At 48.9% G+C, this 60,964-nt stretch overlaps 1 long non-coding RNA gene across 1 annotated transcript; it reads right to left on the bottom strand.

Annotated features, from left to right (window-relative positions):
- Positions 1 to 11,758: 11,758 nt before the first annotated feature.
- On the bottom strand, positions 11,759 to 24,728 carry LOC119088842. Its single transcript, XR_005092579.1, has 3 exons — positions 24,284 to 24,728; positions 12,328 to 12,439; positions 11,759 to 12,048 (listed from the first exon to the last, which is right to left on the bottom strand). It is a non-coding gene; the product is annotated as an uncharacterized LOC119088842 (long non-coding RNA).
- Positions 24,729 to 60,964: the final 36,236 nt, after the last annotated feature.

Genomic DNA, 60,964 nt, shown 5'->3' on the forward strand with positions numbered 1-60,964 from the left:
GGGATGGACAGAGTGGCTGGCCCAGACCAGGCAGATGACACAGCTCTGCCCAGGGTCAACTGTACATGGCCCACTGTACCAGACAGAGGTGGCCAGAGCTCCTAGGCCAGACATCCTGGGGACAGGATTCATATGACTGTAGACTGAGGCCTCAGGAAGCAGGCCAGCTACAGACCAGGGACCGGCCTGGGATTCAGGGAAGCCATTTACCCACAGCTACTCCAGAAAGGGGGACAATACCATCACAGAAGCTAAACCCAACTCAGAAGCCTTCGCTCTATACCACAGGCACCAGCACCTGCCAAGTTTGTTGGCTCTGGCATGGTAGTTCCTTCCTGGTCTCCAGCCATGGTTCTGTCAATGTCATTATCTAGCAAGAATATCACCTCCAGATGACCTGAGGCCCCCAGAGAGGCCAACACACACACACACACACACACACACACACACACACACACACACACACAAGCAAAAGAAAGAAAGGCATTCTCAACTGGAGGTGAGTTTTGCCTCTCCATCTCAGGGCTAGCTGTCAATGTCCAGAGATTGTCAATGGTCATGGCCAAGGACGGTGTTACTGGACAGCTGGACATCATGCTTATGGACAGGGTGCACCCATTCTCCATCTCCAGAAAAGACCATCTCCTCAAAATGTGAACAGGGCCAGGGGTGGGAGACTGCCCCAGACAGACAGACTTCCTTCTGCACAGGCGCTAGAAAAACACATGGGTGCATCTGTGTTCTCGGCTCAGCTGCAGGCAGGACCACACAGGCTTCAGGCGAGCAGGTGGCAGCGCCTGGTGCCCAGGATCCTGCTGTCCGGCTCACCGTGCAGACAATGGGGGCGAGAAGGAGCCAGGCAGTGATTCTGTAGGGCTCCTACGGCTGGTGGACTGCAGTCGGGGGTGGGGGGTGAGCCCCATCCTGGGAAGCTCTGTTTTACAGTGCAGGAAGATTTTAGTGCCTTGGCTGCTCAGGTTACCACTGGGATATCATTTTCCTGGTCACCCACCTCCAATTTCCTGTTTTGCTTATCTCAGATTGACTTAAAAAAGGGGTTTGCACTGCCCCATATGGCCGGGCTTCAAGTTGATTAGGTATGGGCCTCGGCTGTAATGGATTAGAACGTGGGATTTGTTTGCTTTGTAATATTTTAAGAAAGCAATGAGAGAAGCTGAGGTGGTGGAGGGAGATACTGTATATTTACAGTCCTTCTCCGTTTTCATTACCGGAAAAGACAACTTATTTAGGAATGTGGATCACGGCTCTTGGTCACTTTTTGATTTGTGTTTCATTCCAGGGTGTTCCTGAGTTACAAATCCCCGCAGACTGGTGGGACTTAAGAGGCACACTTGTACATTTGTTGTCCTCTTAGCGTCTTGCCTTTTTTGACTCGCTCTCCCCATTGGAATTTTTTCCCCCTCCCTTTGTTGCCAGGCTTTCCCCTCAAGCCCAAGCCGGTCTGTGTGTCGATTTTGCCTCGTTGTTAGATGGGATTATTCAAATGAGGCCTGTGAAAGCCGGGGCCTGGCCCTTCAGTTGTTACACACCAATGCTCTGCCATCTGGAAATGCTAATTTCAGCTCTTATTTTGGTAGACATCTCTTGTCTTCACCATTTCCAACTGCTATGCGCAGCCACGTCCCTCTGTTTATGAAATGCTGGGCAGCATGTACCATGCCAGGGAGGTTGGGCAGGCAGTTTGCTGTGTGTGCTGGGTCTGTGACCTGAATCTTTGGACCAGGGAGAAGATGGCCAGTTAGAGGGGACCAGAATGAGAGCTTAGATTCCTGGGCCCTCTGGGCCTCGGGCTGAAGGTTTTCAGTGATGTTTTCAACCTAGTGAGCCACGAGAAACCTTTGCAGTTGTTGCTAGAAAAGGTGTAGAGAATACCTAGGACTCCTGCAATCATTGGCTTTTTCCAAAGAACTGACAGAGATGGTGTGAATGTTTTGATACCAACATCAATCACTGTCCGAGGGACAAACACGTGGACTGTGCTCACTGTGACTGATCATTGCTCTTGCATGTGATGAAATGTTACATTGAATCCCATCTGCACTAGAAAATAGTAAGGGTCCATTAAAAATTAAAACAAAAGACATTGAAAAGCAAATCAGTCGAATAACTTAAAAAATAAAAAGGGCCGAGCGGTGGTGGTGGCGCACACCTTTAATCCCAGCACTCGGGAGGCAGAGGCAGGTGGGTCTCTGTGAGTTCGAGGCCAGGCTGGTCTACAGAACAAGTTCCAGGACAGGCTCCAAAGCTACACAGAGAAATTCTGTCTCGAAAACAAAACAAAACAAATAAAAAAAATAAAAAGGAAGACCGTGTAGCTCAGGCTGAAAAGTTGGGATCGGGACTAGGGAGGAATTGTCCCACATCCCCGTTCCCTTTGACAGAACTGAACCAGCGGGAGTGGTGGGCAGTTTGCTGTCCGCAGCCAGCTTACTGTGTAGAACCTTCTCCTGTCCTAAATGTGTTCAGAGGTTTTTGTTTGTTCGTTTTTGGTTTTGTTTGTTTTTCTTTTGATTTTCAAGACAGGGTTTCTCTGTGTAACAGCCCTGGCTGTTCTAGAACTCACTTTGTAGACCAGGCTGGCCTCGAACTCACAGAGATTCACCTGCCTCTGCCTCCAAAGTCCTGGGATTAAAAGTGTGTGTCCATCACACCCAGCTTGCGTTGAGAGTTTTGAATTTGGCTTTTTTTTTTTAAATATAATTTTTATTGATTCCTTGGGAATTTTACATAATTCATCTTAATCCCACTCACCTGCTAGTCTCTCCCTCTCTGTCCCTAAACCCTGCAGCATCCCCCTCAAAGAAAACCCTCTAAAATTAATTAAAAACAAAACAAAACAAACAAAAGCCCCACCTCGCTCATCCGTCTTTCCCACCTCTAAAGCCCTCTTCATTCATCACAGTGGACCAGGAGCTGCGTCCACCCTTCTGTCCAGTCAGCCCCACCCACAAAATGTTCACTGCGGGGAGCCACATGTCTGGTTCAAGGCCTCTGGCACACCGTCATCACTGACCTGGATGTCCTGCTGTTGTCCCAGGTCGTGGAGATCCTGGGGCTGCCGTTCTGCAGGACCGGTCCCTTCACACACTAGAGCAGGCCGAAGATGGGGTCGACGTTAGGACGTGGGCCCGGGGGGTAGCTGAGCTAGTCAGTCCGAGTCACTGGGCCTGCCACCCTCAGGCAAGGGGGAGAGGCAGTTTTCCTATGCCCACGCCATGGGGCTAACTCTCCCGAGCCTGTGGTGAGGAGCAGGGCCAGCTCTCCTGCCTCAGCGCCCAGTGAGGGGCAGGGCCAGGTATCTCAGGGCCAGCAAAGGGTGGCGCTGGCTCATCGCAGCCCTCAGGTTTCAACACACATGGTTTCTACGGCCCCCTGTGGTGATATGAGCTACGGACATCAACACAGGCCCCAGGTGCAGAAGGACCAAGGACCCAGACATCACCATGGCTCCCGTGGCAGCACAGATCAGCAGATCAGTATGGCCACGGGGACAGCATGACCCTTGGACATCAACATGGACTGCTGACCAGACCCCTGGCATTGGCAGGGCCTTCAATGATAACAGGGGCCACGGCCCCTAGATGTGGTAGGGTCACGGACCCAGACACAGTCCTATATATACCACAGCCTAGGCCCAGATGTCACCGTGGCCCTGGTGGCAGCACAGGCCACTCAGATCAGCATGACCCTGTCGGCAGCATGGTCCTCAGACACTAATGTGGACTCAGGTAGCTGACCAGACCCAGGCATCCACGCGGCCTTCAGTGGTTGCTGAAGCCACGGACGTCATCACAGACCCTGGCTGCTGTGGGGCTATGGACTTAGACATAGCCCTCGGCTCAAGCCCAATGTCATCATGGCCCCCAGTGGCAGCACGGGCCACTCATATCTGTGTGTTCCCGGTGTGGGCGTGACCCCAGCAGCAACACAGTCCTCAGACACCCACATGGCCACAAGTGGCGTCCCAGACCCTGGGCATCCTTGTGACCTTTGGTGGCAGCATGGGTCATGGGCATCAACACAGACCCAGGTTGCAGTAGGATCATGGACCCAGACAGGGCCCTTGGCAGCAGCCCGGGCCTGGACATCACCCTGGCCCTGGGTAGAAAGCAAGCTTTCCACATCAGCCTGTTCCTCTCGCCTTGACTTCGTCAGTTCTGCCTCTTTCCACAGCTCCCGGCCCCTCATGCTTCCCTTTCTCTCCCATTTCTCCACCTATGTTTGCTCATCCTAATGGCATCTACCCCAAGGCACTGGGTGGGCTGTGGATGTCTTCAGCCAGCCTGAACTGCCATGCTGAGGGTTTTCATCATGAGAACAAGTTGAATTTTGTCACGCTCCACTCCCACCTTTGACACAGAATCTCATGTGACCTTCAGGCTGGCCTTGAATTCTTAGTTTTTTTTTTATTTATATTTAAAATTTTGTTGTTGTTGTTTTGTTTTTTAGATAGCATTTCTCTACGTGGCCCTGGCTGTCCTGGATTTCACTCTGTAGACCAGGCTGGCCTCGAACTCAGAGAACCACCTGCCTCTGTGAACTGAAGGTGGCTTCAGGGTCAGTCTCTCCTAGGCCTGCAGATGGCCACCTAACCGCACCTTCCCGTGGGTTTCCTTCTGTATGTTCATGTCCAGATTTCCCTTTTTGTTTGTTTGTTTGGTTGTTTTTTTTTAGCTTTTCGAGACAGGGTTTTTCTGTGTAGTTTTGGTGCCTGTCCTGGATCTCACTCTGTAGCCCAGGCTGGCCTCAAACTCACAGAGATCCGCCTGCCTCTGCCTCCTGAGTGCTGGGATTAAAGGTGTGTGCCACCGCCACCTGGCCAGATCTCCCCTTTTGTAAGGATATTGTCATTTAATTGACATTTTGGATTAAATCTCACTTTGTCCCACATGAACTCACGTGCTGATCACATCTGTAACAGCCCTGCTCCCCTATGAGGTCCCCGGGTTAGGCTATGAATCCAGAGGGGGTACAGCACAGACAGTGTGGCCTTTGAGCCTTGTGGTACTGCATGGACATGGTAGGGTGTTCCAGGGACACTGGGACTGTCATTCATCGCCATCCCCTTTGTAAGGGGACTTAGCTGAACCTGAAAGAGATTACAGTCTGTCCTGAGAGCTGGAACCTGGCTCCATGCTCTCAGTGGAGCACAGACCATGTTTGCATAATTTACAAAGCTCCCTATGTTTAATTGTGTGTGTGTGTGTGTGTGTGTGTGTGCATGCGTGTGTACATGTGTGCCCGTGCACATAGAAAGGATTTGCTTGTTGGTTTGTTGGTTTGTTTGAGGTCTCTCATTGGGGCCTAGAATCAATGGATCTTTGGCTAAGCTGGCTGGGCCCCAGGAATCTACCTGTCCCCACCTCTCCAGGGCATTACAAGCACATGCCACTTTTTAGCTGGGTGTTGGGGGAGGGGCGTCTAAGTCAAGTCCTCCTGCTGGCCAGCAAACATCCTACCTGCCGAGATGCCTCTCCAGCCATTGCCTCGCCTTGTGTTCTGCGTTAGCAAAGTAAGGTTGATTGAAGAGGAAAACGGATGCTTGCTGGCGTCCCCTAAAATTGTGACACACAGCGTCCCTTCATGCTGAGTGCAAACACTGATTCTCACTTTACCTCTCCCCTCTGTGACAGATCACCCTGTGCTGGGTTGCACTGGTGACAGTTTTGGACAAAGGTGTCACTTGGAGCCCAGGGAGCATCCTGCCCTGCCCATCAGCATCCGGCCCTTCTGCGAGCCCTGTCTTCTGGTCACAAGGCCCCGCTTTCTGCACCTCTGGCTCTTCTTTCCTTATGAAGGCACCAGTCCATCAGTCACACTGGCTTAGGAGCCAGCCCACTTGAGTATGACCTCATCCTAACAAGTGACATAGCCATTTTTTTCCAAATATGGTCATTTTCCCACTGGGGACGCAGACCTCAGTATTTCTACTTGAGGAACACCCAGCTCACTGCAAGCGATGGGCAAGGGTCGGGAAGTCACCTGCAGAAGCTCCAGGACAGCTCCTCAAAGAGACACGTGACAGGGTCACAGAGCGAATCAGCCAAGCATGGTGCTCACTCAGACCCCAGTGCAGTGGCACCAGAGACCCCGTGGTGACCCTGGCAGTGACAGGATTGTCATCTGCTGTCGACTGCAGGTGTGATGCTCTGAGGGCACTCTTAGATACCAGTGTGGGCACAGTCCTCTACCCCCTCCTGCCCCCAGAGCCTCTGACCACTTCCCAGGCCAGATAGTGGTCCCTCTGGCCACAGACCAGGGATGGATGGCCAGGGCCAGAATCCCCCCACTACACACACACACACCTCAGCCATCTTCCAGATCCGTCTTCAGCTGCAGCCATAAGGAACGGTCTGCCCAGGTCTCCCAGACAGTCGGCCCTCGGCCACCAATGTCAGCAGTGCACACAGCAGCTTTTCGGAGGTGTGGGGAAAGCACAGAACAGGTTGGCAGTGGGCATGGTACTGTTCTCCACTCAGCCTCCTCTGTCCCCAGGGTGGCCCACCAAGGGCCACCACTGGCAGGGAATCATGCGCCCCCTGGTGGAAACTTTATATTCCCATAATAGGGCGCAGGCAAACTCAGAAGGATTAGTTCCCAAAAGATGCAGCAGACCAGAAGAGACGCTGAGACAACCCAAGAGCTCCAGGGTCAAAGATGAGAGAGCAGAGAGGTGGTGGCCTATGGTCACAGAGCTCCAGGGCTGATCAGGGCTTAGACCCTTGCAGGATGGCGGCGGGCCAAGGACGGCTCACTGCCACAGCCCTCCAATCTTTAACTGGGAAAATCTTGGACTGAGACAAATTTCGACTCTTTCTAGTTCCCGTGTGTGGTTGAAAATAGGCTATATGTTGTCATGATAAGGGGAGCTATGATATGTAATTATTATTGTTACTATTATTATTATTATTATTATTATTTTTTTGTTTTTATTTTTATTAATTAAGTTTGAGACAGTTTATTATACAGCTCTGGCTGTCCTGGAACTCACTAAGTAGATCAGGCTGGCCTTGAACTCTTAGAAATCCGCCTGCTTCTGCCTCCCAAGTGTTGGGATTAAAGGCGTGTGCCATCACAGCTGGTCAGGAAATCATAATATATTAATCACCTGCAGAAAGATTTGTGCTTTAGTGAGCTACTTATCCTCTAAAAATTATTTTTCTGTCCTTTCTTTCTCTCTCTGTCCTCATCCCTCTCCCTCTCTCTCTCTAGAGACTGAACCCAGGGCTTCACCATGCTAAGCGAGCTTTCTCCCATCCCTGTTTATCTCTTAAAATGCTGGCAGCTTGTTAGAGAAATTAAAATTAATATTCTGGGGGAAGGAGAGGGCAAGAGCACTCTCTCACAGAGAATATTTCCTACAGTAAGTGTGGCAGCCTCTTGTGCCACCTGTTAGGATTGCACAGGGACACCGGTACCCTCTCTTAGATTTGCACAGGGACACCGGTACCCTCTCTTAGATTTGCATGGGACACCGGTACCATCTCCTAGATTTGCACAGGACACCAGTACCCTCTCTTAGATTTGCATGGGACACCAGTACCATCTCTTAGATTTGCACAGGACACCGGTACCCTCTCTTAGATTTGCACAGGGACACCAGTACCCTCTCTTAGATTTGCACGGGACACCGGTACCCTCTCTTAGATTTACACAGGACACCGGTACCGTCTCTTAGATTTGCACGGGACACCGGTACTGTCTCTTAGATTTGCACGGGACACCGGTACCGTCTCTTAGATTTGCATGGGTACACCGGTACCGTCTCTTAGATTTGCACAGGACACCAGTACCGTCTCTTAGATTTGCACAGGGACACCGGTACCATCTCCTAGATTTGCACAGGACACCGGTACCGTCTCTTAGATTTGCACGGGACACCGGTACCGTCTCTTAGATTTGCACGGGGACACCGGTACCTTCCAGAGACGACACAGCTCATCAGTCTGAGAATCAAAGTCCCAGACAGCTAAAGCTAGCAGAGATTCTCCTTCTCTGAAATTCTAGGACTTGCAGACGCTTTGAAGACTTCATCATTTGAGGGGTGTGTTAGTCAGGGGCCATGCACTGGTATCTCGGGATATCTCCAGACCTAGACCTGAAGATGGCCAGAACAAAGCTTGTCAATGGAGCAAGCAGTACCTGGCACAACTTCTTCTTGTGTTAACACATTCCCCAGAGGCTTGGAGGCTCCTGAGAATACACCCAATGCACAGACACTGTTGGTTCCACAACAAAACGGACCACGTCTCACAAAGCCATCCGACCTGGAGCTCACTGAGACTCGGCTGTGGATTTGGCTCTGAATTTCCCAATAACCACTGAGTACCTAGTGTTCACTACTAGAAAGACTGGAGGTTAGCAGTTTGCCCCCAGCATTATACTGAAAACACAGCTTCCCTTGGAGCCTACCTGGGGCTCCATGAGTGACATAATTAGCCCCAAGTTTTAGAATGATTTGGCCCTAAGGCAGAAACAATCTTAGTCCTCTCCATCCACCTGCTAGAGTGACCTCAGATAAGTCAGAGGGCGTAAGCACAGACACTCGAATGTTGAAATTACAGCTAAACCAGCAGAAGCCAGAGAGAAGCCCTCCTCACAGTCCTTACCGGCAAGCATCATGGAAGATGGTACATATGGGACAAGGGCTACCAGATGGCAAGGAAACACACACACACATGCACACGCACACACGCACATACACACATACATGCACACACACATACACACATACATGCACATGCACACGCACACACATGCACACACGCACATGTGCACACACACATACACACATATGCGCACACATACACATACATACACACACATGCACACACACACACATACACACATACATGCACATACATGCACACACATACACATACATACACATACACACACATACACACACATGCACACACATACACACACATACACATGCACACACATACACATACATACACATACACACACATGCACACACATACACACAATCACACATACACACACGTATACACACACACACTCACACACACACACGCATCTTGTGGGACAGTCCTCATTTAGAGACACAGTAACATGAGGTAGAACTCTGGGGCTTTGCCCCTTCGTCACCCACCAGCAGAAGCTGCCGCTTTTCTGTGGAACTTGCCCCACCGCACACACCCGGCTAGCGCGTGTTGGGAAGCCGAGCTCCAGGCAGAGGTAACGCAATGCACATGTTAGACGGCTGCTTCACTGGTTCCAGAAACACCACAGGTAGCAAATGTTTTCACGGCCCTGCTAGAAAAACACGCACCGAGTGCGCGCAGCTCGCTCCTTGCGACCCCGTCACTGCGAACACAAAGGGCGCGTGGCTGTGGGGGTGCAGATGCGGCCCCGGCTTGCTTCAGGGGCCTACTGCCCCCACCCCCCACCCCTGACAGAGCAGATGCCGAAACGGTGGCGGTGCTGCAAATGTGTCTCGATCCATCGTCGTCGTCCTCATCGTGACATCCACTTCACACATGAAATGTCCACTGGCTTATGGTCACCTTCCCCTCAAGCACAGGAAGGCTGAGTGGCCACACACCCTGGAGTTCCGGCCTGGGAGTCCAGCATCAAGAGGATGCGTGCAGTGGCGGCCGCCAGAAGGAGAGCTGTGGCTTAGGGTGTGGGGCGCTTGGGGTGGCTTGGCGTGGTGGTCCCTCCTTCCCCGGAGTGTGTTGTCTGAGATGAAGTTCAGGCCACTGGTGGGGAGGTTGTTAAACTGCTATTTTCTGCTGCACAGAACAACAGCTTACTGTTGAGCACCGAGGCAGGGGTTGGATGGACCAGGGCAGCTGGGGAGTCTGTCCTCCCTGGGCTGTGAGGTGTGGTGTGCGGGAACACCAGGTCCCACTGTTCCCAGAACAAGCAGACCCGAGCCGTTTCTCTGGTTGGCCTCGGAGAGAAGGCCTGGCCGGATCCTCTCCCATTCTGTTTTCTCCTTTCTCTGGACTTGCCGTAGAAGCAGGATTGGGTGGGCATGGCTGGGAAAGAGGGCACAGCTTTGCAGAAGAAACCCCTGGAGCGGTGGGAGATGCTTGCCAACCGATGAAATAACAAGGCTAAAAGATTTATAATATCGACTTCGGTCATTTTGCATATGTGGGTGTTTTGTGTATCTCCATATTATGCACCACATGTATGCAGTGACTATGAAGGCTGAAGAAGAGTGTTGGATTCCTGGGGACTGGAGTCATAGATGGCTGTGAGATGTCATGTGGGTGCTGGGAGTCAAACCCAGGTCCTCTGGAAGAGCAGACAGTGCTCTTCGCTGCTGACCTGAAATATGCTTTTAATCTAATCATTTTGTATTTAATGTATGTTACTAAGAAGAGTAGCAAACACTGCACTGTTGTCCTGAAATGGTAATAAAAATCACATGCAAATGTATGCATATGGTCCAAATGCTTGTGTGTGTGTGTGTGTGTGTCTGGTATTCAAATACACTTATTTCAAAAAGAGATCTTAGCTGATGTATTAGTCAGCATCCCTGCTGGGACAAATAGGACAAAATTGTCAATGACAGACATTTATTTCTCAATATGCTATTTTTTAGCCATATAAAGTGTATTTGGATATTACTTGGGACATGTCTACATGCTAGTAGCTAACTGAATATTGAGACATATAAAATGCTTTTTCCACAAGAGGAAATGCCCCGAGGCACAGAGACCAGTGGTGCCACAGTCGGTCCACGGTAGTTTGGGGATACAGAGATACATCAAAGCGAGGAAGGAGACAAGATCTTCCAGCCCCAGCGAGGTTCTGAAGTCATCTGTCCCCTACATGCCCCAAGTTCTGGAGTAGAAGCAGTCTTTATTCCTGACAGCCACTGAAGGGGCCAGGAGCCTTCACGCCAGAACCACTGGGGTCTGCAGGATGCACAGCCCTCAGAAGACTTGGGAAGAAGATGGCAGACCCAAACTACTTGACAGAACAGAAGAGTTACACTATTTCTCCCTGTCCAAGAGGTGGGCGCTAGAGCTACCCTACTTCCCTCTCTGAAGCAGGGTCTCATGTAGCCCAGGCTGGACTTAAACTTGTTATGTAGCTAAGGACAATCTTGAACTTCTGACCTTCCTGTCTCTCTGAGTCCTGGTGTTACAGGTGTTTACCACCACATCTGGATTATAAAGTATTAGGGATTAAACCCAGGGCTTCATACACTCTAGGCAAGCGCTCCACCACACCCGAGCTGCATCCCCTACCCTTCCCTCCTGCTCTCTCTTTTGTCTTTCTCCCTCCCTCCCTCCCTCCCTCCCTCCCTCCCTCCTCCCTCCCTCCCTCCCTCCTGTATTTCCCCCTGCCGGAAGAGGATGTCAACACCTGGCTCATTCTAGTCAGATGTTCTACCTCAGTACATCCTAGCCCAGAAATCCATTTTGCTCACACACAAAGAAGCTCTGCAGAACTCTATCTGCTCTCCCTTCCTGTCACAGATTCTGCCCACGGGGCCTCCTCTGTGACCCGAGGGGCACCACGGTAGGGCTGAGGCTCTGGGAGACTGGGTAAATGTCCCTTAGCCTCTTCTCAACGTGGTTCTTAGGTGTGTAGAGCCACCTACCCAGGAGACGGGGAGGGAACAGCCTTCCCGGACCCAGTTTTGTTTTTTAAATCTCCCTTCCATCTGGTCAGAGAATTCTGATAAAGGAGACTGGAGTGTAGTTCAGTTTTATTTTGAGCCATTTGACTGGGGTCTCACTTTTTAAAGGGCTTGTGGAAATAAAAAAGTCATATAAAGTTTATTTTAATTTCGCATATGTTACAAATAAAAGGAATCATTGTGGAAAAAAATACCCCAGTGGCCTGAGACGGTCTGATTACTGAAGTCTTTTCCAGGACAGATCCAGAGGCCATGCTAGGCTCCTTCCGATGCGCTGGAGTGAAGGGACATGCAGCCGTGACCCACCGAGGCGCAGGCTTTTGCTTTGTAAGACATTTTTATTGTTGAGGCAGGAGCTGTAGTATTTGTTGTTTCTTATTAAAAAGAAAAAGACCATTGCACTAGAAAGAAAGAAAAAAACCAAACATTTTCCAGATACCCATGATTCATCCACCAATGGCTTTAAAGAAGATCTGTTCCAAGACATTTATTGCATTTTTGGCTAAAATTGAAAAGAAATGAAAGTGGAAAAAATAGTCAAAATTAATGATGGTCCTACACAGTCATGTGACTGTCCTAAAAGGGAAAGCTGTGTCCCTGTCTAAGCTGGGAAGAATTTATAGGCAGCCTGTGTTATTTTAAAACATTCCTCACAGCAACATCAAACTCGAGTTTCATACCTCCAGGGCCAATTAGAGTCCATTTGACTGGTGACGTGACGCTGCTGTTTCCCAAAGCGTGTTCCTGAGGGTCCTAGGAGCTGCCCCTCCAGCAGGGTCTTTGGTGTTTAGACTGAAAAAAAAAAAAAAAGGGAGACATTGAGTCTTCTTCCCTGAGTTGGAGAGTCTTCACACTCCAGCAGCATCGTCAAATCGCTGACGTGTATAAAAGTGCCCTGCCCACCCAGCTGTTAGCACCTGGGAAGACATTTCAGAAGGTACATTGGCAGGTATCTTGGGGAGCTCAGGATCAGGACCGAGAACCAAGACTGATAGGAATATGGTGCAGACACTTCTTCTGCAACTTCATGTGACCCTCAGGCAAGCCACGGCTCCACGCTCTGTTCAGTTTCCCCAGGTATATCACAAGGGTGGGGCACCCTACCTGTAGGTACTAGGGTTGGTATCGTGACTATTCATACCCCTAATTCCCTGTTAAAGAATGATACACGCCTGCCCATTGACCTGCTTGGCTGTGAAGCAGACTGCACCTCACATGAGTATGTGGGACGTAAGCCGTAGGCATGCTGAAGTTCTACCGAGGGACATTATGGGAGTGCGCTCTCTCGCTGTTTTCCAGGACATGTTGCTTTGTTAGTTTGGATTCTGTATGGGAAGATGTGAGAAACATGGCAGGAGCCCCTCAACACACATTTGCCCTTGTGGCCACTGAGGACGTGGGACTGCTGCTGCTTGGGTCACGCTGACGGATCCACCAGCTCAGAGCCTTCCTGTTCGGACGTCTCAACATCCTGAAATACCTCTGCTCCTGCCCTGAATGGTCCTATCTGCTCTTCCCATCTTTGGCAGCCTCCTGCCCATGACAGTTTCCTTGACTTTCTTCATCAAATGCCCAGAGCAGAGGATTTTTACTCCCTACAAGTGTGTGTGTGTGTGTGTGTGTGTGTGGGTGTGGGGGTAGGTTTGGGCTATCTGTGAAAAGCATAGCTGCTTGAGCCCAGTGTCTGGAGGTCTGAGAGGACTCCCAGGAAAGAACTCATTTAGAGATAGGTTCCAGTAGACATTGGACTGTGCTTTTGGGTTCCATCGTACTGTGGTGTCTGAAACTCTTCAGGATGAAGATGGTGGAAGCCAGCATGGAAGCTTTAAGGATTCTTGGGTGTGGGATGTCCTTCAATGTCAGGGGCAGGACAGGTAAGCATGAACTGTGACTAAGGTTGGACATTCACCCTCAGTAAGACCAACCCAGAGCAGCATGCATGGTGACCCTGGTCTTTTGCAAACTTCTCTTCAAGCCCATCTGCAGCTATGACCCAGCTACTCAGGAAACAGAGACAAAAGGACACTTGAGTTCAGGAATCTCAGGCCAGCCTGAGCAACACAGAGATCCCGTGTCCTAGAATAAAACAGTGTTTAGCCTGCGTGTAAGTCTGTGATGACGAAGCACTTCAGGAATGGAGTGTGTGAACTCCTGAAGCTTGTTTCTGCCATCACGATGCTGGAGGTGAGGATGAGCTGCTTGGAGGGTGCCTCCATGGAGGCCATCTTCAGGCTACCATAAGCCTGGAGGGCAAGTTATTGTCTTTCTAATGATTCGGAATCATCTGCCATGCGGCCAAACCTTTAGGTATCACAACATGACGTTGTCATCTACAGTCTGTGCTTGAGATCTGCACAATCAAGCTACACAATACAAATCACACAGAGAGACCTCACGTTTTAAGTATGTATGTTCAGAGTTCCACGTTGGGCCTCATCCATAGTTATCCTGGGCATCGGGTTGGACATGCTTGCAACTGTAAGAACAGAGCAGGGAGGACTCAAGAGACATTTTAAGCCTTCATACATTCACGTGTCTGCACATCTGATAACAAACAACTACTTGTTTGAAATAATATATAACTCAGATGGTCCCATCTGGGAGACTAAAGGTCCTTTGTGCCACAGAACTCGATTTTGCTGCTTTGAGTGAAATCTGGGATTCCTGGCCTCCTGTTCATGCTTGCATGGTTTTACCATTGATATTGGGGTGATTCCAGTGTTGAGTCACTGGATCTTGGGACAAAACAAGGAAAAATGTTTAGGGAGCTGGCTGTATCGAGGCACAGACTAAACGCTCTGAGTGCCACTGCAGAGCAGTGAGCTGTCCACGCTCTGAGTGCCACTGCCTAGCTGTGAGCTGTCCACGCTCTGAGTGCCACTGCAGAGCTGTGAGCTGTCCACGTTCTGAGTGCCACCACCTAGCTGTGAGCTGTCCACGCTCTGAGTGCCACCACCTAGCTGTGAGCTGTCCACGTTCTGAGTGACACCACCTAGCTGTAAGCTGTCCACGCTGAGTGCCAATGCCTAGCTGTGAGCTGTCCATGCTGAGTGCCACTGCCTAGCTGTGAGCTGTCCACGCTGAGTGCCACTGCAGAGCTGTCCACGTTCTGAGTGCCACCACCTAGCTGTAAGCTGTCCACGCTGAGTGCCACTGCCTAGCTGTGAGCTGTCCACGCTCTGAGTGCCACTGCAGAGCTGTGAGCTGTCCACGCTGAGTGCCACTGCAGAGCTGTGAGCTGTCCACGCTGAGTGCCACTGCCTAGCTGTGAGCTGTCCATGCTGATGCCACTACCTAGCTGTGAGCTGTCCACGCTCTGAGTGCCACCGCCTAGCTGTGAGCTGTCCACGCTGATTGCCACTGCAGAGCTGTGAGCTGTCCATGCTCTGAGTGCCACCACCTAGCTGCTGTAGCTGTCCACTGCTCTGAGTGCACGCCTAGCTAGCTGTACTGAGCTAGTGAGCTGTCCACGCTGAGTGCCACTGCTAGCTGTGCTGTCCACGCTGAGTGCACTGCGAGCTGTGAGCTGTCCACGCTGAGTGCCATTGCAGAGCTGTGAGCTATCCACGCTGAGTGCCACTGCAGAGCTGTGAACTGTCCACGTTCTGAGTGCCACTACCTAGCTGTGAGCTGTCCACGCTCTGAGTGCCACTGCAGAGCTGTGAGCTGTCCACGCTGAGTGCCACCACCTAGCTGTGAGCTTCCATGCTCTGAGTGCCACCCTAGCTGTGAGCTGTCCAGCTGAGTGCCACTGCCTAGCTGTGAGCTGTCCACGCTGAGTCCCTCTCAGTGTATCTAGCAGCAGAGATCCTGTCCCAGGAGCTCACAGGGGACAAACAGGAGCTGGATCACCCGGCCTACCTCTTCTGGCTTCTTCTCCCTGCTCTTTCTCTGTGGTGGTAATCTAATTGTACTGAAATGTGATTTTGATTGTATGTTAATAAATAAAGCTGCCCGGGGGTCAGAGATATTAGAGCCATAGACAGAGTGTGGCGGTGGTGGCACACGCCTTTAATCCCATAGATCTCTGTGTGTTCCGGAATATAGCCAGCATTGGAGACATATGCCTTTAAGACCTAGGGGGCTGTACATTCAGACAGTGACGAGGCAGTCACGTGTTTGGGTTTACAACCAATGAGAAGGCAGAACAATAATACTATAAAAAAGATGTACAGACAGGATATAGCCCTCTTTCGGGAAGCTGGGACACCATAGGCGGAAGGGTGAGATTTTAGCTCTGAGCTCTGACCTCTCGGCTTTTTCTTTTACATTGTTTCTGTGTTTCTTATTTAATAAGACGGTTGGTTACATCTACATTTCTCTGTTCAATCAATTTCATCCATTTCATTTTTTTCTAATGCTCAGTCTGACCCAGAGCCTCTTGCTACTCAGGCTGGCTGTCAGTCTCCCCTCTTCCTCTTGATACTGTGTTTGGGAGCGTGTTATTTGATGTTATTATAGGGTCATACATGAAGGGTTATGTTGTTATTGGGATGTCCCTGGCAGAAGCCGCGATGAACTGGATTGCCATCATGACAGTATTAAAGAAGTGGGACTCTGAGAACAGTGAGGCCAGCAGGGCTCTACCGTCCTCGTGGTCACAGAAATGAGTTAGTTATCATGGGAATGTCCTGACGGAAAGGATGGATTAAGTCTCCTTCTGATCTCATGCCTCTCTCTCCCTCCCCCTCGCCCTCTCCTCATCCCTCTTCCCATCCTCTTCTCCCCCTCCAGCAGTGATGCCCACCATGTTATGACACAGCAAGAAGCCCCACAAGAAATGCCAGAACCTTCATTTGGGAGTTTATAAAACATTAGTAGAGGTGTTATAAGTTTGTTTTCCATGAGGGAACCGGATGGTTGGCCTGGGGGAGGAACAGAGTGGGAGAGCAATGAAAGAGATACCTTGATAGAGAGAGACATTATGGGGTTAGGGAAAAACCTGGTGCTAGGAAAATTCCCAGGAATCCACAAAGACAACCCCAGATTAGACTACTGGCAATAGTGGAGAGGGTGCCTGAGCTGGCCTACCCTGGTAATCAGATTGGTGAATACCCTAACTGTCTGTCATCACAGAGCCTTTATCCAGTCACTAACTGATGGAAGCAGATGCCGAGATCCACAGCCAAGCACCAGGCTGAGCTCCGGGAGTCCAGTCAAAGAAGGGAAGAGAGATTATATGAGCAGGGGATGGGGGGGTCAGACCATGATGAGGAAGTCTACAGAGACGACTGACCCAAGCTTGTATGAACTCATGAACTTTAGACCGACAGCTGTGGAATCTGCATGGGACTGGACTAGGCCCTCTGCATACGGGAGACAGTTGTGTAGCTTGGTCTGTTTGAGGGGCCCCTGACAGTGGGATCAGGATCGATCCCTGGTGCATGAGCTGCCTTTTCGGAGCCTATTACCTATGGTCAGACTCCTTGCTCAGCCTTGAGGCGGGGGTGGAGTGGGGGGTAGGGGGTTGGGAGGTAGGGGAGTGAGGGGTGGCACTTGGTCCTGCCTTGACTAAATGTACCAGGCTCTGCTGACTCCCGATGGGAGCCCTTACCCTTTTGGAGGGGAGGATGGGGGAGTGGGGGGCGGGCTGGGGGAGCGGGAGGAGGGATGCGAGGGGGATCTGCGGTTGGTATGTAAAATAAAAAATTTCTTAAATAAATTTGTTTTCTTTATAAATACTGAACCTGTAATATTTTGTTACAGAAGCAGAAAAAAAGACCAAGGCAAGTCTCATTCATATCAGATGAGGCATTTTTTTTTAGGGCAGGTTCTGAAATTTGCACTTTGGAGTTGAGGCCAAGTGCATCAGGATTCTGAGAGCTATTGCAACGGAATAGATGTGCAGAGAAGCAGATGTGAGCTTGGGGGTGGCAGACTGAGTGCTTGTGTCCCTCCAGAGCCAAATGTCGTAACCAAGTCCACAAAGCAGCGGTGTTAAGAGAGATCATCTCTCTCTTTGGGAGATGATGAGGAACACACAGGAATGGTGACCTTGAGTCCCAAGGGAGCTGTCATCTTCTCTGTCGTGAAGCAGGCAGAAGACGCCACCTGTAGGGAACAGGCTCTGGGGGTGCTGACTCTTAGTACCTTACTCCTGAACTTCTATGCCTCCAGAAATACTCCAGAGAAGTGAATGGATGCTGCTTACAAATTACTCAGGTTTAGGGTGTTTTGTTACAGCAGCAGATGTGAACTGAGTCGACTTCTCCACAGGGAGATGTGTGCTGAGCTGCCCCAGGAGCTTGGCACAAGGGCACTGTTTTTAGGGAGTTGATGGCATGCTGTCCTTCTTCATGATATCCTATGATTACTATATATTTGCCTTCTTATTATATAAGCAAAGCCATCAATAAGAAAATAAAAGCCATCCTATTTTTGGGAGCAAGGCCAGGAGGTTTCTTTCCTTATCTGGAACAGCCTGGAGAAGCCTAACGTCCACACGTCTTCTTCCTCAGCCATGTCCAGTGCAGGCTCACACGCCCTCGCAGAGTGGGAAGAGTTGGAATGCCCGTTTTGCCCTCAGCACCAGGCAGCCAAGTGCCTGAGGGTCAGGGCCTTCTTTGCAGTCCCTGGTGTGGCATTCTTCCTCAAACATGGCTGTTTGGCTTTGCCGAGACAGGAACTAAGTCAACAGGAAATCTGGCCTGGGCATATCCTATCAAACAGGCGGCGGGAAAGGGTGACAGATTCTCCCAACACACAAGGTCTGGTCTCACTGCGTCTCCTCCCACCAGAAGCCTCGCCCAGGGTGTCCCAGGACCCTGCGGGTACAGGGTGCTCTAGGCTCCGGCAGGCACGGGATGACCCTCTTTTCTTAAGAAAAGTCAATGTCAGGGCCATGCTTGGAGTAGCAAAGGCTGGGATCGACACCATCCTCCTCACTGACCAGCTGGCCAAGGGCCTTACCACGTATACCTGCAACCAGAGGAGGGAGAAGATGGACTGGGCAGCATCCCAGCTGGGCAGTGGGATGCTCTTCTCCCAAGTTCTCTGGTCCGTGCATGGAGGAGAGTCACTTGAGGAGGTAGACTAGCTCACCAGGTAATGACTCAGTCAGCACTCTAGGCCACATACTATCAGAAGGTCCCACCAAAACCTGACCCCACCAGAGAATTCGTAAATTCCTCTCTGCTTGGCAGGAGTCAAGAGAGTTTTTTATAAAAACACAAATAAGGGATTGGCATTTGAATGTTTCAATAAATCACAGGAATGTGGGATTTCAGGTGACCCACAGAAGGAAAAAATTGGAAAGTAATGTGCTTCGATGTTGAAGGAAATGAGAGGAATTAGAGTTACGGATGGAGGCATCCCAGGACGGGTCTGAGCAGGAGACTCTCCATGCCACGCAAGAATGAGGACGGCAGAGTTTATCTAAATCATCAGGACTATTTAGCTTTGCCCATGTCAAAAAATTCTTCTGTGTAATTTACAGGATGACATCAGATTTCCTTGTGATTAGGCAAAAATGAAAACACTGCGTATTGGCTATGATTTTAAGGTCAAAAGAAAAATTTTGGACATATACTTAACTGTATTCATTTATTAGAAACGTCTGTTTGTTGTAAAAAAAAAAAAAGGGTAATCTTCATGAATAAGTCGCTGTATAATAAGGATTCCAATGTTTTCTATTTATAGCAGGGCATCTTTAACCAAGAAAGAAGTTGAATCGGCTTTTCATGGTTGTATATTTAAGCTAGCTGCCTCCAACTCTTCCTGGAACATGGCAGACCATAATAAATAATACACATCTTAAAGCCAAATCTGGAAAGTATCACAGTAAGTCTGCTGGGAAGGATCTGGGCTGCCACGGGTGTTTAACAGAGAGCCTAGGAACACTATGTTTTTGAGACTTGCGTGTGTGTGTGTGTGTGTGTGTGTGTGTGTGTGTGTGTGTGTGTGTGCTTTAGAGCCAGGGTAAGATGCACATGTCTCACCCAGAACTGGCTTTCTGTGCTTCCAGAGAGCTCTTTCTATCTTTCTGATTTCCATCAATATCTGCTGGTATATGGAGAACTCCAAAGCTGCAGCCTGGGAGAAGGCTCTGCTGCTGGTCAAGGGCTTTCCTTGCGAGCACAAGGCCCCATTTGATCCCCAGAACTCACGTGGAAGGGAGAGGTGACTCAGTGGTTATGAGCATGCACTGCTCTTGTAGAGGAGTTGAGCTCAGGCCCTGGTACCTAGATTAGGTGGGTCACAACTTCCTGCAGCTCTAGCTCAGGGCGTCTGATGCCCTCTTTTGACCTCTGTGGGCACCTGTACTCACAAGCACATACCACACAGAGACACATATACATAATTTAAAATGAATCTTTGTTGTTTGTCTAAAGCTGAGTACAGCCACACACACTTACAACCCCAGCACTGAGAGAGCAGAGACGGCCAGGTCCCTGGAGCTCACTGGCCAGCCAGCCTTGCCTGCTCTGTCAGCTCCAGGACAGCAAGGGACCCGGCCTCCAGTAAAGAAAATGGTGGGCGATGCCCGAGGGAAAACGCCCAAGGCTGTCTTCCAGACCCCAACACATGTGCATGCCTGCACACAGAAAGGAAGAAAACCACAAAGCCAGCTTGCTGATAAGGGAGCCCCGGGGTACAGGTGTGCGGGATGATGAGTCCAACGTGGTAAAAACCCCTTCTCTTGAGAATAAAGCCTTCCCTGCATTGGACCCCCTTCCACCAGACGGTGGCTCCTCTAATATGCTTCCAGGCTAGTCAGGAAATCTTTTGCCTGCCTCATGGTGAACTCCAATGACAGATAGCCAGACTCATCCGGTTCTGCACTGTGAATGACAGCCTCACGGAGCTCCAGAGATCAGAGGTGGAGGGGACGCCGTGTGTCCGTCACAATGCAGACTGAAGAAAGGGGTAAGGTTTGTGTACCAGCCAAGGCACACCGCTGGAAAGCCAGCCCCTGATCAGGGCTTATGACCGTAATGGGAGGGGGAAGTTTTGCCCTGACCAATCACAGTGCCTGTGAGAAGGAGCGCGTCCATGGAGACTTGCAAAGAACGTCATCTGGAGCCCAGGCCAGTGTGACAAAGATGCACTTTGGGTGTCCTGGGTTGGAACTCAGGGCCCAGTGCTGGGCAAATGCTCTACTATAGTGGATCCCCAGCCCCAGAACAGGCATGCATGTATGGACGTGTGCATGCTTATACAAACTTATGTGTGTGTGTATACACACTTACACGTGTCTGTGTGTGTGTGTGTGTGTGTGTGTGTGTGTGTGTGTGTGTGTGTGTGTGCAGGACTCTGGAAGCCAGGGGCTAATGTCTATGTCTTCCTTTATCCCTCTCCACATTGTTTTTTGAGACTGTCTCTCACTTAACCTGTAACTTGTTATTTTGGATAGACTGGCCAGCCAGCAAGCCCTAGGGACCCTCCTGTCTGCTCCCTCCCCAGAGGTAAGGGTCTAGGTGTGTGTCACTATGGCTGGGTTTTAAGTGGGCGCTGGGGATTGAACCCAGGTCCTTGACAAGCACTTAGCCCCCTGAGCCATCCCCCCAGCTCACAGCACCCTTCATGCTGACGAAGGAGGCAATTAAGTCGGTACCTTAAGGCTTACAGTTAGTGATGGGTCTGGAAACACTAAAGAGCAGACACAGCCTTTGGTGTGGAGTGGATCCACTGCCGTCTTCAGATTTCGAAACACTAATAAAGAAAAATTATGTAGCGCTGAATGTTTAAACCACGTGATCCCAGCTCTCACTAACGTTTCCTGTCAGGAAACCCCAGAGAATTGTCAAATATAAATAAAATCCAGGGAAGGTGAACTAGAGAGAAAGTTATTGAGGAGGTGGGATACTGTAAGAGCTACTTATGTGGCAGCCAGGAATGCTGGGCTGACAGATGCAGCTAATTCTGAAAGAATCATTTCCTATTGAAATAACAAGTAAAAGGTGTTTGAAAGACAGAAGGTGACGTTTTTTCCTCCGCAAGTCACAGTTTTGGGGGGTATGTTGCATAAATACTGATTAAAAACAACCCACGGCCTCACTTCACTCTGACATTTGAAGCACACAGCCCATAGTGAGCCCCCCCCCCCTTGCCTGTCTATTTCAGAGGTCACACTCCAAGGCACCTCTGCTGTATGCATGGGCAAACCAAGAATTTAGGTAACTGCATTATTTTTATTCAAAAGGAGAGCCTGCTGGTTAATTTGGCATTTGGTTTGGCTTTGACTTTGCGGCAGTTACTCTACACAGAGCTCGGACATTCCTTAAGGCCAGATTCTGCAAACCCAACAATTTTCCCGGAGGGCAAACCCTACAGAAACAGCTCCTATGGGTCTTCCTGCAACTTCCGGAAGGGCAGTTCATGGCAAATGGCTCATGTGGAGAGGGCTTCTTAAAAAAAACACTAAAGTAACATTGTTAGGTGAATGTGGACTTGAAAATGCCATAGTGAAACCCATTATCTTGCATATTAATTAAAATCTAATAAGTGAATAATAACAAGTCATTGTGGTTGTAGTGTTCCAATTATCTATCTATCTATCTATCTATCTATCTATCTATCTATCTATCTATCTATCTATCTATCTATCTGTGGTTGCTACCTAACAAACCACACTGACATTTTGTGACTCAAAACTACCACCATTTTATTACAGCTGCTGATTTGTGAGTCATGAACTTGGGTTATGCTTCTATGTTTATCATTGCCATCACAAAGTACCCGAGGCCAGATAATATAGAAAGCAAAGAGGTTCATTTAACCCACGGTTCTGCAGGCTGAAGGTCCAGCATCGGGTGGTCCCACTGGCTGCCTATCATGGCTAATGGCATCCCAGCAAGAGTTACAGGGGTGATTAGATAACAAGACAGTGAGCCCAAGGGACTGGAAGGGGCTAGGACTGTTCTTTGATAGGAGCGTCTCATGAGAAGTAACCAGGATTCCAAGAGAACTATTTAATGCAAGGCAACTTCATAACCATGGTTGGTGGCAAGGCCTGTGACCTTGTTTGGCCATGACCAAAAGTCATAAAGTGGCACACAGTAGCAAGTGACTATTGTATCCCCACCTAGGTCAGAATGACTTTGAAAACACACATCTTACTCTGTCACCTACAACCCTGTAGCAGTTTTCCACTGTCTAAAGATAAAGCCATGATCTCTGCAACCGAAAGGGCAAATGGGTTTCCCAAGTTCCAGAGACCTGAGCAGGCTGACCACAGGTTAGCATGGATCTTCCCAAGGACCCCCTTCTTCCTGCCAAGGACCCCCTTCCTGCCGGAGCCTTCCCCGGGGATCGCTCCTCTTACCCCTCCCTCAAGCCTTCACCTCTGCTAGTGCTGCCCCTGTGGAGGCCTCTGCTTCATGGCCCCTTTCTCTAGGAAGACATCCTGGTACCTCTGGCCAGTTAGCTGCCCCGTGACATAGGCTCTAGAGCTCTGGAGCCACTGCTCACACTGGAAGTTCTGTGTCCTGCTTGGGAGCTCTAAGAGAGGCTATGTTACCAGCACCCAGACTACAGCCTGTGACTAATGTGTCCAAGACAGAACCCAGAAGACTTAGCTCAGGTGTCAGAACTGAGTGACTGAAAAACTAACTTACCTCATGAGCATTTCTGCAAATAGGGGCTTTGGTTCCTCGGATTCGAAGGTTGGGCAAGCCTCGAGGAGACTTTTTCCTACCCTCTTGAGAAAAGTCTCGAGAGGGTATTAGCAACTCCTTTGCTAGCCGCTGGGCTGATTGTAAAGACATGACCTAGTTTGGGTCCAAAGAGTATAGAGGGAATATTCTGGGGCCTCTAGGAAATATGTCCTTTCCCTAATCAAAGACAGACATTGGATGGCCAACATGCTCTTATTTGCTTGGAACTTTCAAAACAAACAACACAACAAAGCAAAATAAAAAACAGAAATGAAAACCCTCCTAGTGTTGGGCAAGAGGGATGTTTGGCCAGGTAAGGTGCAGCCGAGCCTTTCTGCAGCTGCGGCAGCGGCTCCTGACCACCAGGCGTCGCTCTCAAGAGTGAGCCACTAACTGGTAAAGAATGCCCAAAAAGAACAGGAACCCTCAGCAATGCCGGTCCGCCACACACTCTGGAATTCTCTCCTGACATTTTGTTCCGAGGCTCAATTAGTGCATCCTTTCTGCGGCTTAAGGTCGTAGCGAATCTGCCATTCTGGATGATTTAAAGAAGCCTTGGGTGATGCAGGTTAAAATAAGTGGTGGGATGGAGCTGGAGAGATAGCCCGGTGGTTAGAGCATGCGCTACCCCGACAGAGGGTCCAGATTCGGTTCCCAGCACCCACACGGCGGCTCCCAACTGCCTGTCGCTCCAGCTCCAGGGAATCCGACACCCTCTTCTGACCTCCAAGGGCACTGTACTCAAATGCTGCATAGACACCCAGGCAACAAACTCTCCTATACGTCAAGTAAGTAAATCTAAAGCGTTTTAAGCGGTGGAGAGCAGTTACACATAAACAGCGCAGAGGTGACATCTTTAAGCCCTGCACATTCTACACACGCGGTGGCCAACAATGGGACCCTGGGATCCGGGCTGAGGCTGGGAACAACGGGAGCACCTTGTGCGCTGCTGCACACCATCTGTTCAAACACTGTCAAACAGAGATATCCTGTGCTGGGAAAAAAAAAAAAAGGCCAAACGCAATTAAACCGCAAGTCTTACCTGCTGGGGCAGGCAGGGCCATTATTTGAGAGTTTCCACTAAGTAAATACGCTTTCTCGTTTCGCTCCTGTGGCCTTGTGTGCGCCGCGCATGGCAAGTGGGGGCAGGTGCGCTGTTCCCCGTCCGCGTGTTTTTCACGCCCCAGTAGAGGCGTGTGTGGTTTGGCTCCGTTAAAAAATTCTCCACCCTTCTCCGTAAGCTTAGAAACAAAAGTGCTCCCTTTACACGTCTCTCATCAGCCTTTCATCCAGGGCCTTCCTGTACGGAGGATTGACGGAGTGCTGGGGATTTCAAAGGGCGGGAGGCCTCCATGCAGGCTGGCTCCCGAAATGCACAGACCTCCCGACTTCCCTTTGCAGTCACAGGGTGGGAGCCGGGAACCTTCTGGCTCCCCGCCGAGTGAGAAGTCTCCTGCAGTTCTCCATTTCCCTTGGGTGCTATTAGAGTTACCTGGCGCTGAGGAGTCGGGGGTGGGGGTGGAGGAGACAGCAAATCACGGGGGCAAACTAGCCAGACCAGTTGTACTTGGCACAGGCGTATCAGGACAGAGTTCAACCCTGATGCCGCTGACATTTGGGGTTGGAGAATGGTTTCTTGTGGGGGGCTGATCTGTGAGGATGTCTGTGGGCATCTTTGGACTGTCCTCACTACATCAGCACAGTCCTCCCTACCTCAGCACTGGTGGAATTAGCATGTTCCCATATGTTGCCAAATGCTGCCTGGGGTGAAATCACTCCTGGTTAAGAGCCTTGTATTTTGGGGCAAGTCATGACATAGACATTATGACATTTGTCCAAGTTCACTGGCTTCGTTTTAGAGCAGAGAGGCTGCCATTACTGTGTGGTAAAATGTTGGGCGAATGTGGCAGAAAGGCAGAGAGAGAGAGAGAGAGAGAGAGAGAGAGAGAGAGAGAGAGAGAGAGAGAGAGAAAGGCTAGTTTGGAAACCTTCTGCCATGGTCGCCAACCCAAATGCTTTGTCTGCATCTGATTTCCAAAGCCCCCTTCCAGGACTGTGTGGGAAAGGGACCAGACAAGGCAGTTGCACTCCATACCATGGAAGCTTCTTGTTACATGGGTCTGGGGGCTTTGGGGGCGCTTCAGTCTCAACAGCATGAGGAGTCACGTGGGTGGTCTGGGAAGGAGAGCGTAGACATCTAGCCTGGCTTCAAAAGGGAATGCTAGTGAGCATGTGGCTGTAACCCCAGCACCCGGGAGGCAGAGGCAGCAATAACCCTCCAAGTTCAAGGCCAGGTCTACATAGAGGGTTCCAGGCTAGCCAGGTCTACATTAGAGAGTTCCAGGCTAGCCAGGGCTACACAAAGATTTCCAGGCTAGCCAGGACTACACAGAGATTTCCAGGCTAGCCAGAGATACACAGAGGTTTCCAGGCTAGCCAGGGCTATACAGAGAATTCCAGGCTAGCCAGGGCTATATAGAGAATTCCAAACTAGCCAGGGCTACATAGAGAATTCCAGACTAGCTAGGGCTACTAGAGAGCACCAGAATACCCAGGGGCTACATAATCAGACCCTTTCTAAAAATAAAAAAAAAGTAAATAAATAAGTAACAGAATATGAATTCCAGTGGTGTAAAGGGTGTCTAATTAACTTATCAGCCATCGGGTGCATGTGGATCCTGTCTGGGCGTAGGGTGACTTCCTGTGCAGAGCCAAGCCAAAGAAGGAAGTCCCATCCCCAGAGTGTTCACGGTATGACTAGGGAGCCAGGACAAGATCCCAGGGCAGAAGGTGAACTGGAAACCCTACCAAGTGCTGGAGGAGGTGGGGGAGAGGAGCCCCTGGAGATGAGTGGAGCTGTGCCCTGCTGGTGGGAGAGGACATCCAGAGGGCTGGCAAAGCTGAGGCACAGAGCGACGTCCCTCTGTCCTCTTCAAATATAGTGGCCAAGCTGGACAGAGCGGGGCATCCAACTGGGGAAGAATAGAAATGGGAGGTTGAACCAGGCCTCAAGGGTCAAGGAAGGAATCATGGCCCGGTTTCCGGTTTCCAGTCTCAGCCCAGGATCAAGGGTTTCTGAATTCCAGTCCCCAGAGGTCCAGGCCCGAGCAGAGTTTCCATCAGCCTCTGTCCCCAGCCCCTGCCTCTGTCCCCAGCCCCTGTCTCTGTCCCCAGCCCCTACCTCTGTCCCCAGCCCCTGCCTCTGTCCCCAGCCCCTGCCTCTGTCCCCAGCCCCTGCCTCTGTCCCCAGCCCCTGCCTCTGTCCCCAGCCCTGCCTCTGTCCCAGCCCCCCAGCCCCTGCCTCTGTCCCCAGCCCCTGCCTCTGTCCTTCTCACAGCGCTCCCAAGCTCCCTGTGTTTAAACAGCAGTAAACAAAACACCCCTCCACAAAGACCACGTGGAGGACCGGCGTGCTTCTGGGGCTCCTGGGCATCACACCCCATGTATCCCAGGTAAACCAGGCCACTTCAGACGTGCACACCGCACAGAGGTGGGAAGTCCAGTCACTAACGAGAGAAGGTAATTGATGCAGATAACCAGAATAACAGGCCAAAAGGCCCTCTGTTTCCTGAGCGCAGGCATTTCTGCTGGATTCATCTGGAGAGACACAGACTCTAGCATTATGGGGTGGAAGCAGAGGGATGCAGAAGTGAATGAAGGCGATAATATGACTCTGGGGACCCAGAGCTGGGATCTGCAGTCTGGAGGGCTGGGAGGCAAGCTTGAAGGTAGCCCTTGTCCAGGTGTGATGTTGGGAAAGTATCTGGAAGGTGCTGCCTCTGTTCCTCTGGGACCCTTCTGTGGGTTATGGGCCAGGGCAGTGCCTCCTCTGGCCTCTGGGGATGCCTGAGCTAGCATGGGTGCAAGGCCTGGAAATGTGGCTTCTGCTGGAGGTGCAATCTAATACCTGTTCAGCATCACCACCAGGGACTGGCCATCTCCTCCACAACCATGCAGGTAGAGCTTCCTGTCTGGGAAGGGAGTCCATGTTCACCTAGAGCATGGGGCCTCGGTCATGTTTATTGTGGAAGGCTGTATTAATTACTTCTCTGTTGTTAAAAAAAAAAAAAAAAAAAACAACCACCGTGACCAAAGCAGCTGACTCATTTTGACTTACATGTGGCTGGGCTTAGGGCCAATGAGAAGGCAGAACAGGAAGATAATAAAAGCGCAGGTTAGACAGGTAGAAACTCTCTCTCTTGGGAAGCAACAGCGAGGTGGTAAGCTGAGGCTAGCCGTGGCTATTCGCTATTTCTCTGATCTCCTCGACTATTACCCCTGTATTTGGCTCTGTGTTTATTTAATAAGACTGTTTAGAAATTCGTCTACAATACCAGAACTACTAAAGTGAAATTTTGCTTTGTTGGGATACTTGATGCTAGTTAGCTGGAGCTAAGAAATTAGCATTGATTAAGAATAGCAGTATCAGCCGGGCGTTGGTGGCGCACGCCTTTAATCCCAGCACTTGGGAGGTAGAGACAGGCGGATCTCTGTGAGTTCCAGGATAGCCAGGGCTGTAATGCAGAGAAACCCTGTCTTAGGGGGGAAAAGAAGGAGGAAGAGGAGGAGAAGGAGAAGGAGAAAGAGCAAGCATCACTTGTGAAATCTTCTGGGATTTGTGTCCTGAGAGGAGCTGTGTTCCAGAGGCAGCCAAGGTTGTACCTCGTGCCGGCAGCCAGACTTGGTAATGTGTAAGAGTCTCCCAAGTGGTACTTGTGTTGTAGGAATGAAGGAGTTATGGAGAGCAGCTGAGGCTTGGCACTGGGAGAGGCCAGGAGAGGCCATTAGTGAAGGCCCAGGACTGAAGAAGTCATGTGGAGAAGCTGAGGCCTGGCGCCATGAAGAGAGCCTATGAGAGGCTGCTGGTGAAGGTGCGGCCCAGTTGCAGCAGAGACCCCAGCATTTCGGAGATGCCAGTGCCATGGGATGACCACTGCAAACAACAACAGCAGTGGAGTGGAGCCGGCTAGAACCTAGAGGGCGAGCTGTGTGTGCTGCCGAGGGCAGAGCTGGAGAAGCGACCCAAGCCCTTCGGAGGAGCCCGAAAGATCCGGAGGGAATCCCAGATGATTGGACGGTGAGTTATTTATACTGTTGGAGTTAGGTTTTGCTTGGTTCAGACTGTGACGGTGCCCTGGTTCTTCCTCTTGAAAAAGTTATATAATTTTGATTTTTAAAGGAGCTCACAGCTGAAAAACTCAAACTTTTAGAAGAGACTTTGGATTTTTAGAGAGACTAGATATTTTAAAGAAACTAGAATCTTAAGGTGTTTGAATTTGTAAAGACTGTGAGACTTTTACATTTTTATATGATTTTAATGTGAAATCTTGAGGATGAATAAGAAAGGAAGGGTTGTGGTTAAATAGTGTTGTGTTTGTGTGCCAAGTTGACAGGTCAGTTGTGCTGGCTGGTTTTGTGTGTCAACTTGACACAAGCTGGAGTCGTAAGAGAGGAAGGAGCCTCAGTTGAGGAAATGCCTCAGTGAGACCCAGCTGTGAGGCGTCTTCTCAATTAGTGATCAATGGGGGAGGCCCAGCCTATTGTGGGTGGTGCCATCCCTGGGCTGCTGGTCCTGGGTTCTATAGGAAAGCTGGCTGAGCAAGCATGGGAAGTAAGCCCTCCATGGCCTCAGCATCAGCTCCTGCCTCCAGGATCCTGCCCTGTTTGAGTTCCTGTCCTGACTTCCTCCTGTGATGGATTATGATGTGGAAGTGTAAGTCAACTAAACCCTTTCCTCCCCAACTTGCTTTTTGGTCGTGGTGTTTCGTCAAAGCCATAGAAACCCTGACTAGGCCAAAGTCCTACTTCTCAAAATCCAGATTTCCAGGAGACAGATGGACTGGCTTGGGCCCATCCTATTCCCATCCTTGGCCCTTTGCTCAGTAGCTGAGGCCACAGGCAAAGGTAGAGGAGATGCAATCAGGGACCATTGGCAGAGGAAGAGGGGGGGTGTCCCAGACTTCTGGTGCAGCCGTGTGTCCCCTGAGGCTGGCCTGGGCGTGAGCGGAGGCGAGGAGAAAACAGGCCAGCTGCAGGTCATCAGCAGGGAGGTCAGGAAGGACCCGGGGGCAGGAGGGGTTGGAGGGGTTTGCTAGTGATGTTGTCTCTCTACTCCAAGGTCTCCGTCCCATGGAGACTGATGTCATTGTTAAAGGTTGTCGCTTATCACAACAAGCCACCTTACCGAGGAACAAACACCTTAGCTCAAGAATCTCCACAAGCCTACGAGGTAGTTGATCTTTCCCCACGAGTAAACCAAGTCCCAGACACTTCACACTCCTTCCCAGCACAAAACTCACATGGCATTCACAGGGAGCTTGTTTCCAAGCCCAGACGTTCATCAGCACGTCTCCACCTGTGTGGGCACCCTGGGGCAGAAGGGAAATTCTCTGTGGCTGGCTGCTGCTCTGGCTCATCCTGCCACAGACAGAGCTCCAGTTGCTGGCAGTTGGAGAGCCCTGGGGTCAGCCTGCCAATCAAAAGTTCGTTCTCCAGGGCTGGGGAGATGGTTTGGAGGATCAGTGTTTGCTATACAAGCATGGAGTCCCGAGTTCAAATCCCCAGAACCCATGTCTGACACTAGGCATGGCTGTGCACGTGACTGTAACCCCAGTGCTGTGGGGGTGAAAACAGGGTCACTGTGGCTTTCTGGCTACCAAGCGAGCTCCAGGTCCAGGGGGAAACCCTATCTCAATGGAATAAGGAGGAGAGCGATAGAGCAGGTCACCCAAAGTCCTCCTCTGGCCTCTTTGCATGCATTCCAGTGTTTTCATACAGTGTACACAAACACACACACACAATGTATTATTATTATTACTATTACTATTATTTGTTTCTTGAGACAGGGTTTCTGTGGTATTGTGTTCCCCCAAATATTGTGCATGCTAATAAACTTATCTGTGGTCAGAGACAGAGCAGCCACAATATTAAACATAAAGGATAGGCAGTGGTAGCACACGCCTTTAATCATAGCATTCCAGAGGCAGAAATCCATGTGTTCAAGGATACAGCCAGGCATGGTGACTCATCACACCTTTAATCCCAGAAACAAGCCTTTAATCCCAGGGAGTGGTGGTAGAAAGCAGAAAGGTATATAAGGCATGAGGACCAGAAACTAGCAGCATTTGGTTGGTAAAGCATTTGGCCGGTTAAGCTTTCAGGCTTCTAGCAGCAGTTCAGCTGAGATTCATTCTGGATGAGGACTCAGAGGCTTCCAGTCTGAGGAGACAAGACCAGCTGAGGATCCAGCGAGGTGAGATAGCTGTGGCTTGTTCTGTCTCTCTGACCTTCCAGTGTTCACCCCAATACCTGGCTCGGGTTTGATTTTATTAATAAGAACTTTTAAGATTCCTGCTACAGGTTTCTCTTTGTAACAGCCCTAGCTGTCCTGGAACTCGCTCTGTAGACCAGGCTGGCCTCACACTCAGAGATCCACCTGCCTCTGCCTCCCAAGTGTTGGGATTAAAGGCGTGTGCCGCCGCCGCCGCCGCTGCCGCCGCCGCCACCACCAGCCACCACCTGACTACACCACAATTTAAAAAACAGGCAAAAGTGCCTTCCCTGAGGAGGAAGGGCCTAAAAAGCTGTGTGTGTGTGTGAGTGAGTGTGAGCGTGTGAAGGGAGAAACAAGGCGGGATGGTAGAAGAAAGAAAAAACCAAGTATCACAGTCCTTTTTCTGCTGCTTAGTTTAACATAGACGGACATGGATGATGTGGAGGCAGGAGGAAGGACAGGATACTGAGAATGCACATGAGCAACACATGACATGTTGTAAAGAAACCCACTATGCTGTAGACTCACTAGAAATCCTCTAAGTCTCTGCTCAGAATCTTCCCCTCAGGGGCAACGCCACCTCGGGTGAGAACCACTGACTCATGGGACTTAGCCTATGTGCCCCCCCCCGGGGGGGTTTGGGGGAGGTGGTTGGGGGAGAGGGAGATGAGCATGGAGCATAAATTACTCACACTTGTGAGCCCAGCACCACGAAACACAGACTCTCTCAGCTGCTAGTTGCCCAATGAGCAGATGAAGTGTCACATAGGACCTGCTTACGCTAACTACGATTCGCCATTCACCTGAAGTTGAGACTTCACTGAGAGTCCCGTGTTTGGTCAGCCAACCCTGTGACGTTACAAATCCCTAGCATCGTGTTGGATGGATGCAAGTGCATTAGTCAGCTTTGTGTGACTACAACAAAATATCTGAGCACTATTAACTTACAAAGTGAAAAATGTTCTTTAGCTCATACCTCCCTTGCAATGCTGGCTGGTCTTGAACTTGCTTTGTAGCTAAGAATGGCCTTGTATTAACCCCTCTGTCTCCACCTCCCATGTGCTGGGATTATAGGCATGCACTACCATCCCCATTTTTTTAAAAATTATTATTTTATTTATTTTTTTGTTTTGTTTTTCGAGACAAGTTTTCTCTGTGTAGCCCTGGCTGTCCTGGAACTTGCTCTGTAGACCAGGCTGGCCTGGAACTCACCGAGATCCACCTGCCTCTGCCTCCTGAGTGCTGGGACCATACTCAGTTTTAATCAGCATTGGGGACTGAACTCAGCTTCATGCATGATAGATGGGTACTTTACCCTCCACCAGACTATAGTCTAGCCCCAAGTGCTGTAAACCAGGCCTGCACTGAGGCGTCGGGTCATCTGGAAAAGACTGGAAGTACACCCTGCTCCGACAGAAGCGTGTGTGTCATATGGGCCCCTCCTGTGCCTCAGATTCTCACAGTGTCCTGGCTCTGCCACAGTTTCCAGGAATGGGATGGGCAAAAGTGTCACACTGATTTATAGGACAATAATCCTGACAATGAGGATAGTTGGAAGGCTGATGGGCCTGATGTGGGACATAGTCTCCATACTCTAGCATCCCCCTGGGAAGGTGCGAGTAACAGAGGGCACCCCTGCTAAGGCTGAGATGGGAGAGACAGGATTCTGGAACCACAAGTCTAATTCTTAGCTCAAGGTTTGTTCTTATTTGTACAGAGCTTCCCAAATGAGCTTTCACGAAAACTCAGGCTTAATGTCTTTGGGAGGTGGGGCTGGGGGTGCAGGGTGGGGGAGTCGACCCACAGTCTGTCACAAAAATGTTCTCTCCGATAACAGAAGAGAAGACACCAGCCTGGCAGCTGCTGTCTGCTCAGTCACAGGGGTGGCATGCTCACAAATGAGATCCTGTCCTTAGAGACCCTGAAAACCCCCGTGGGGTGGAGGGTTCAGGAGGAGGGTCCCTGCAATGATCAGATCTAAAGTTACATTTTGAGGTGGGAAGAGCAGAGTGGGAAAGGAAGCTAACAATTGCCATGTCCAGCTGAGCTATCTGCTGACCAACACACAGGACAGAACAATTTCAACCTCAGTTTCCCTGGGGGGTAAGGCCCTATCTTAGCTAGGGTTTCTATTGCTGTGAAGAGACATCATGGCCATGGTAACTCTTATAAGAAAAACATTTCATTGAGGTGGCTCGCTTATAGTTTCAGAGGTTCAGTCCATTATCATCATAGCAGGGAGCATGGCGGCATGCAGGCAGACGTGGTGCTGGAGGAATAGCTGAGAGTCCTATATCTTGCAGGCAACAGGAAGTTGACTGAGACACTGGGCGGTATCCTAAGCATAGGAAACCCTAAAGCCCGCCCCCACAGTAACACATTTCCTCCAATAAGGCCACACCCGCATCTCCTAACAGTGCCACTCCCTATAAAATTAAGGGATTTTAACATTCAAACTACCACATTCCGCTACCTGGCTTCTATATGCTTGGAACAATATTGTAATGCAAAATACATTTAGTCCAACTTCAAAAGTCCCCATAGTCTATCACAGTCCCAACAATGTTTTAAAATCCAAAGTTCAAAGTCTCTTCTGAGATTCATGTAATCTCTTAGCTGTAATCCCCTATTAAAAAAAGATTATATACTTCCAACATATAATAGCACAGGATATACATTACTGTTCCAAAACATAGGGAAGGGAGCATAGTGAGGAAATACTGGACCAAAGCAAGATCGAAAACCAGCTGGGCAAACTCTAATATCTGCATCTCCATGTCTGATGTCAAAATGCATTTCAGATCTCCAGTTCCTTTCAGCTTTGTTGACTACAGCACACTTCTTTCTCTTGGGCTAGTTCCACTCCCTGTTAGCAGCTCTTCTCGGCAGATTTCCCACAACTCTACCATCTTCAACATCTCCAAGATCTTGGGGTCTCCAAGGCAATCCAGGCTTTAACTCCACAGCTTCATGCAATGGCCTCTCTAGGCCTCCATTCACGGACACCCCTGACACACGCCTGGTCTCGGCAGTTTTCCTTAGTCTCAGAGGCAAATTCCATAGCTCATTTCTTCTCTCCTAAAATCTAAAGCCAGAACCACGTGGCTGAAGCTGCCAAGTTCTGTTTACTGGGACTGGAATATGGTCCAGAACATGGCCCCCTTGTTCAATTACATCTTCACCAGCTTTCTGTCCTTCACTGCCTAAACTTGGCTGTCCTAAGACTGGCTCTCTAGACCAGGCTGGCCTCAAACTCAGATCTGCCAGCCTCTGTTTTCCCAGTGCTGGGACTAAAGACGTGCACAGCAATGGTGCTCTAAGCTTTTCTTTAGTTCCTTTCCATAGCTGGAAATTAGCTGGGTGGGATCTTGCCCTGAGATCCACTCCCTGTATTCCCTGTCTTAACGGGTTAGCTCCTTGAACACAGGACTTAGCTCCATTCCACTTCCTGGTGCTCTTTGCCTCCTCAAAATTTTATGTTTTGTAATTTACCCAGCCCAGCTCGCTCCTTTTCATTGTAAATCTTCATTAGAGTTACCACTAATAAGCACAGGACAGAATCTATACTAGGCTGTTTTGAGATTTCCTCTGTGCTAGGATTCTGACCCGCTCCTTGGACACCAATTTTAATATTCTGACCTATGTAGATGTAACCAATCGTCTTTTTAAAATAAGAAACACAGAGCCAATGTAAAAGAGAAAGCCGAGAGGTCAGAGCTCAGAGATAAAATCTTACCTCCTGCAGTGCTCCTAACTTCCCCGCGAGAGAGCTACTTCCTGTTTGTCTGTGTTTAAATAGTCTTTCTGTTCTACCTTCTCATTGGTTGTAAACCAACCACATGACTGCCTCATCACTGCCTGTAAGTACCGCCCTCCAGGTCTTAAAGGCGTATGTCTCCAATACTGGCTGTATCCCTGAACACACAGAAATCTACCTAGCTCTTCTAACCACCACGCTCTTGCTATGGCTCTAATAGCTCTGACCCCAGGGCAACTTTATTAACATAAAATTAAAATTACATTTCAGTACAAATAAAATATCACCATATTTCCCCTTTTCTATTTTAATAAAAAGAAAAAAGGCAAAAGGTTATAACTAAAAAAAGAAAAACTATATACAAAAGTACAATAACTATATACAATATATACAAGTAACAAATACCTAAACGATGTCTAGTCCATTTGTATTTGACAAATCAGAGAAAATAATTCCCTTATCTATCCTATTTTAGTAAGTCCAAAATGTATCTAACTCACTTTCTATCCTAATTAATCTTCAACTATAACTAACTAATCTTCAACTCCCTCAGAGACCCAAGAAGGAAATAATATTAGCTAACAAAAATAAAAACAGGAAGTGCACAAAAGCAACTTCCAAAAATTTTGTGAGTTCACAGAAACAACCAGCTGCCTGGACAGTCACCTGAGGTTTCTCCGCAATGTTGGGGCATCATCTTCAGCCTATAGGCTTATCATATCTGACAAACTCATTTGTGAAGTATGTTGTACACAAGGTCAACAGTTCAACCTCACATTGGGTGAGAGCAGTCCATGTACCAGAAACACCTGAATTCCACTAGTGTCATGTCATGATTCAGGATTTTAAATTCTGGAAATTGTTGATGGTTTTTGAATTCAGCTGTCCATTCTTCTTGGCTGTGTATATATGGCTTCATCTCAGCATCCCCTTCTTCTCCACATCCCTCTATTAAATGCCAGTCTACTATTGAGAGGCGTGAGCTTTCAGTTGCTGTTCCATTGCACAACAGAAGCCATCGGCCCACTGCCTATTCAGCTGTCTTCGAAGAAAAGGACACTGTACCTTTTCCAGATTGTGAAGGCCACTTTAGGGATGGTGCCATATTGTCCTGGCCTCAGAAGATGCCTTTTGATAAAGCCATAACCACACTTGTTTTGGCAGGAATTGGTAGTCCTTTGTTTCGTGTTCTGTCTGTCCATTTTTTCCTGTTGATTCAAGGATACTTTGTTGTCCAGTGGCTAACTTTTGCCACAATGAAAATTAACTCCATATGCAGTTTCTTCAATGCCCATATTTTCTCTGAAGTAGATTGGTACTGCCAGGAGACGGCATGTCTCAAAAAAGAAAAATTTCTAAGTTATTAAAACATTTTAAATGCCATATTCGGTAGATCTCTGAAGGGTTTGAAGATGACCTGTCTAAAACATATCTGCTCAATTTTTAAAATGTTTCTAATATGACTACAATTTCTATTGTAATGTCTATAACTACTAACTTTCATTTCTTTATATCCTAATAGTTGGTAATAATGTAAAGTATTTAAAACTAGTAATTATCTTTTTTTCTTTTCTTTCTTTCTTTTTTTTTTTAACAAGAACCTTAAATCTAATCTCCTTTGCTTAGCCTTTTTCCTAACCCTTGACAACAACTTGTAATCAATCCCCCTAAATAATGAAAATTATCCCAGACCCAAAACCCGTTAAAAAGAACCAAAAAAACTACCCGCCCCACACCACCTCTTTGGGAATGTGGGCGTCGTATTCTTAAAATGGCTTGCTGCTGGGTATGGGCGAAGTTATCTTTATCCTGAAAGAAAAATTTTAGGTTAATTGTCAAATTCTAGGAAAGGTAACTATATCCTTCATTATTATCTAGTCTGTGTATAATGCCAAAGTTCAGGGTTTATCTCAATCCTTATTCAAGTAGTCTCTGAGACTGGATCATCTCAGCTAGTCATCTCAAAATTGCTCTGAGCACCTTGTAATTCAAAGCTGATCTGTAGATGATGTTTGTCAGTTCAGTGATATTATTATTGTCCACGTGGAATTGTTGTTGTTGTGAGGCCCCATCTTCTTCCTGGAGACTTCAGTTGATGTTAGGCCTGGCTGTAATTTCCTGCAGAAAACTGATAAGAGACTCGAACACAAAGACATATATATGCAGCTAATTGAAGCCTTTTTTTCTAGAATTAGTTAGTACTCTATATGACCATTCATATCTTAACAAAGTTTAAAATGTATATGTATATATTAATCTTGTAAATTTTGATATAAAATTTATACTTTAAGAAAAGTTTAAAGAATCAGAATAGAATCAAAGAGTTGAGATTAGTAATAGAATAGTCCCTTAATTAATTTGGCTTTTGTCCTGTCCCATAGCAGAAAATGGCTCTTTCTGGCATGATACAGGTCCTTCTGGACCTATACATTCCAGCCATCTTGCACTCTGTTTCACCTGAGATAATGTCCCAATTCCTAACAGTTGAACGTTTACCTCCTGAAGAGGCCAAGCTGGATGCCAAAATTCTGGTGCAATTATGGTAACGTCCGCACCTGTGTCTACCAGACCAGACAACAAAACACCATTTATTTTTATCGTTAATTTTGGTCTCTGTTCATTAATAGAAGTTTGCCAAAAAATTTTCCTTATGTTTTCTCCTGAATTTTCTATTCTCTCTGTTTCATCATCCTGACCAGCATGATTTATTCCAATAGGCATTTGGTTATTTAATCGCTCTGAGCAGGGGTTTCCTCTACGGCTGCAGGAAAGGTTTGAACTGGTTTTGCTATGGGGCCTGCATGAGGCCCCTCCGGGAGTTTCCCGAAAACTGAGGCAAAGGATTACCCTGTCTGTCCTTTGTTGATCTACATTCATTGTCTAGTGTTTTCCCTTACCGAACCTTCTGCATACTCCAGAAGGAAGGGGCTTTCTGTTGCCATTGTTCCTTGAAGAAATATTGCTTCTAGGAATGACCTGTTTACAGTCCCTTTTAAAATGTCCTTGCTTTCCACACCCAAAACATCTAACACTCCTCAAACCTTTTGAAATTACTTCTCCTACCCACGTATCATCATGCTCATCAACCTCAACATTAATTGTTTCTCTAATCCAATCTTTCAAAGGTGCAGATCTTGCCTTTAACGGCCTGATTATTCTTTTACATGCTACATTCGCATTCTCAAATGCCAAGCTTCAATTATTGCCTTACTAGCTTCTGATCCTGAGACCATTCTGTTTACTGCTGAAGCCAGTCTTTCTAAAAAATCTGTGAAAGATTCTTTTGGGCCTTGCATAACCTTTGTGAATGACTCAGGTTTTTTTCCTGGTTCCTCAACTCTGTCCCATGCATTCAAGGCTGCATTCGACATAAAAATTAGGTTTGAACATCATATAAACATTGTGTTTGTATTGAAGCATATTGCCTTCTCCAATAAGCTGATCCTGACAAACTTGTATTCCTTTATCCCTCCATTGGTTTTCTACATTTCTAGCTTCCTCCTTAAACCACGTTAGAAATTGAAGTCTCTGCTGGGTTCCAGAACAGCTTGTGCAAGGTCCCGCCAGTCCTGTGGTATAATCCTATTATATGTTGACCAAGAGTTTAACATTTGCTTTACATATGGGGAATGCATGCCGTAAGATACTATTGCCTCCTTAAACTTTTAAAATCCATCAGTTCAATTGGAGCCCAAATATTTTGTGTAGCCATTTGATCAGGCATCTGCTGTACGGTTACAGGATAAATTAAGGGTGACTGTGTGAAAACAGGCTTTCTTTCTGTAACCTTATGATCCAAACTTGAACCAACTTCACTGTTAAAATTAACAGGTTTTTCTAAAGCTGTTATCCTGGCACTTAAATCGACTATCTTTTTAAATAGTAAAATGAGAATAAGCATGGTGATAAAACTGCATAATTCGATCAACATTAATCTTCTCATATAGTTGTTCCATTGTCAGACTGCCTAAAATTTCAAAAACCCAATTTTCTTCCAATGTACACAGAAAACCCATTTTTTTTTTAATGTGGAAAAAATTTGTCGTTTAAATAGTTTCCTTTATGACTTATCAAATCTGCGTAGAACAGTAGAAATCTGAGCGAATTTCAAAAGAGCCACCTAGTGTCCTAGGTGTGAATCCAGAGAGAGAGAGAGAGAGAGAGAGAGAAAGAGAGAGAGAGAGAGAGAGAGAGAGACAGAGACAGAGACAGAGACAGAGAGAAACAGAGAGACAGAGAGAAAGCAAAAGCGAAAGTGAAAGCGAAAGTGAAAGTGAAAGCGTAGCCGGCTAAAGCTTAAATCCAGCCACTTGTTCCCTCTTGAGCCGAGTCAAGGCTTGGCTTTACAGACAGGGGCCCTGTTTAGCAGGGCAGGCCTGAGTTGTTTGTAGCACTGGCTTTAAGCAAGCAGCTCACAGTCCGGCCTGAGCCCAAGCAGACCTGGGCCAGGGCTAGGGAGCTGGCTGCTCCGGCTAGGGAGCCAGCTGCTCCGGCTAGGGAGCCGGCCCCAAGCAGTTTTTAATGGATTCTAGTCACGTTGGGCGCTAGATGTAGATGTAACCAATCGTCTTTTTAAAATAAGAAACACAGAGCCAATGTAAAAGAGAAAGCCGAGAGGTCAGAGCTCAGAGATAAAATCTTACCTCCTGCAGTGCTCCTAACTTCCCCACGAGAGAGCTACTTCCTGTTTGTCTGTGTTTAAATAGTCTTTCTGTTCTATCTTCTCATTGGTTGTAAACCAACCACATGACTGCCTCATCACTGCCTGTAAGTACCGCCCTCCAGGTCTTAAAGGCGTATGTCTCCAATACTGGCTGTATCCCTGAACACACAGAAATCTACCTAGCTCTTCTAACCACCACGCTCTTGCTATGGCTCTAATAACTCTGACCCCAGGGCAACTTTATTAACATAAAATTAAAATTACATTTCAGTACAAATAAAATATCACCATAGACCTACCCCTTGGACACCAGTGTTTATATTCTGACCCGCCCCTTGACACCGCCCTGCATCCTGATACAAAAGCCTCATTTTGGGGAAAGGCCCCTCCCCTTCCTCTCTCTCTTCTGCTTTTTCTTCCATGAGGTGTGCACCCCTCGATCCCTCTCTCTATATTTTCCTCTTTCTCTCTCTCCTCTCCCCCTTCCCTAGCTTCTCTTAGTCTCTCTGTTATAATAAACCATCTCCACACAGATACAGCATCTGGGTCGTGAATGCCTGTCCACCACCACCATCCTGCCACCAGGCCTGCATGGTCCACCGCTGCATCTGCCCAGCATGCCAGCATGTTTCCCTGCACACACGGGATACCCTTGGGTCCTCTGTGCAAACTCATAACACTCTGTCAAAGGAATTAATCCAAAACTCTTCACTTTAACCTCAGGCCGACTCTTTGGACAAGGTCAAAAAGCAGCCACATTCTTCACCAAATTATCACAAGACCAGTCCCTGGGCCACAGACTAACATCCTTCTCTGAAGCCTCTTGACCCCCACAGTTCACCAAATCACACTCAGCACCACTGTCTCCCATGCTCCTGCTAGTCCAACCCAGTAAGCAGCACCTAGAGCATTCCACTGCTTTCCTAACCCCAGTACCAAAGTCCAGATTACTCCGAACAAAAACATGGTCAGGCCCATCACAGCAATACCTTAGTCCTTGGCACCAACTTCTGCCTTCGTTACAGTTTCCATTGCTGTGAAAAGACACCATGACCACGGCAACTCTTAGGAGGAAAACATTTAATTGAGAGGGCTTGCTTATAGTTTGTTACCCAGTCCATTATCGTCATGACAGGGAGCATGGAGGTGTACCGTTAGATATGGTGCTACACCTTGACCAGAAGGCAGCAGGAAGTAGATCCTGACACTGGGTGGTATCCTGATCATGGGAAACCTCAAAGCCCACACCCACAGTGACACACTTCCTCCAACAAAGCCACACCTCCTAATAGTGCCGCTCCCTGAGATTATGGGGACCATTACATTCAAACCACCACAAGCCCCTTCACTGACTTCTAGGACTCCAGTGGAGTCACCCAATTGTCCCCTCTGAGGGAATCTGCCTCTGCAGGCCTCAGCCAACTCGGGGGTGGTGAAGGGAGGGCTTGAGCATCTTCCCAAGACTTCCTGCCGAGCTGGGTTGGAGCTAGTTCAGCCACCCCATGACTTTGCCAACTTGCTGGAAGCTAGTTGTTGAGTTGTTATTTTAAAAGTTAAGATGCATAAGCTTACAATTAGATAAATCATATTATCTAAAATGTAATAAATATCCTAAACTGCTTTCTAATTATTTTAGTGTCTTTGACTTCCTGATAGTTTTACTGTATTTAATCCCTACCTGTTATTATGGCTTGAATGTGAACTATCCCCCCACCGCCTAGTCAAGAGTGCATGTAGATGTAACCATCTTATTAAATAAGAAACACAGAGCCAATTGCAGAGTTAAAAGCTCAAGAGGTCAGAGCAATAGCTAAGAGCTAAAAACTTTACCCTTCACTGCCACTGCTGTCCTCCTCAGCCAGAGAACTACTTCCTGTGTGTCTGTCTTCTTATAGACTTTCTGTTCTGCCTTCTTATTGGTTGTAAACCCAACCACATGACCTCCTCATCACTGCCCATCTATACAGACTTCCAGGTCTCTATGGTTGATATTGAGATTAAAGGCATGTGTCTCCATGCTGGCTGTATCCTTGAACACACAGAGATTTGCCTGTCATGTGATCGGGATTAAGGGCGTGTGCTACCACTGCCAGATTTCTGCTATGGCTTGCTATTAGCTCTGACCCCCCAGGCAACTTTATTAACATACAAATAAAATCACATTTCAGCATAAATAAAATATCACCATAAGTGTGTGTCTATCTGTCTGTGTGTCTATATGTCTCTGTGTGTGTCTATATATCTGTGTATTATGTGTCTGTGTGTGCCTCTCTTTGTGTCTGTGTCTAGGGGTGTGTGTGTCTGTCTGTCTGTCTGTGTGTCTGTGTCTAGGTGTGTGTGTATGTGTGTGTGTGTCTGTCTGTGTGTCTGTGTCTCTCTGTGTCTGTGTCTAGGTATGTGTGTGTGTGTCTATGTGTATGTCTGTGTCTCTCTGTATGTATGTTTGTCTGTGTCTAGGTGTGTGTGTGTCTGTCTATGTGTCTCTCTGTGTCTCTGTGTGTCTGTGTGTGTTTCTGTCTGTGTGTCTCTCTGTGTATCTGTCTGTATTTGTGTGTGTGTGTGTGTCTATGTGTCTGTCTGTGTATCTGTGTGTGTCTCTGTCTGTCTCTCTGTTCTGTGTGTCTGTGTCTGTCTGTCTGTCTGTGTCTGTGTGTGTCTGTGTCTCTCTGTGTGTGTCTGTCTGTCTGTGTCTCTCTGTGTGTCTGACTGTATCTGTGTGTCTCTGTGTGTCTGTCTGTGTCTGTGTTGTTTTTTTTTTTTCTTTGTTCTGTGTGTCTGTGTTTCTTTGTGTTTGTCTGTGTCTGTGTCTCTCTGTGTGTCTGTCTGTGTCTGTGTGTCTCTTGTGTGTCTGTGTCTGTCTGTGTGTCTGTGTCTCTCTTTCTGTCTGTGTCTGTGTGTCTGTCTGTGCATGTGTCTGTGTCTCTGTGTGTCTGTCTGTGTCTGTGTGTCTGTGTCTGTGTGTGTCTGTGTCTCTCTGTGTGTCTGTCTGTGTCTGTGTCTCTCTGTTGTCTGTGTTTTTTTTTTTTTTTTTTTTTTTTTTTTGTCTGTGTCTGTGTCTGTGTGTCTGTCTGTCTGTCTGTGTCTGTCTGTGCATGTGTCTGTGTCTCTGTGTGTGTCTGTCTGTGTCTCTGTGTGTCTGTCTGTGTCTGTGTCTGTCTGTCTGTGTCTGTTGTCTGTGTCTGTGTCTCTGTGTGTCTGTCTTTTTTTTTTTTGTCTGTGTGTCTGTCTGTGTCTGTGTGTCTGTCTGTGCATGTGTCTGTGTGTTCACACTTGATCCCCACTGGTAGTGTTGTCACGAGAAGCCGTAGAGCCTTGAGCCTGAGGTCTAGCTGGTGGAAGCGGGCCACTCTGGACAGGCTTTAGAGGCTTATAAAGCAGCCCCACTTCCGGTTCCACTTTTTCTTCCTGATCCACAAGATGTCAGGGTCTGCGGCCTCACTCCTGCCACCAAAGACGGAGCTGACCCGCAGCCACGCCCTCCTCCATTCCTCCGTGGCGGACTGGAACACCTGAAACAGAGCCAACATTGCTCTCTCTCCTATTTGGCCACTTCTTTAAAAGTGATGACTAGGTTACAGAGTAGGGTGGCATATGCCATAAAGATGTGGCGTTATGCCCCCCTGCCCAGTTTCACATTCAGTGGCAGGTTGGTAGCTTGAAATCCAATACAGTGGGAAGATTCACACCACAGAAATTGGCAGGTGCCAAAACACAATGTCCCCAGTGTGTGGTGCTCGCCTAATTCACAAGGATGTTCGTGAACTCAACATTTTAAATACTGATCTGGCATTCAGGCCCCTGCTTTCTCACTGCAGAGATGCTGTGCCGCCTGGGGATCAGCTCTCTGTGACCACAGCCTCCTGGAGATCAGCTTTCCATGGCCACAGCCTCCTGGAGATCATCTCTCTGTGACCACAGCCTCCTGGGGATCAGCTCTCTGTGGCCACAGGTGTCTTCCCTCCACCACACACACATATCTGCCTTAAAGGATGGCCTGTTTACGTGGCACTCGCCAGGCAGGCCCTGAAGAAGCAGGTGTGTTTGTGCAGGATGTGAAGGTGTCCCTAAGATAAACAGTGCTGGTACAATCTTTTCTTCTCTCCTGTTACTCTTATTGACCTGGTTGTTCCCACGGGCACAGGTGGGCTGGCTGTACAGGACTGCAAACACATAATTGCAGAGGCTGTTATCCTGAAGAGACTCCATGGCAAGGAAGGAACGAATGTAATGGGGGGTGGGGTGGCCGCTGCTGCCAGCTGCTTCCTCCCCTCTGAGATTCAACATATTTCACTTCAGCCCTACCGCTTGGCCTCCTTCATGGCCTTATCTGAAATGCAGACCAGCTATCTCAGGTAAAAGGCTTGGTGGTAAAATCAATTCCCTTGTGGCCTTTTCCAGAAAGTTCAAGTCTGCCTAGGGACGGAGGCACTCTCCTTTCCAGTTTCCAGTCTGATCTTCTGGCACATGAAAGGAGAGAACCACACAGGACTGACAGTGTGTGAGGGCCTGGGAGGTCTCTTGGTATTAAGAGTGCACCCTGAGCTGGGCGGTGGTGGCGCACACCTTTAATCCCAGCACTCGGGAGGCAGAGGCAGGCGGATCTCTGTGAGTTCGAGGCCAGCCTGGTCTCCAAAGCAGTTCCAGGAAAGGCGCAAAGCTACACAGAGAAACCCTGTCTCGGGGGGGAAAAAAAAGAGTGCACCCTGGGAGTTGCTGATGTTTCCTGGGAGTCAGTAAATGTCGTGTTTGTCTCTGTGTTAGTTCTGGTCTCATGGGAAGCTTGAGAGCCAACTGAACCCCCTGGGATAGCCTTATAACTGGTGGAGACCCGGGTGGTGGGTGTGGCTTCTCTTAAATACACTACCTAATAGTAAGTCCAGATTTGGGCAGAGGTGTGCGTGGGACCTGCTTGTCCCCACTTGGACCCAGAGGGGCAAGCTCCGAAGGTGTAACTCACTGCCAAGTGTGGTATTGTATTCCCCCAAATATTGTGCACGCTAATAAACTTATCTGGGGTCAGAGACAGAGCAGCCACAATATTAAACATAAAGGTTAGGCAGTGGTAGCACATGCCTTTAATCTTAGCATTCCAGAGGCAGAAATCCATGTGTTCAAGGATACAGCCAAGCATGGTGACTCATGCCTTTAATCCCAGAAAGCGAGCCTTTAATCCCAGGGAGTGGTGGTAGAAAACAGAAAGGTATATAAGGCGTGAGAACCAGAAACTGGAAGCATTTGGCTGGTTAAGCTTTCAGGCTTTTGAGCAGCAGTTCAGCTGAGATTCATTCTGGATGAGGACTCAGAGGCCTCCAGTCTGAGGAAACAGGATCAGCAGAGGATCTGGCCAGGTGAGGTTAGCTGTGGCTTGTTCTGTATCTCTGACCTTCCAGCATTCACCTCAATACCTGGCTCAGGTTTGATTTTATTAATAAGAACTTTTAAGATTCATGCTACAGCCAAGGTTCCCGCTCTTGAACACTTCCAGACTTCCTAAGAGGTGGGAAGGGGACAGGGAGATCACAGACCAGCTTCCTCACCAGGGAGGAATCTGCAGGCTCTGACAGACACCTGTATGTGGAAGCCAAGCTAGTCTGTGTAGACCTAGGTAAGCCAGGCTGGCCTCAAACTCTTAGAGATCTACCTGCCTACCTCTGCCTCCCAAGTGCTGAGATTGAAGGTGTGTACCATTTCACTCAGCCCTTCTAGCATCCTTGACCTTCGATTACTGAATAGTAGTTAGTCCCCAGATTCTTGGAGCCTCAGACTGTGACTCGATTTGGAAATCAGATCTTGATGGCTATTGCCAAGCTAAAGTGAGGCACACAGGTCCAAGGTGGCCACACTCAAACCTGACTGGCATTCTTATTAGAAGAATAAAGCTTAGGTAGGCTCAGGTCAGAAAGCCTGGACAGCTGCTGTAGGAACCAAGGAGCCCCACTATTGCCGGCATGCAGCAGCGTAGAGGAGTGACTCCCTATAGTCTTCAGAAGGGCCCAGCAGGCAGGAAGAGAGTCCTTTGGTAGAAAGATGACGAAGTGAAATTCTGGTACTCATCAGGGTCTCACTGAGCAGACACAGGGGGTCCATGAGTGACGTGTCTGACACTTGACCACCTTTGAAGCTACATACCCTGGATATTCTCCACCCTCTCCAGTCACTGGTCAGAAAGTTTTGTCTTAAAAGACTCAAAGTCCACTGGGGTGCTGTGCCCCCCCCCCAAGGTCTCAGAGGACCTGAAGTGGGGTTTGCATCATCCCTCCCTTAGCGCAGTCTCCCCAGGTCTAACCTTGAGGGGGTGGGGTGGGGGGCACACTGTCTGAGACGCTGTCATTTCCACACCCACTCACTGCAGGAAAAGCCGAGGTGGGGGTGTGGGCACCCAAGGCTTTGTGATCCTTGGCTAGCCACCCGAGGATGCCCTGGCGTCTTTCCAGGACCGCTGCAGAGCCGAGAGCTCACGCAGGGTTCCAGACAGCTGCCTTTTGGAGCACTGTGGAGGCCTGAGGACTGGAGACCCCAGAGCAGGGGTCTTGTTGCCGTGGGGCCAAGTTTAAATTTCAACAGAACAGAGTGCCCTCTCTCTAGAGACTTCTGCTCTTGGAGATTTAAGGTCCTCTCCCGGCAGATGGTCTGTTGTAGGTAGAACTTGCATCGAATTATGTCTGAGGCAAAGTGGTGACTGTCGGATTGGCAACAGTGGAAACTTGTCTAAACACACCAGGGTGCCATGCTACCTCACGGGAATGCAGTTCAGGCGGAGGGGGACAGAAACTGCAGGCCGCGTTTGACTTTGGGTACGTGTAATTTCTGGGCCTGGATTTCACCCCACCTTCCTGCCCCCTCCAGCATCCTTGGTGTCTTTCCCCATCTGTTCTCCATCCTGCCTCCTGCTCCCCCTCCCCAAAAGTGGAGCCTTCCTCCCCAACCTGTCTCCTGCTGCTGCCGAAACATTGCCATGGCCATTCTGAAGCATGATGTACTTCCTCTTCCGGTTCTTAACCCTTTGGGGTGAAAAAAACTCTGTTTAAAAAAAACTCTGATCCTTTTGTGAAATTCTGCCATCTTCATATCCTGTGTTCCTTCAGACAGCACATCTCAGCCCCCCATCCACCCAGCCCCATGGCTCACTCCCAATCTGTTTCTCCTGAGATTTATAGCTTGCGTACATGCCCGCCCTTCTTCAAGTTAGCTACAGGTGTGTGTCTTCATCCATCACTCTCCTGGCATCTAGCTCACACTGTGAGGAATCCTGGAGGGCTCAGGGCGCCCACTTGCCTTCCTCCCATTTACCTAGTGCGTGCGTTCCTTTTTTCCTTCCTTTCCTCTTCCTTTTTTTTTTTTAGACAAGGTCTCTAAACGTAGCTCTGGCTGCCCTGGAGCTCACTTTGTAGACCAGGCTGGCCTGGAACTCATGGAGATCCGCCTGCCTCTCCCTCCTAAGTGCTGGGACTAAAGGCGTGTGCCACCATGCCTTCCATTTTTCTAATCAAAATCTTCACCTCCCCAGAGGACAGCAGTATCGGGTGCCTGCCTGGTCTCCTCGTCTTCTCAGCCGGTTTGCTGAGAGTGGCCTATGCACTCCTTCCCAGAGTGTGTTGGGAGAGACAATTGTGCCAGGGAATGACCTGCCATGCAAGGCACCATGCAGTGAAGAAATCCCAAATTAATTTCTTAACACACCATCCCTAAAGGCAGACACAGAACTCTTCACTGGGATCACATGCCTTGGTGACAAGTTCATTCTATGTGTCAACTTGGTTGGACCATGGTCCAGACATGAGATCAAACATTATTCTGGATGTTTCTGTGAGAATGCTATGGTTAATGTCTTAGTTAAGGTTATATTGCTGTGATATAAAAGTTTATCATCAAAAACAGTGAGGACAGGAACTCAAACAGGGCAGGAACCTGGAGGCAGGAGCTGATGCAGAGGCCATGAAGGGGTGCTGCTGACTGGCTTGCTCCCCATGGCTTGCTCAGCCTGCTTTGTTATAGAACCCAGGACCAGCAGCCCAGGGATGGCCCCACCCGCCATGGACTGGGCCCTCCCGCACTGATGAGTAATTAAGAAAATGCCCCACATTTTCTTGCCTACAGCTGTATCTCATGGAGGCATTTTCTCAGCTGGGGTTCCCTCCTCTCAGATGACTCTCTGGCTTGTGTTGAGCTGACGTAACGCTGTCCAGCACAGTGAGATGATCCAGTTGGAGAGCCGAGGGGACTGGGCCCGTGATGGGTGGCCTCATTTCATCACCTGGAGACCTCACTAGAAAGAAAAGTCCCTCCCCCCTAAAGAAGGCACTCTTCTCTAGCTGGCAGTCTTTGAAGAATTCCACCGTGACTCTCTGAGAGGCTTTAGTAGTACATGTGCACACATGGTACATGTGCACACACGTGTGCTAGCCTGTGCCAGCGGTGTGTCATCTGTGGAGGGTGACAGCTGTCTTCCTCAGCCCTTCTCCACCTTCGTTTTTGAGACAGGGCTCTCTCACCTGACCTGTCTTGGCTAGGCTGGCTGCCCGGCAGGCTCTTCCCCAGGCAACACCGGGGTGACCGACAAATGCAGCCATGCTCAGCTTTTTCCTCACGCTTGTACGGCAAGCGCTTTCCTCACTGAGCCCTCTCGCCAGCCCCTAATTCATCAGTGTCTCTAAACTCATTTTAAAGATCAAGACAGACCCAGGGCACATATGACGCCTACCCAAGGCCGTTCAGGTGACTAGGAACGGAGCTGGGACAGTGAGCCTGTGTGGCTGCGGCACGGCTTTGCTTCCACATCTGCCGTGCTTTGTCCCGTGCTCAGGGCAGAGTCTCACACCGAGGTGTCTTGTGTATGTTATGTCGACAAGCATGGACGAAGAATAGAACAAGTAACACGCAGCGGCGAGCGTGCCCAGCCATGAGCCAGCTGTGGAGGGATCCGAGCCTTGTCTTCCGCTGGGGAAGGCCTTCCTGGACCCCGCTGCAGCTGGACAGTGGGGGTGAGTGAGCTTTGGGTGTAGCCTGGGCAGTGAGCAGAGAAGTTCCTGTCACTTTCCCCTGGCGATAAAGATATGTACAAGAGAATCTTTATGTTCCAGTCCCTGTCTTTTCCCCAGAGCTTGCTGTTCCCCACTTTGCCTAAGGAGACATTTCTTGTGTGCATTTCTCCTTGCTGCCTGGGTGGAGCAGGCTCTCTGGCCCCTCTTACCTCATCTCTCTCCAATCTGATGGTCAACGCAGGCCCTTCCGCCATATGTATTTCTTCCCTGAACCTCCTCACCTCCTTGATTTTTCTCTGGATATTTTCCTCTTTCTTAATGCCACTCTCAAGCTGAGCTTTCTTCTCAATTTGGACACCAAGAGTCACCAGCGGTGACCGGCAACAATGAAGCCTAAGAAAACAGGTCATTTGAGCCGCAGAGACGTCAGCGAAAGACTCTCAGAATTTGGTTGGCCTTTTGTTAGGAGAACAGTGACTCTGTGAGCTGGCCTGAGAGAGACACTGGCCCCTTTGAAAGTGGACAGAGTCAGAATGGCATGTTCTGAAAGGGCAGCGTTGATAGCTGAAACTAGGTGTGCCGCAGGCTGGGGCTGGGGAAAGCCCGAGAGCATCTTGAGCACCGGCAGAGTGTCCAGCAGCCTCGGGAAGGAAAGGGCCCAGTGGAAAGCCAGGTGGAGCTGATTGGTGGGGAGGGTGAGCAAGGGAAATTGCCCAGGGGGTGCGTACAACCTGCCAGGCAGAAGCAGGAGCCAGGGGCACCTGGGCAAGAAGCCCCCTAAGATGCCCCAGAGGAGCTCTGGACAGGCGCTTGGATATACGACTGGACCTGGCGGGGGACCCATCAACACTGTGAGTGACTTCTCTGATATTGTTTTGGTGTTTGAGTCTCTCTCACTCATGGAAGGTAGAACAGGCAGTGGCATGGAGAAAGAGGTAAAAAAGGAAAGAGAGAGGAAGGAATGGAAGAGGAGCTTCTGTGTCTTGTTGAGTCAGTGATTAATTCACCGGCTTGTTTGAGCAATTCGTGTATCCAGCCGAGCTGAAGGGAATGCCAGAACATAGACAGACTTTCTTTATCAAGTTGGTGACAAGGGATGGTGTGGCTTTGATCACAGAGGACATGGAGATTGAATAATTACTCGGGGTTACACGGGCTTTGCGTTAATGTGTGTTACCGGCCAGATTGGATCCCAAAGGAAATAGAAAACCCGATGAGCACTTGGACTGAGGGTCCCCAGGGCTTGCATCATATTCTCCACTAAGGAGCTTCACAGAGGCTCATTCCTAGGGTCCTCTCGCTGGAAAGAGGGTGATATACTTCTTTGCACTCGGGTATCAAGGCAGCACCTTTCTCCAGATAGGAAGTAAAACCAGGTACAAACCCAGAGGATTATCATCGATGGTTAATGGTGTAATAAATTCAACCCAAAAGCCAATGTGAAGTATGTTTGCGGACATCTGTACTGATGAACATTGCTTAGGTTCCCCGTGAGCAAGGTTGTCCATCCAGGGCTGTCTCCAGTAACAAACACGTCTCCAGTGGCTCACCTGCTGATGGCGTTGTTTGTTCTCTTTTGCTGAAAGTCTCCTGAGATTGCATAGGTCCAGGAGGCCAAACCATCGGGATTCAAATCCTAATGCCATGCTATCACCTCTTGTCTGTAAAATGGAGATGTGTCTGTCCGTCCTTCCCTCACGCAGTTGACGTAGAGACGGAAGTTAGGTGGTACAGACAGGCTGCATGAAGTCGTAGCTGGCACTCAGCAGAGGACACACTCCTGTGATCTGTTACAACAGGAGGTCGACACAACTAGACGCTGCTGAGCGTAGGGGTAAGTTAGGGCTGCAGGACACAGGGTAGACCAGGATCCCCGCGGCCACAGGAGCATCGCCATTAAATATCTGGAGTCGTTGCAAAAGTGGGAACTTCAATTCCCTGGGAGTAAAACGACTGAAGAAGACAAGTCAGTGATGTTGCCCTGCTTTATTCCCGGGAGAGATGAAGTCCCCCCACCTTTTCAGTTTGACTTCTCCTTTTCTCTAAACCTGATTTCCTTAAAACTGCCTCAGTCGGTCGGCGGTGGCACACACCTTTAATCCCAGCATTCAGGAGGCAGAGCCAGGTGGATCTCTGTGACTTCGAGGCCAGCCTGGGCTACAGAGTGAGTTCCAGGACAGGCACCAAAACTACACAGAGAAACCCTGTCTCAAAAACAAAACAAAACAAACTATCTCTACCAGAAACGATGGGCCACGGGGGAGGGATGCGAGAGGAGGAAGTGAGGCCTTGGGAACTGGGTCAATGGTTTTAAAGATTTTTGCTGCCTCTGTCCTTGGTAGATCTGCAGAAATGAAAAAATGATTAAAACTTAGTCACTCAGGTTAAGAGGAGAAGATGGCATCTTTATATTAAAAAAAAAAAAAAACCCAAAAAACTGTTCCATCACAAACAGCAAATGTGTTCTATTGGGCTTTTGTTAGTCAAAACAATATTTCAGGAACAGAATTCTAAGAACTTCAAGGGGGCTATAATCCAAGAAGTTGTATGACACAATCCACATTGTCATATACACGAACTCACATTGCAAAAACATACAGAACTATAGACTGGGACAACCTGGGATCAAACATTTCTTACAGGGTGTGGAGGAAGCCCTGAGAGAGCAAAGTCCTGAGTGACGGTGTTGTTGACATGGACGTGGTCACGTCAAGGACCCCAGAGCCTGAGACCCGTGGAGTGATGGCAAAGTCTTTTCCCCGGGGAGGAGGGGGTGCGGCTCACAGGGAAAGGGCAAAGCCTTCCCTCGGGTCCATGTGTGCATAACGATAGTGTGTGCAGAACGTGTCTCCATAGCTTCCCCGCCCTGGATGTTTATGTCCTGAAGACCGCTCCACTAGAGAGACTCTTCCTACCAAGATGAACTCAGGCTCTCCCCTTGAGCCATCTGTACACCCCACACACTGTCTCCTTGTTATCTGTACACCCCACACGCTGCCTCCTTGTTTATCTGTACACCCCACACGCTGCCTACTTGTCATCTGTACACCCCACACACTGCCTACTTGTCATCTGTACACCCCACACACTGTCTCCTTGTTTATCTGTACACCCCACATGCTGCCTCCTTGTTTATCTGTGACAACCCACCTTTTCTGTTCAGCCCTGTATAAAATAAACACTCTGACTTCTAGGGGCTAAGGTTTCCCCAGCTGAGAGCCCAGTCAGTCCAACCCCAGCTCTCTGTCTGTCTGTCTGTTTTTTCTTTATTCCCCCTCCACCCTCAGTTAGGTGTAAGTGCCTGGAAGCTGTGTATGGATGCAGTCAATGGTGCCCAAACAAGAGCAAGCGTGTAAACGTTGGCTGTAGGGACTCTCCTAGGTCAGATGACGGAGTGCTCCAGGGACAAGTCTTACGCTTGTACAGACGAAAGGGGTCATGGGAAAGTGTTGGGGATATTTGATCACACTGTGACCGTTTGCATTTGCATTAATGAAATAAAATTAACCTTGGATCAGGAGGCTGAGTTAGCCACTAGTTGACAGAAGGTAACCACAGAGCATCAGAGGGCATCCAGGAGAGACAGAGAGACACAGGAAGTAGTAGGGTGGGGTTTGGAGTGGCCCAGGTGTTTCTTTGGCGAAGGGGAAGCATGGGGCTTCCGTGGACACCGGCAAAGGGAGAGGGTCAGCTAGTTGCTGCTCGGCCTCACTGAGCTCACAGGTTTTCACCCCAGCCTTTGAATCTCGAGTCTTATTCATAATTAGATTGACAGAGACTTAATTAAAGCTCTCTTAGCGGCAGTGACAGGGCCGGTACCAAGGGAACAGAATTCCCCCCAGGCTGTGGCCTGAGCGGCCAGGCCATTGCTAGAGAAGCAGGCCGGTCACGGCGAGTCGCAAATGCCAGCTGAGACAGCAGTAGACTAAGGCACAGCCACTGTGCCGAGGTTAACACGACAGAAAAGAGGATGCAGAGAAAGGAAGAAACAAGTGTGAAGAAAGAAATAAGGATGAAGAAAGAAAGAAATGGACAGAAGAAGAGCAGTTTTAAGCAGCTGGGTATAAAACACGCCATTCCCCAGCTGAGAGCCCAGACCACCCAGTCGCTGCTTTCTGTGTCTGTATTTGTTTTTTCTTTATTCCCTCGATGCTCCAGTCAAGTCGGTCCCTGGGAGCCGTGAAAAGATACAGTAATTCCTCCTCTTAATAAGTTTTCATTTCTTAAAGTTTTTATTTGAGTGTAATTATCACAAATGAGATACAAAGGCATACAGGTCACCCAACATAGAATTACAGACACTTTGGCAACCACCTCTCAGAACACAGTACATATTCCGTCATACCCTGAAGCTCCCTCAGGCCCTTCCAGTGATTGCCTCTCTCTCCTCAGCCCCCTCCAGTGACTGCCTCTCTCTCTCCTCAGCCCTTTCTGGTTTCTAAGTCACCTTTGTCTTTGTTAAGATTTTCTGTGAATGGAATTAACTCTCTGCAATGCTTTCCGGCTTGACGTCTGTTCCTTGGTATGTTGTACTTGAGGTTTGTTTGTCTGCCTCGTCGGATGTTTTCACAATCCGACCATCTTCGTTGCAGAAGAGTGCTTCATTGTATGATGATTGTGTTTCCAGGTTCAGTAACACGTATAACCAAGACTCTTCCTTCTCCATGAATGACTTGGATCCTTTTGTACAAATTCCAGCTGGCATTGTGTGCTGGTCTATTGTTAAGCTTGATTTAACCCAGTTGATTCTGACTGTTGTACCATTACACTGTGAGTTATGTAAGTTTTCTGGGTTTGTGTTTTTTCTTCAAAATCATTTTAGATCTTTGGGGTGGTTTGAACAAGATGTCCCCTACAGACTCTGGTATTTGAATCCTCACTTCCCAGTTGCTGGTGCCGTCCGGGGAGGAAGTACAACCTTGCTAGATGAAGTGGGTCGCTAGAGGTGGGCTTTGAGAGTTTAAAGCCTTACTTGGGTCGCTTTCTCTGCTTTATGTTTATCATCGAGGATGTGAGCTCTCGGCATCCAGATCTGGCTGCCATGCCTGCTGCTGGCTGTGATGCCTCCAAGGCCATGGTGAACTTAGTCCTCAGGGACAACAAGCCAAAACAAACCCCTCCCTAAGTTGCCTTTGGTCACGGCATGTTATCACAGCACCAGCAAAGTAACTGTAATATTTTAAAGCTTTCGTGTCTCTATGCATATGTTAGAGTCAGCCTATTAATTTCTCTTCAAGACATCTGCTGGGATTTTTATGCACTTTCTATAGAACAGATACATATGCTTATAAAACATCAGTATCTTAAAACATTGCATCCTCCAGTCAATGAACATAGTATATCCCTCTGTAGGCCTCTTTAATTTTTCTCAGAATATTTCAGAGTTTTTATAGAGAAATTATTCTAGTGTCTTTCTGCTGTTGTAATAAAACACACACCCAAAAGCAACTTGGGGGTGGGGGGGGGATGGCGTCTTTGTTTAACACTTAAAGACCACGGTTTATCCCTAAGAGAAGTCAGGCCAGGAGCCTGAAGCAGAAACCATGGGGGAATGATGCTCACCAGCTTGCTGACTTTCTCATGGATTCATGCTGACTTGCCTTATCCATCCCAGGACCACCTGCCTAGGGATGGTGCTGCTCACAGTGGGCGGGACCCTCCTGAGTCAGTTAATAATCAAGACAGCATCCCACAGACACGCCCACAGTCCAATATGATCTGGGAAATTCCTCAATCTAGGTTTTCCTCTCAGATGACTCTGGACCGTGTTGAGTTGACAAAGCTAACAGGGACAGATGTATCATATATGTATTTAATTAAATTTATTCCTGGTTATTTGAAGTTTGTAATGTTATTGTAAAATAGTGTTGATTTTTAACCAGGCATGGTGGCGCACACCTTTAATCCCAGCACTCAGGAGGCAGAGGCAGGTGGATCTCTGAGTTTGAGGCCAACCTGGTCTACAGAGTGAGTTCCAGGACAGTCAGGGCTACACAGTGAGACTCTTGTCTTGAAAAACCAAAAAGAAAACAAAAGTATTGTTTTGTTTTGTTTTTTAAACTTTTAAATATTTGTTACAAGCATACACAATACAGTTGTGTTGGTTTGAATGAGAAACGTCCCCATAGTCGCCGGTGTTTGCGTAGCTGGTCCCTAGTTGGTTGTGGAACCTTCAGGAAGTGGAGCCTTCCTGAAGGAAGTGAGTCACTGGGCGCAGGCTGTGAGTGTTTATGGTCTCTCGACATCTCTGTTCACTCTCTGCCTTGTGCCAGTGGAGATGTGCTCTCCCAGATTCCTGCCGCCATGCCTCTTCCCACCATGCCTCTCTGCCATGACGGACTCCTACGCCTCTGGAGCCATAAGCCCAATAAACGTTTCTCCTATAAGTTAGTCGTCTTTGGTCCTGGCATTTTATCACAGCAGCAGAAGAGTAACTGATACACACTGATGGTTATATTTTGTCTTTCTGTAGTATGACCTGGATAAGTACATGTAAGGCCAGCAATGCACTTGTAGGTCTGTAGAGTTTTCCTGATACAGATGAGTAATTTAAGATCAATTAACAAAACAAAACAAGAGCTCTAATTTTGACAGTACCGACACATCTTTCCATCTAAAGGTTTGATTGTTGTTGGCCCGGGGAGTAGTTTTTGGGGTGGCTTCAATGGAGTAAAGTATAGAGAGGAAAAGGCTCATGAAACAAGTCATTCAACTCAATTGCAAGCTCTCAAAATCACTGGCTTCGGCATCTGCATGGCACCTAGACTTCCGTGATTCTCCGAACTCTCTGTCTGTAATTCCCTCCTGTCTGCCCCCCATCCCTGCTACACCTTGGATGCCATAGTGCCTAGAGCTTGCTCTGGCTCTCCAGTAACCACGGTGTGACTCTGCACAGATGTGCACTGGCTCTCCAGTAACCACAGTGTGACTCCGCACAGATGTGCACTGGCTCTCCAGTAACCACGGTGTGACTCTGCACAGATGTGCACTGGCTCTCCAGTAACCACGGTGTGACTCCACAGATGTGCACTGGCTCTCCAGTAACCACGGTGTGACTCTGCACAGATGTGCACTGGCTCTCCAGTAACCACGGTGTGACTCCACAGATGTGCACTGGCTCTCCAGTAACCACGGTGTGACTCCACAGATGTGCACTGGCTCTCCAGTAACCACGGTGTGACTCCACAGATGTGCACTGGCTCTCTGGTAACCACGGTGTGACTCCGCACAGATGTGCACTGGCTCTCCAGTAACCACGGTGTGACTCCGCACAGATGTGCACTGGCTCTCCAGTAACCACGGTGTGACTCCGCACAGATGTGCACTGGCTCTCCAGTAACCACGGTGTGACTCTGCACAGATGTGCACTGGCTCTCCAGTAACCACGGTGTGACTCCGCACAGATGTGCACTGGCTCTCCAGTAACCACGGTGTGACTCTGCACAGATGTGCACTGGCCCTCCAGTAACCACGGTGTGACTCCGCACAGACATAGTAGACAGGGTCTTGATAGTCTCCAACTGTCATTTGGTAAGTGGAGTCCTCACTTTGAGCATGGAACTGGGAGGAAACAAGGTTAGATATGGTGATACCTGTCATTTGGGGGCCACCTGCAAGTCACCAGGAATGAGCCTGGTGACTTCTGTGCATCAGTCTGTTCAGCTCACCCATGAAATGTTAAACCCATTTCACAGGTGAGGAAGCTGAGGCTTAAATTAATCATTTGCTAGGCCAGGTCACGTTTAGTTAGTAGTAGAGTCTAGATTTTAGTCAGAATTCCAAACATCAGACACAATTTTGATCTCAGTTTTCCAAAAACACTTGTTTGAAAAAAGTGAATTTAGGGCCGGAGAGATGGCTCAGCAGTTAAAAGCACTTGCTCATCTCCTAGAGGACCTGGGTTCAAGTTCCCGCACCCATATGGTGGCTCACAACCATCTGTAACTCCAGTTCTGGGTCATTCCATGTCCATGGGCAATAGGTACACAAGTGGTATGCAGAGATACATTCAGGTAAGACACCCATATACATAAAATAAGATTTTAAAAAACAAAATCCGAATCTAATTCCCTACACCCTCCAGACATAGAGAATGAGGAATGTAGCCAGACTTGAGAATTCTTAGCCTGATAAGCAAGAACACTTATATCCATTTATTACCAAGGAACAGGTTGACTGTGGTGATTAACGTCTTGGCTTCTGTAGCCAAGTGTGATGGATGCTAAGAAAATCAAGTCCTCTTTAATTTCTTCTTCCCCAAGAGCTGCTGGGGCTGTGGAGCTTGGTGGTTAGGGAAACTGGATTCTATATGGTGGTGAAATGCACACTGGCCACACTTCCCTGAATCAGAAGGCTATACTCTGGCACTCAAGAAGTAGAGATGAGAAGTTCAGAGGTCTTAAGCTGGCCTGGGCTGCATTGCAAGTTCAAAGCCAACCTGGACTACATACTGAGACTCAGTTTCGAAACAAAACAGAGGGAGGAGAAGGAAGAGAAAAAAGAGGAGAGGGGCCTAATGCTCTCTAAGGTGCTCCCTGTCAGGGGAATGCACACCGTTCACATGGCCACAACCCACACAAGCCCCCCTGCACAGATTCAGATTACAACTGGCCTGTAATTACACAGAGACCCCAAACCAAAACAAATAAACCCAAGGCAGTAAAGATGTAGAATAAGAGGCAGAGAGAATATCGGCACCAAAAGTCTTCCCCATCTGCACCCCTCACAGAACCCGTTACGAGGGTGGTGTAGAATAAAGCCTGCCATGTTTTGGAGGCTGCTGAAGCTGGCTGGTCTCACTTTAGAGAGAGCGCGCACCAGGCTGAGATGATGCTGTGAGACGTTGATTCTTCAGATTTTACCCAGGGAAATGCATCTCTGTGTCTTTCACCATGTCAGTTCTCTATAGATTGACCTTTGGACTTCATACCTTAGACATGTAGGGGTGAGGAAAGTTCTTCATAATCCCTGGTGACGGTCCAAGAAAATATCACTCCCAGTAGGAGCCCGCTTTTGGAATCTCCAGTCTGGAGAACGGAATCTGGCAGGGCCTGCCTCCATCAATCAGGGCACCTGGAGGTAACGTTAACAGGGCATCGCCTTCCAAGAACCGCCATCCCCTCTGTCTGTGGGTGGGTCTGAAGTTCATCCCGCACGGATGGCTCCCTCCTCAGCCTCCTGGAAACCTTCCAACCAAGACTGATCCAGAATCCTGGGGCATCACCCTGGGGGAGAAGAGCCTGAAGTCACCCTGGGGGAGAGTCAAAGGAACACGGGCAGTGGTGGCGCTTGCCTGAGGCCAGCCTGGTCTACACAGCAAGTTCCAGGACAGGATCCAAAGCTACACAGAGAAACCCTATCTCAGAAAAAAAAAAAAAAATCATGTAGGGAATGATGGAGGAAGTCACCAAAGGTAGACCTCTGACCTGCACATTGCATGTGCTCATATAGGTGCACACACATCGAAAGTGTAATTATAGACACTGCTGTGGTAATGTGGGGACAGCATCACCATGTGTCTCAGGAGAGCATCAGAAACACATGAGAGAGCTTGTTCCCTCCCAGGCACACATCGCATTGGCCATCTTCACTAGTGATCGTCGCCTGGTTTCTGGTATTCTCATAAATGTTTGCGAGGCCCTCTCCTGGCCCCTCCCCCTGGTCCTCTTCCTCTTCCTAAGGTCACCCTGATGGCTAAATCTTGAGTTGTCGTTAAACTGGGACTAATTGTTTTTCCTAAGAAGCCTGCCCTCACCGGCATTGTGTGCACCATATCATACAGCAGGGTGGTGTAACACGGATCTTAAAAGGTCCTTATAATAGAAAACCAGAGCAAGATATAAGGGTGAAAGCTGAAAGATCAGAGAAACAGAGCAAGTCAGCTACAAGTTCTTACCACTACAAAATCCTCAATCTAAAGAGAGTGAGTTCCTGTCTCCTCACGCCTTATCTACCTTTCTCTGCCCAGACATCACTTCCTGGGATTAAAGGCATGTGTGTTTCCCAGTACTGGGATTAAAGGTGTGTGCCACCGCTGCCTGGCTCTCTCTCTCTCTCTCTCTCTCTCTCTCTCTCTCTCTCTCTCTCTCTCTCTCTCTCTCCTATACTGAATCAATCTGATGTAACACAGTGTGGCCTTGAACTCAGAGAGATCCAGATGGATCTCTGCCTCCCAAGTGATAGGATTAAGGGTGTGTGCCACCACTGCCTGACTTCTATGTTTAATCTAGTGGCTGGCTCTGTCCTCTGGTCCTCATGGAAGTTTATCAGGGTACAAGTTTATTAGGGTACACAATATATCTCCACGGGGTGCCTAGAAAGGCAAGCTGTAGTGACATAGGACTAAGGTCTGAGTTTGGAGGGTGTCTGTTAAAAGGTCATCTCTCCACCCTGCCAAGTCGTCAAGAGGCCGGATCTTGGCTCTGTGTTGTCTGCCTTCCACCACCAGCCGTGCATACTTGTGACTTCTGTCGAAGACCCTCAACCCAGCCAATCCTTCCATTCACAGCGACAAGGTGACGGCTGCCCCACCGTTCCTCTGGCCACTGTGACAGGATGCCTGGCGAAGCCAGCTAAGGTGGTTAGGGTTTCTTTTGTCTCGAGGCTCAGAGCATGGGGTTGTCAGGTTTGGGGAACACAGAGCTCTGTCTGTGGTGGCATGTGCCAGGCCCTGGCTTGTCACAGTGTCAGGGGACCAGGAAACCGACAGACCCAGAGTAGGAACAGGAGTGGAGCTCTCTCCCTCAGGGCCCCCTGAAGCTGTGTTGAGCAGAACCAGAACCGCTCAAATCAGCAACCACAAACGCAGCAGCCAAACTGGCTAACGGAGGACGTTATTGGTGGTGTGGGCTGGGGGTGTGGCTCAGTGGTGGAGTACTCGCCTGGCGTGTCCTGGCACGCATCCTTGAGCTTCAGTACCTGCCCGCCCCATGATTGGTTGTTGGATTTAAATGACAGCAGTGTCATAACGGTGACTGTCCAGCAGCAGCACGGTGCCACAGCGCACCTGAGATTTTAAAGAAATGACAGTGATGGGCAAGACGGCACAGGGAGCAAAGGCTTGCGGCCAAGCCTGATGACCCGAGTTCAGTCCCCGAGACCCGGTGATGGGAGGAGAGAATGGGCTCCAACAGGTTCTTCTCTGACCTCCGTGCACTCATGCATACAAACACACACACACACACACACGCACACGCACACGCACACGCACACGCACATGCACACGCACACGCACACACACCCCAAATAAATAAAATTCAGAAATAAAGGATAGGGAGGGTGTTTGAAAAGAGGGCTGGAGGTGGAGGGCAAGGGACGTTGGTGTCACTCATGTTTGTAAGTTCTGGAGAGCCACCAGACAAAAGCACCCCAGTGACCCCTGAGCTAACCCACCCCCACCCATCACGTGCCAGGGCTCCAGGGAAGCCCAAACAGAAGCTTTACCTCAAGATCTGTTCTCCAACCTTTCGAGAAGACACACAGCGAGGGCTATGGCTGAGTCACAGACCCTCCTCCTCCTCAGGCATTAGGTGAAGCACCCCAAGAACCGTACGGCTTCAGATCAAAAGCTAAGGGGCCCCGCAGATGAGTAAGCGAGCACTTTGTGAGGGGGTTCTGAGTGATGCATTGCATGCTGGCTGCATAGGCAGGAGGGACACTTTTTGTCTCCCCCACACCCCTGTTTCTACTGTCCCTCTTCCCTCTTCATATCCGTGCTTGCCTGTCTCCATCACACGCGAGCTCCCGAGACGGCGGCAAGGACCGATTTCCAAATCTCTCTCATCTCACCGTGAGCTGCCGTACTATAGGTAAATGTCCTTTGAGTGGCGTGAAGGAAACCAGGAGGAAAATGGAGTGCCTTTGCTTTACCCTGAGAACGCCTCGGTTTCCTCCCCACCCCTTCTGTACACTAAATGGTGAGCTGACTTCATTTCTCTAAGCTGCCCCTGGATCTGAGGTGATTTCAGGCTTGAAGGAAGAATATATTTTATGTTAAGAAGAGCCAAGAAGGATGTTTGTGAACCACCGAAGAGAGAGAGCGGGGGGACAAGGTGGGGACTGTCCTCGATTGAAGAAGTACCTCAAACAAGAGTATTGTGTTAAAGGGCTAAGCTGTGTGGTTGGCCACACCCACGGGTCCTTCTGCAGTTGTCCTCCTAAAGGAAAGAGCTTGTGTGATCAACCACCTTCCGATGAAGGGCTACCTGTGAGCCCGGGCTTCAGAACAACAGCCACAAGCCAGCCAGTTCCCACCTTCTAAGGCAGCAGGGTTCAGCATCCATTAATCGGCAGTTGGCTCTTCTTGACAAAATGGGCCCCTCCAGGTTTCTCTACCTCGTAACCGAAGTTGTGTGGCGGGGAGAATTATTGCTTGTCTACATCAACTATCCCTTCCCTGGGTTTATTGTGAGATAAATAGAGGAAGCAACTGGATCCAATTTCTAGGCAGGAACTCTTCCCGAATATGGATGCCTTCTGAGATCCAGGTTGAGGCAGAGTGGGCTTAGTTAGTCCCATCAGGCAGACTAACAGTTCGTGAATCTTGGATGTCAGGCTGTCTTTCTTTGAGACTTTGACATATGATGTGGTTGATGAAACCCAGGGCTGGCAATCACCTCTGGTGAGCTGAAGATACATTCTGGACAATGCCTCTGGCATCTTCAGTATTCACTCTTGCTTTTGATCTCAGTGTTCATGTTCCCAGGAGCTCCTGAGTTTATCATTGGCCCAGTGGCTGCAAGAGATTCCTCCCTTCTGATGCTGTTCACTCATCACTGGGAGGCCCCTGATTTATGATCCTGAACCCCAGAGCTTCAAGTAAGGTCCACTGGGGTGGACTGTCACCTGGCCTTGAGAGTTAACTTGGAAGCAGAGTAGGGCTGGAGGAGTAAATGGGCCACCACAGGAAGGTTCTGAAGGTTTGACTGTGTGCAATGACCTACAAAAGGGTTTTGCACATGGTGACCTGCTGGTGCCTATATCAGGAAGGGATCTAGTCGAGGCCATAGAAATCATTCAGGGAAGCAATTCTAAATCACAGTAGGGAGAGA

Source organism: Peromyscus leucopus, chromosome 12 (genome assembly GCF_004664715.2).
Source record: "Peromyscus leucopus breed LL Stock chromosome 12, UCI_PerLeu_2.1, whole genome shotgun sequence".
Lineage (NCBI taxonomy): Eukaryota > Metazoa > Chordata > Mammalia > Rodentia > Cricetidae > Peromyscus > Peromyscus leucopus.